The sequence below is a fragment of the Dermacentor silvarum genome, chromosome 4 (assembly GCF_013339745.2).
Source record: "Dermacentor silvarum isolate Dsil-2018 chromosome 4, BIME_Dsil_1.4, whole genome shotgun sequence".
Taxonomy (NCBI): domain Eukaryota; kingdom Metazoa; phylum Arthropoda; class Arachnida; order Ixodida; family Ixodidae; genus Dermacentor; species Dermacentor silvarum.
Genome location: NC_051157.2, coordinates 62,084,107 through 62,156,195, shown reverse-complemented (window position 1 = coordinate 62,156,195; position 72,089 = coordinate 62,084,107). Strand labels below are relative to the sequence as shown.

The 72,089-nt window shown below is 45.6% G+C and overlaps 1 protein-coding gene across 1 annotated transcript; it reads left to right on the top strand.

The window, feature by feature from the left end:
* The first annotated feature begins 23,679 nt into the window (after window positions 1-23,679).
* On the top strand, window positions 23,680-60,172 carry LOC119448637 (putative phospholipase B-like 2). The gene is made up of 11 exons (XM_049665648.1): window positions 23,680-23,891; window positions 24,813-25,059; window positions 26,344-26,441; window positions 28,057-28,286; window positions 32,940-33,031; window positions 40,207-40,367; window positions 45,074-45,166; window positions 52,118-52,189; window positions 53,145-53,297; window positions 57,198-57,357; window positions 58,809-60,172. Exons 1-11 carry the CDS (start codon window positions 23,680-23,682, stop codon window positions 59,100-59,102), a joined length of 1,812 nt encoding a protein of 603 aa, XP_049521605.1. The 3' UTR covers window positions 59,103-60,172.
* The last annotated feature ends 11,917 nt before the right edge of the window (window positions 60,173-72,089 follow it).

Here is a 72,089-nt window from a genome sequence, read left to right as displayed (position 1 = left end):
GTAACGGCTGTTGCAAATATATCACGCACGTCTATCGCTTGGCGTTAGACGTGCGTACATGTATCGAAACTGTCCAGAATGTTGTTGCCGATTCTACATCGAATCAATTGAAATCAGATTGTGTGTGCTCGACGTGAATGTTGGTGCACATTCTGAAACGTACTGCGATGCACGAATCATGTATAAATAGCCAACGCAATCTACCCGTAGGTCAGATTTTGACAACCGCCGACTGTGCTAGCCACACTTGTTATTGTGGCACAAGTTATATGGGAGTCAAACGGTGAACTTTCGATCGCGACTGACTCCTTAGCGCAAGCTCCAAGAAGTCAATCGGGGCCGAGAATTTCGATCCGGATCGGGCACAATCGCGATGGAAAGCCGGCCGTCTCACACCGGAAATAAATAAAACTTAGTCACATCCATGACTCAGTGGCGCTGGAAAGTACTGGCCAATCTTTAAAAGATCCCACAGCGAAGCATCACCGTTCAGACGCAGTAGGTTCAAAAGCAATCACGATCCTGCTTCTCTACCAGCTGACCAGACTAGCGAAATGGCGATGCGGCCAGTCTCAGTGTCTCGTGGGCACCCTTGACGCACGACACGTCCCGACTTCGAACTGTGGTACGGCCGGCTTAAGCGTTAGCGGTGCAGCTGTGAAGTTTGTTTTCCTACAATGAGGATGTTTCCTGCGCATGCGACTACGTTTGGCGAATAGCGGCGCAAGCGGCGCGTTCAGTCAAACGCGTAACTCTGGCTCCGTAAAGGATCCTATACAGTAACTATATTGGGGAAGCGCGAAAGAAAGTCCCGCTGCTGTACACGCCTCATACATAACTCGTTTCGACGCTACATTGATTCAATGCTAACGCAATACCATTGACAGTCATCGTGAGATCGGTTCTGCCGAAAGTTTTGTATTACCACCCCCCTCGGAATCGACCCCGCCACTTTGGTGCTCAGCAGCAGAACGTCAAAGCAGAACTGTGACGTACATACATGGATTCTCGAACGCTGGCGTTCAACCCTCTGTGGTGTTCGCCTCGATAGCTGCTTTCTTGAGTTGCATGTTTGCTAAACCAGGCCACACAAAAAATATTGGTTATACGTTGGAAGTTGTTACGTGCCCTCTAGGGAGTGTTCTACCGCAAGAATTTTCAAATTGGTTCATTAATAGCCGAGACAGAAATATTTCAGTGCGCAAAACCATGCTTTCAAGAGGCGAGCGCCACTCCTTCCCCTTGCCCCGTCTAGCCTCCGCATGCGATTCCTTCCCTGCGTTCTCCCATGCCGATGCTGGAGAATCGCGTGACACATACTTCACGAGCCCCGTCTTTTTTTTTTTTTTTCTCGCATTGTTTTTTCTTTTTTTGCTGCGTCGCGCACTTTCGGTTACAGACTCGTGCGCGAGCTGTTGCGTTTGTCTTGAATCGCACAGCGCACGTTTTTGCGTGCTGTGCACGAGAACACCCGACTATACTCGCGGACAACTTTCTGTGGCAATGACGGGAAAGCTAAATAGACAAAGCGCTCACAAGTGTGAGCGCTTCTGAAAAGCGATCCATGTCTAAGTCCACATTAGTTTAGGCTGGGAAGAGAAAACATGAACATCTTGTTAGCAACAGTTAAATACGACAGAACACACCACTAAGCGTAAAAGTTTGCTTATTTTGCAGTTTTTCCTTCTGCGTCTCGGCAAACGCGAAACCATCGCACGTGGAAGCTGCGTCGATTCAGTGTCTCCTCCGAGCAACCAAAGGCACTGTCAAACGCTGCCGGACTACTTGGCGCGGTAACACATGTGCAGCAGCTACGCGCCCGTAGCTTTCCTTCATTGCCACTTAAAGTTGTCCGCGAGTATAGCGTCATAAATCAGTGCTGCCCACACTGAGGCAGACGCAAGCGGATCACAGAGCATGATCGCGCGCTGGACCGCAATAGAAAATTACAATTTCGTTGTCAGTGCGCGTCACTGCACGACGTGGGAACAAGCAGACGAAACGATGAAGTCAAAACAAAAAGACGCAGACATTCGGTTTGTGTGTTTAGTAATTTTTCTAAACTTTAATTCATCTTTTGAAGCAACAGATGAAACAAATAACTTATTTTGGCTGTGAATAATTCTAGAAGTCACGAGTCACTACGAGCAACGCACGCGATCTACGCAGGCGCACTTGTGCGATACACGTCGATGCTCCGGCTGGCAGGAGGGCGACTGTTTTCACAACAAATCCACGCAGGGGCGGGGCCTCGCCTCGATGACGTATCACCATTTTCTTTTTTTTTTCTTCCTCTCTGTTTGGCGGCGTTGCAACGCCGCCGTTGGAACGGAGACACACTGGCTGGTAGCGCAACTTATACTATATAGGCGCAACTGTGGCTGCTGTTAAGGGATCGATGCTATTCCTAAATAAAACGCATCACTGTTTTGATGATCGAATATAATCTCACTATCTGGGAGGGAGCAGTCCTACCTGACTGGAGCAGTATTTTTTATTTGGGGTGTTGCTACGCTGCGCTCCGTAACACCCAACGACCGCCGCTTCGCGTCGGCGCCCGGCAACGCGGCTTCCGCCGCGGCACCGGGTACAACTGACCGCACCGCCAAAACAGAGAGGAAATAAAAAGAAAATGGTGATACCAAGGAAAAAAATGTCTCTCGCCAAGGCGGGAATCGAAGCCGCATGCCCCCATCTCAAAGTGAGCGTCGTAACCACTAGGCCGCACAGCCACTTTTTTTTAAAGCTAGGCCACACAGCCACGCTTCCAGAGCATGCATTCAGGTGAAGCATATGATTGTGTTCAAGCGTCGTTACGTCATCGAGGCGAGGCCCGCCCCTGCGCGGGTTTGTTGTGAAAACAGTCGCACCCGGCTGGCAGCGCGGCGCCCGCGAGGTGAAGGGCGAACGGCGTTCAGTTTGAAATTTAACCTGTTTCCGCGGCGCGTAGCGGTGTAATACTTGGCAGACACGATAGTTAGCGCGCATTGTATGCCCCGCGCTTGTCAGATCCAAATGCCCAGACCTGGTGAGGGGCCCTTTAAGTGTCGGCTGCTTGAGAATGGGGTTCACATCCCCCGCCCCATACGTCCTCTTCGTTTGCTTGACTGTCGGCAGTACTGCCAGCCCTAGCCAATTAAGGGTGTCACATTCCGTAACGGGAGTGGCCTCTTTCATATAGTCCTTTTTGCCAATGATTGTTATTAGACTTTTTGTAGCCCCGTACGGAGTGCTTGAAACGCTGTAGAAGGAATGGACAACAAAAGCCACAACTTATACGCTTTGTCCATATTCGAACACAGCCCTCATACCTTCTTGTGCATATATGTCTTTTTAGCGCAGAAAAGTTTACAGTGGTCCTGTTGTATAAAAGCAGCTGGAGACGACGAAAGCAATCATGGTGCTTCTAACAGTGCTACAGAGATAACAAGAATTAATATAGTGGGATTGCCCAGTGATTCAAATATCAAGAGGGTTATCAGTAGAGCTAGGCTCGACAAATATGGTACGGTATGAAGTTTATTGACGGGGACAAATGTGGGCATTTTTGGAATTCACGCGGTAGAAACACATGACGCCATGCAAGCATCTACAACAAAAATTTTCACTGGTTTGGTGTGTGTTCCCTCTCGTATTTAAAAAATCAGGTGGCTCCTAGTGTTACAGGATAGCAAAAACTGGATATCTACCTTCCGGTTAACCTCCCTGCCTTTCCCATCTCATTTATATATATATATATATATATATATATATATATCTTGATACCCTAGTTACGCTATGACCTCTCCAGATGTTTGCCTCTGGATGTTTGCCGATCATGTGGGCCTCATACAATATCCTATATATTTTACAGGGGCATCTTGCTAGTTCTTGCACATGCTGTCATTATTGGCAGCTGGTACGCGAGCGCCGTGAGTCATTCTTACGGGCAATGCACGATATTACATGGAAAGCATTCCCCGCCGGGACTGGCTTCGCATCCGGTGACAATCACATTGACCCGAATGGCAGGAAATGCTAGTCTTTGTATTTATGTTTTCTTATGCTTTAGAACGTAGAGGCGAACGCTCAGAACACTTAAGGATTAATCAATTTATGAGAAAATAATTTCATTCCAGCTGATATGTCTTGGAAAACAGATTCAAGGCGCGCGAGACAAAAAAAAAATTGTTGAGCCTGATTTATCGGGCTCAAACGATAAAGCAGGTTCCCCTACTATAAATAAGGAGGCTGCCCAAACATTAAAGTAGGCTCCCCTACCTTATCAAAAACGTTCTACATGTTGCATATGTGCACTTCGGTGGAGGGAAAAAATGCAGATCCAGCGCACATGTTGACATATATGAGAAGCGAATCTTCAGTGAAGCGTGTATACCACATCCGACAAAATGGAATGTGTGTGAGACGTCGACGTAGCGATGTCCCGAGGGCGAAGGGAAGAAAAGTAATGGAAGATGTACCGGCGGACAAGTGCGACGCACGCGTAAATTCGCGACTCCAAGTATATGCTAGCTACCTAGCGGCCGCACCGAGAAACAGCCGATCCAGGTTCAGGCTTGCAGCGAAACGGAATGTTCTATCACGGCCTGCGCTAGGGAGCCTACATGCAACGCCGTTAACGGCGTTGCATGTAGGCTCCCTAGCCTGCACTGAATGCCTCGTAGTTCTGAAATCGTCGTGATGCCGCCGGCACAAGCCCTCACCCCCCCCCCCCCCCCCCCCCAAAAAAAAGAAAAAAAAAAGAAAAAAGTCACCAGCCCTTCCCCTGTTGAGAAAACGGGGGTAATTCAGCGAAGCTTGTCGTGTGTGTATCTGACCTTCGTCAGGGTTTCTTTCTTTGTTCGGAAGCCGTCGCCTCGGGATTCTCTTATCGTCGCTGATGGCGGGCATCGGAAGCCCTCACTACAGTATATTCTAGGCACTATACCCTCACGCTGAATCGGCACGTCGACGACGAGCCCTTTCCCGAGCGAGTTCACGCCGGCGTCCATCAAACGCAGCTTGCTCCTTTGCAGAACGCGCCACGCGTGGTCTCTGTTCGCCGAAACTGATCTGAGACCAGGGAAGCCCGGAGGAGCGCGCGCCGACCCGCCTTCCTTCCTCGTCCCTCCTCGCGACACACCAAACGAACCTGATTGGTCGCGCGCGTGTCACGTGATCCGTGATCAAGTATGTAGCATATCAAATGCGGGTGTGCGCCGCACGTGATTTCTTTCTTTCTTTTTCTATATTTCTCTCTGTCTTCCTTACTTCCTTCCTTCCTTTCTTTCATGTCCTTGGTATGTGCCATTGAACTTGGACCATTTCTGCACTATCGCCAGGATCGGCCCACTTTTCAGTGTGACACCACCACCACTTGTGAGTAGTAGTAGTAGTAGTAGTAGTAGTAGTAGTAGTGATTTTATTGAAGAAAAAAAATGACGCATATTTCTGCCGCCCAATAGGGAGCACGGCGCAACGTCAATTGTGAGCCTATAAAGGTTCGCTCTTAAAAGACGTTGATAGCCGACCAATATTTGATCACTTTGTTCAGGGTCGTTGACCCGGCGCAAACAGCACAGACTTGATTGTAAGCCAGTGCTTGTTTGCCCCCTCTCCCTACATATCGAGTCCTCGCTGCTGGCTGTGGTCGGGCACGATTACTCGATTGTGGGCATAGCGCAAATCACTACCGAATAAAGTGCAAAATGAGGCGGCTTGGTGCGACAGATGATCTACGCAGCCACAGTCATGAGTTCTAACACAAACACGCCTTTGTCAATACGTCGTCGTAGTAATTCCTTCATCGTAATTTGTTTGCATTCATCCCCATCGTTGTAATTCCTTCGCTGACATGCCTTTGTCATCGTCCTGTCATCGTGACTCTGTCGTCGTCGCTGCGTTGTAGTAATGCACTCGCTTTCAATCTATCGTCGTCATGCCTTCAGCCCTATGATGTCGTCACCCTTCCGTTGCCATCGCTCTGTCGTCGACAATCCGAGATCGCCATGCCTTCGCCATCATCTTGTCGTTGTCATTACGTCATCGTCACGCCATCATTACATTGTTGTCGCCATCGTCGTAATCCTGTCACCTTCATTTCATCGTCCTGATTAATTCGTTGTTGTGCCATCGTCGTGGAAACCATCGTTGTCATTTCTTCGTACTCATGCTTGGGCTGCGCATGTTGGAGTGCCACGAGTTTAGGTTCAGTGAGCCGTTTTCAGGTGAAAATGCTTCCCACTTGGAATGCACTTTGGAATTGGTCACTAATAAAGAGAAGTATTCCTGGCAAACACCAATGAAGGCCTCGTCTAAATGACTCCCAGGGCGCATGGGGTCGTAGCGCATGGGGTCCGCATATTTCTTAGAAGCCAGTGGACTAGACACACGACTTTAGAGATACGGAAACATAGTAGACATGTAAAGATGCACTTCCATTTCATCATCTTCGTCATCGCTCCTTTCCTTTTCCCAGTGCAGAGCTGCAGGACAAGCAAAGTACAGCTGAGGCGGACCTCTCTGGCTTCCTGCAGATAAATTCTCTCAAAGCGTCAAAGCTGGCCTACCTATTTTTTTGCAATTCGATGTTCATCTTAGCCGTACAAAAATTAGTTATCAGGTAGGCTGTATGGGGGACGCAGCCGCAGTGGGGCACGTAAAACGTCTTACGCGTGCTGGTGAGGGTGTAAGAACACTAAGGTACAGAAATGACATAATCAAATATACAAGTGACATTCATTCAAGCATTACAAATCTTACATGCCTAACTTATGGTACTGCTAGTGGGGGTCCTACGGTGTAATCTTGCAATTGTGCTGACTTCCTAGCGGGCCCGCCGCGGTCAGAGTTGGTGGACGCAAATTGGCATTTCCCTGTCTTGCTGCCCGAGTCTGTTGACGCCATTCCTGGATCTTACGTGTCAAACGAGGGGGTGCCACAGCCGAACAACCGTCAACTTTCTGCAACAAATTTCACGCTTGTATGCCTTATAACTGCGCATGAGCACAGGTTTACGTTTTGTGGGAGCGGCAAACCTACTTTCAAGCTATATCTCTTTCTACGCCGAGTGAGAAGCTAAATTTAGCTCTGATTATGTCATGAGTGGCGCGACGATAGTGCTATCTGGGCACGCGACCCATGAAAGATCGAGCAATGATGACTTTCGTCTACACAACGATGCTAAAGTAATGTGCGCGGGTAGCAGTGTTACAAATATATAAGCGGCATTAGTATTACATGTTTTCGTTACATGCAGTTTTTGCAAGCGACCCCCTATACTGACGGACATGAAAGACGTCTCACGTAAAAAATGCCTTCTCGGTTGCTAACCGAAAGCTTGTAACAGTTTGTCCTTCCCACAGTGGTGGTTTAGTCATTTAGTGACTACGGCGCTGCACGCTGCTAGGCCCGAGGTTGCGAGAGCAAATCATAGCCGAGGACGCATATTGAAGGGGGCTAAATACAAAAAGAAAACGCCCGTGTACCACAAATTGGGTGGTCAAAACCCCAGGTGGTCAAAACCCCTTGTGGGCAAAACCCCTGGTAGGCAAACCTCAGGTGGTCAAACCCCAGGTCGTCAAAATTAATCTTAAGTCCTCCACAATGGTGTGACTCATACATGATCGTGGTTTTGTCACCCTAAAACCTAGAATTTAGTTTTCTTTATACCGCTTGTCAAAAATTTTAGATTCTAGTTACGGTGGTTAGTACCGGCGTTGCATGGTAACTGCATTTGCTAACCGAAGGAGGTGGCGCAAACGACTAGCGCAGCTAGCCCGATTACGAACCATATATAGCAAGTGTATTCATCATCAACGATGTCAGTTTTACAGAGAAGTGCATACATAATTAGTACATACACAGGGAGTCCCAAAGTTAAAAACTGTCAGGGGGACTCCCATACATGAAAAAAAAACGAGATATAGATCAAGCATTGGTTACGGTGATTTTACAAACAATTAGAAAAAATAAGGAATAGTGCGAAAAACAAAGAATATAAGGCTGTTTATTAAGACAAAAAATGGCAAAGAAAACTTCTGTAATAAACAAGCAATTCAAGTTCACAATGTAATAAAAATGGGGGTAATATACCATGTAGTATTATAGCTACGTCAATTATTATTATTACAATAACAAAAGTCTGTTGTTAGGATGAAGAGAGTTGTAAAAAATATTTCTTAACTTGGTTCTTGAATATATGTACTGTGGGTGATGATTTAATGGTATGTGGAATAGAATTCCACAGTTTGATTCCCGCAAATGTGGTAGTTACCTTACCATAGTTCGTGCGCACTTTAGGTAAAAGGCGGTTATCGAGTTCAGAGAACCTAGTAACGTTAGTATTTACAAAAGTTTCAATGATAAAGCCATCTATATGTGCAATATTACGAAATAACTTATATATCACGATTGTTAACTTAAACTGAAACAGCTGATGAACAGGATGAATGTTTAAACTTCAATAAAGTGGCGTTGCATTGGATTGGAAATGGCTGAAAGTCATGAGTCGAAGCGCCTGATTTTGCAGGCGTTGAAGTTGGCTGAGGTGTGCGAAGTATGTGTTACCCCACGCTGATTTGCAGTAAGATAAATGACTGTGAATGTGCGCATGATAAAGGGAATGGATAATGTGTGGCTGAAAATATGAGCGGGTTTTGATTATGGCGCGTATTCCAAAAGAAATCTTACGGACAAGCGACTGCGCATGAAGATTGAATTTCAGGTGCCTGTCTAAAACTACGCCTAGAAACTTTGTGCTATCAGATATTGGTATTAGGTTGTTGTCGAGACATACAGATATAAATTTCGAAATTAGTGTCGGGAAGGAATGAAAAACCATAAAAACCGTTTTTAGCGGATTGATGCACAACATGTTCGTTCGACACCAGGAAGTTATGTTATGCAGATCAACGTTAACATTTTGCTGTAGCTCGTCGACATTATTAGCGCAAGTAAAAATAGTCGTGTCGTCTGCATATAATATACAGTCAGTAGTTGTCAAAACGTTAGGTAGGTCGTTAATAAATAGTAGAAACAGTAGCGGGCCTAGAATTGAGCCCTGAGGAACGCCTAGATTTATGTTCTTAGCAGATGGGAGTTTGATTATGAGAGATGAGATTAGATGAGAGATGAGAGCAATGACACCATTGTAGTGGCATCTGCAACCAAATTAAGTTAGTGGGGTGTGTTTTGTTTATAAGCGGCGCTTCTTTTCCAAGAAATAAGTAGGTCATCTCTGTTCTAATAGTGTACTAATAACAAGTATGTCACAAATTACCCAGGACGTTTGTGGGGCAGCCTGCTAATGCGTCGCGTTGCGGTCATTGAGGAATCTTTGTGACGTGGGTTCGATTCCGCTCAGCATCGGATAAATTTAAGACATCTCTTTCGTCATTCTAGGGCGGCACATTCCCATGCACTGGCCCACACTAACGTTACCCAAGTTGGCGTCAAAGACGTTGATTGAAGAGCGGTACACACCTAATGGCCCCTACCCAGCGACCCAAGTTGGCATCGACGAGGTAGTACATTGGAGACCAACACAGACCGAGTGGCACATACCCCGTACTCCAAGCGGGCGTCAAAAAGTCTGTTCGAACAGCGGTGCCTACCCCGACCCGCGACTACAGTGACCCATGAAAGAGGTTCGTTGAAGAGTGACGCGTATATTCACATTGGCACATGCTCAATGACCCAAGTTGGTCCGATGGTTGGTTTCGAACTGTGTCACTTTTGCACAGCAGCCCGATGTGCTACGCATTCTACCACTGACTATACCCAGTGATCGATGTAGGCGGGAAAACGGTTAGATACAAACAGAACAATATAGTACATAGAAAGGAGCATTCATACGTCGACAGCCCGTGGAACGTGCGCGAAGTACCCTACGAAGAAGGGTACTTCATGTAGTAGTTACGAACATATATTAGTATAGGGCAAAGTCCGCAAATAGGTGCGCCACAACGCAGCGCACAACTATTATTTCAAATTAATGATAGAAACTACTTTCTATAACCATCTCATTAAGACTGCCACTACACATCGTAATAGACTACGGGTGAGACGAAGAACCCGCACCTATCGCCGGGTTCTTTCTATACGCGAGCCCAGCGTGGACCTCGCGTGAGAGGACTGCTGAAGGGCGCTGTAGAACTTTTGTAATACACGCGCCAACTAACTAACCATTCCGCCTAAACTGTAAATTAACATATAAACGGAACGAAGAAGGTGTAGTGGTCTCTTTGGGGAATGGTCTGCAAGAGAGCGCCAACTTCAATGAAATTTATTCAATATGGGACGTCTCTGTCTGCACAACTCTAATTTGATGGCCACCATGGTTGGCGTTTGTACTCGCCGATATTCAACAATGCATTCTGTATCACCTACTCTACGTGATAGTCAGCGGCTGTTTGTGAAGTACATTGCTTTGATAATGTTGCAGTTTACAAGGAGTTGCAAAGCACGCGTTTCGAAAGGTGCGCTATCAAGGAGCTTCTCGTTGTCGCGCAATCGCTTATGATGATGATGATGATGATGATGATGATGATGATGATGATGATGTTTATTGGCATCTCCTTTGAAACGTGGTGGCGACAAATAGTCACATAGCCTGCTTGAGTTAATCAGGTTTTACTATATCTCTCGCAGTTTAGCATTTTGTCTAACTATCATTCATCTGTTCTTTCTTGATTACAATCTTTAACTCTATCTCTGAAAGCGAGATGCTGCTACGGTGCGGATAGCTGGCTCAGGCAACACTGTGCACCTGCACACCTGCACACCTGAAGGGAGGAAGAACTGAGAGGCCCTGACTTCACTCTTCGTGAAGCGCTGTGACGCCGGAAGTTGGCTCTAGTCCTGCGTTTTGTCGGGGCAGCTTCTCCTTTCTTGTTTATACATGTACCGCCTCGGGCGCGCCGTAGGGATCCGATCAACGGATCGAACGATGTACCATCCCGATGGCGTTGCCAAAGTCATGCCATCCGAGTATTGCACACTAGCATGGCAAGCAGTTCAAATCGAAGTCCTCAAGTGAGACCAAAGTCATGCCATCCCAGTATTGCACACTAGCATGGCAAGCAGTTCAAATCGAAGTCCTCAAGTGAGACCATGAAGCCGGTCTCCGCTACTTTGAGTGCTTTGTGAAACTAAATGTGCGCATTCTCACTGTGCCGCAAATATACACAGGCGATGACCGGCAGCACACTTTACGTATGTACATCACGACACATTAACCTACGGAGAGCCCATCAGCAGTTTAGGAGAACAAACACGTATGTCAGTCATGGGTTCGTTTTGCTTTAATGGACAGTTTCGAGCGGCCGCGCCGCGACCACGGCAACTTGACGATCCCACAGTGCGCCAACGAGGAGGCCAGCAGGAGATCTTCAAATATATAAACAAGCAATTCTCCCCCATTATTTCCTTGTGGCGATTGTCTGCTGCTTCATGTTGTTGTGTCTCAATAAAGCCAGGTTCCTTGGTTCCCCTTACTTTCGTTCCTGTATATATATATATATATTGACCCTTTTTGCGGCGATCCCGTGAGCGCTGCGATGTTTTATCACGTGGTGACGCGGCTTAGGAGTGAGGATCAATGGCGAATATCTAAGCAACCTTCGGTTTGCAGATAACATTGTCCTATTCAGCAACAATGGAGACGAATTACAACAAATGGTTGAGGACCTTAATCGAGAAAGTTTAAGAATTGGGTTGAAAATGAATATGCAGAAGACAAAGATAATGTTCAATAGCCTGGCAAGGAAACAAGAATTCAGGATCGCCAGTCAGCCTCTAGAATCTGTAAAGGAGTACCTTTATCTAGGTCAATTACTCACAGGGGACCCTGATCATGAGAAAGAAATTTGCAGAATAAAATTGGGTTGGAGTGCATACGGCAGGCATTGCGAAATCCTGACTGGGAGCTTACCAATGTCGTTGAAAAGAAAAGTGTACAATCATTGCATTCTACCGGTGCAAACATATGGGGCAGAAACTTGGAGGTTAACAAAGAAGCTCGAGAACAAGTTAAGGACCGCACAAAGAGCGACGGAACGAAAAATCTTAGGAGCAACGTTAAGAGACAGGAAGAGAGCGCTGTGGATCAGAGAACCAACGGGGATAGCCGATATTCTAGTTGACATTAAGCGGACGAAATGGAGCTGGGCAGGCCATGTAATGCGTAGGATGGATAACCGGTGGACCATTAGGGTTACAGAATGGATACCAAGAGAAGGGAAGCGCAGTCGAGGACGGCAGAAAACCAGGTGGGATGATGAAGTTAGGAAATTTGCAGGTGCAAGTTGGAATACGCTAGCGCAAGACAGGGGTAATTGGAGATCGCAGGGAGAGGCCTTCGTCCTGCAGTGGACCTAAATATAGGCTGATGATGATGATGACGTGTCCATTGCTTGCCTCAGCGGTCTCCGCTGCTTCCGTGTTTACAATGGATGCACATGACCCCCGGTACGGCCCAGGAAATCTCTACTTCGGGAGATATCGCTGACTGGGGGGGTCGACACAAAGCTTTGGCCACTGCTTCAGAGGACATGTGAAAGCGCTTTCGAAGCTCATTAAGCTTTGTCCGAACGGCGCGAGCAACGTATACGCTGCTTGTTCGAAAAACGGGGCTAAAAATCTAGTCCAAGCTTTCCGCTTAGGAATTGAATAAGGGTCAGTTCTTCGTTCTTTGGATCTTCGTTCTTTATTTGGCAGATACTTAGAAGCAGCGGCTTGTCACGTTTCTAATTAAGTGAAGTTCGTAGGTGCGGTCACTATCTGATTTTCTGCCTTTCGCTCGCGGGTGTGCTCAGTTGCAATAGATTTGTTGATGCTGCACACAAGGCTTGGAACGTAGCTGTTCTGTTCTTTGTAATAGCTTGTAGCCAATATGTAGTGTCACTAGTAACTTGCTTACTCCTGTTGACCGTCACAAAACATTCAACTTCTGCTGCTGGTGTAGTCAGTGTTACCCATTCTTTAGCGCATTGATTCAAGAGTGCGTCCTTTCACAGATTCTTAGTACATTGGCGATAGAGTGTGCGTTAGTATGCGTTCCAGTTGGTGTAGATGTGCGTAGATAACCTGCACGAAACTTACTTTGCCAGGAAGCGGCGCTACTCCCTTTGTCATTGTTTAACGAGCGGTACTCACTCATGCCGATGTTCCGGGGTTCAAGTCTTTTCTTTGGAGGTTAGCGATACAACGCTGACATGAATGTTTGTGAAAAGTGATCTTTTTTTTTATCCGCGAGGAAAGTCGTACATTGAGAAGGGCCGACAACAGAGGCTTTACGTATTGTACAGCAACGGTCCGGGAAGTTGGTAACACATATTCATTCCATTCCTTAATATGCCAGACACCATTTTTGCAGTCAACTACAGCAGGCGTCTTCAATGCGTCACTTTCCATTTTATATATATATATATATATATATATATATATATATATATATATATATATGTGCACTGCAGGACGAAGGCCTCACCCTGATCTCTCCAATCACCCTGTGTTGCGCATAGAACACCACGACACGAACACCACGAGGGAGCAATGGGAGGCACTGCTGTCCAGCTCGGCCCTCGACGACCAGCTCAAGCTGATCCAGGACAGCAGAGAAGATGGCAAGAGCCAGCGGAGCCCTGGACTAGGGGCCCCGACCATTTGCAAGACAAAACTCTGATTGCCTTTCTAATAAAGTCTATCTATCTATCTATCTATCTATCTATCTATCTATCTATCTATCTATCTATCTATCTATCTATCTATCTATCTATCTATCTATCTATCTATCTATCTATCTATCTATCTATCTATCTATCTATCTATCTATCTATCTATCTATCTAGCTGATTCCAACAAGCGCCTGCAAATTTCCTAGCTTTATCACTCCACCTAATTTTCTGTCGTCCTCGACTGCGCTTTCCTGGTATCCAATCTGTAACTCTATTGGTATTTCGGTTATGCATCTCACGCATTACATAGCCGGCCCAATTCCATTTTTTTTTTGCTCTGAATGTCAATTTGAGCATCGGCTATCCCCGTTTGCTCTTACTGTCTCTTAACGTTAGGCCTAACATCTGTCGTTCCATCGCTCTCTGTGCGCCCCTTAACTTGTTCTCGAGCTTCTTTGTTAACCTCCAAGTTTCTGTCCCATGTGTGAGCACCGGTAGAATGCAATGTTTGTGCACTCTACTTTTCAACGACCTGATGACTCCTGCAATATATATATATATATATATATATATATATATATATATATATATATATTCATAGAGAATTCCCGAACACAAAAAGCCCACTCATTTACGTCAAAGCTTTGGGTATGAGCGAACGAATGCTTCGCAATAATATTCAACATGCATCTGCCATCTTATCTATGCCATGACATAACCAAATTGATCGCTGTTCAGTGGTGTCTTCATACTGCTGTGCTCTTCTATGAGAGAAGCAAGGGACCCGTGGCAACGCCAGCAAAATCTTCCCTTCCCTAGTAATTTTCATATCTGCCAAAGCCGGTGTCCGTCGATTGAAACTAAGTTTGTTTCCAGAATTTTATCTCAAGAAAAAGTCGCAGTGCCCCGCGTCATTCCAACTACGGACCCACATATCGCCAGTCGAAAACGCTACCTCTATGCCACACCACTTTCTTCTTAAATAGATGGAAAACAAAACTGATGACATCATACCAGCGATAACTTCGCCACATTGCCGATCATAGAGCAAGGATAACTACACCTGGGCAATACTGTGCCTGTCCTGCGTTCTTTGAAACAATCCAGGGTTCATTAAAACAATTAGCTAATGCCATCTGCAGCTTATCCGCAAATCCTTGAATAAGCATCACATAGGGCCCCCACGGGCTCTATCCTGAAAGCGATCCTCGATGGGGACAAAGTGCGCCGAGTGCTAAAAACTTCGTGTACGCTGGGTTCTCGCCGCTTAGTTCGCATTGAAGTGAGAGGCAGCATGGAGGTCAATTCGCTCGCTGCTGTGGGCCCTATCTTGAAAGAGGTCGTCCTACGTGATGGACGGACGGACGGTTTTCCTCGTTGGGCAGGCATAAGAATTCTTACGCATTTACAATTACCCAACTATTTAATTTTGTTTTCCCTATAGGCAGGATAACAGGAACATCCTAACAGCGAAATACTTTAATTTATTATGTTCTTTTTCGCGTTTTTATTTTCAGTGCAATCCATCAAAAACCAATGCTGCCGTAAGCGAGGAAATGCGCGACGACCAGGCTGCATGTTTTTCATGGCTGCAGGTAATTTCCAGCATATGTATAGACCCACTGAACTGCATTCATACGAACACGCTAGCCTTGGGCATAACAAACTGTGCACCCTAACACCGCAGCTGGCATTCCACCTACGGGCATGCATAATACTGCAGGCACGCAGCTACGTCGATAATGCGTGATAGATTCAGGCGCAGCAGCTGTGCCGGAAATATAGGGCCACTGAACTGCATTCACGCGAACACGCTAGCCTTCGGCATAACGAACTGTGCACCCTAACACCGCAGCTGGCGTTCCACATGAGCGCAAGCAGAATACTGCTGGCACGCAGCTTCGTCGATAATGCGGGATAGATTCAGGTGCAGCAGCTGTCTCACTCACTCACTCACTCACTCACTCACTCACTCACTCACTCACTCACTCACTCACTCACTCACTCACTCACTCACTCACTCACTCACTCACTCACTCACTCACTCACTCACTCACTCACTCACTCACTCACTCACTCACTCACTCACTCACTCACTCACTCACTCACTCACTCACTCACTCACTCACTCACTCACTCACTCACTCACTCACTCACTCACTCACTCACTCACTCACTCACTCACTCACTCACTCGAAGAGGCTTAACGTGGCAAAGAAACGCGTGAACTATAAGGGACGCCTATTAGGGCTCCAGAATGATTTTGAGCACCTTGGATTACTTACTATACGTGCGTCTAATATATTCTGCTGACCCGCCTCGTCGAAAGGCGGCTGAGTATACAAGCTCGTGTTTAGTAGCCAGACGCCCCAGCTCCTGAGCAGCCCCGCCCCAAAGAAAGCTCTTAAAGAAGGAAGTGAGGTCGACGGTAGCCTTTCTTTTTTTCACATTCCTCTTACTTGATCCATCCTTTATTTTTAATTTCACAGATTTTTACTTCACGGGTTTCAAAGGCGGCAATCGACGCACCACTGATGATGTTCCTAACGAAGCCATATATAAAACAACCATTGTGACATTCAGATAGCATAAGGCAAATGTACACATTGATTATATAGACCACATGATAATTCATGTGTCCCTCTTCAGGGATCTTTTTTGCAGTCACGCAATATGTATATTAAAGGTAACTATACTTTTTACGGGGAGCGTCTAAGGGGGAGAAGAACGATTCATTATAATTTCAGCCTAATTGACAGTGAGATATTTAGCACAGTTTGGCAGGCTCAGCCACCACGGGCCCTTCTTTTTTCCACCAACATGCAGCAGTGGGCGCGAGTGTGTTTATCACCAACACGTTTTCCTCCAGCGTCGACAAATCGCACAACGCCGGCTGACGGCGCACACCCCTGCGAGGAAGCGCCGGAAATTACTTCAATTTGAGCAGAGTTCATAAGAGCGACAATTAAGTTTTACAACCTGCAGTGGGGTATAGGCATTAAGCCTTAGGGGGCTGAACAAAACAGTCTCCAACATAATATTTCACCGAAAAATTGGATTGAACATAAATTCTATGCAGCTCTGCTTAAAAGAACTGTGGCAATAGCTAAAGACAAAAAAATATACTGCGTTCATCTTTGTAAAAACCATGACGAAGATCGGCTCTTTTTACAGAGCAAAAAATCTTTCCAACAGTTCGTATGGTCACATTCCGCTGTTCTATCCGCCAAAGAAGCGGCGGATTCACTAAATGATATATCAAAAGGGATTCAAGTACGCTTTTCTTCGCCGTGTCCTAGACCTAGGAGGTTTAATAGCTCGAGTTTGTAGAAGTCACCATGACGGAATTATATGATGTCAACTTGATAGTACATCAATCGGCTCTTGGACCAGACCGTATCACAACAGCTACGATTAAACTGTTATTTAACTCTTTACGTAATGAGCTTTTGAATGTAGTTAGCTGTTCACTTCAATACACATGGATCCCGGACTCTTGGAAAATTGAAATAATTTTGCTTTCACTTAAAAATCAAAACCTTGGATGTATCTTGGACAGCATTCGGCCCATTGCGCTTACATCGAGTATAGTCAAAATAATAGAAAAAAATGTAATCCCATGTTCGACTCAATAAATTAATTTCTTCCAAGGACATTCTTTGCTCAAGACTAATAAGATTTAGGACTCAATGTTCCCTATGCTCTGCTCACGTTGATTTAGAAAGCCGCATTCGACTCGCAAGACTATCGGGAGGTGTATCGGCTTTGGTAACTTTAGATATTGGAATAGCCTATGACAGTGTCAGCATGGAATTTTGATTTCTAGATTAGCGAGTGGCCTGACTATATAGTGGCCTGGATAGACTATATAGTGGCCTGGATAGAAGAGTTCCTTTCTGGTAGACAATTATTTTGTTTCAAGGATGGGTGACATCGGGTACATATGAAAAGACGAGAGGAATACGTACCACAGGGAACCGTGCTTTGTCCACTTTTGTTCAATATTTTGTTATCTTCTTCAATATTTTGTTATCTTCTGTGTCAGTTCATCAGGATGAGCAACTCTATCTCTATGCTGATGGCACTGCATTTTTCTCTTCATGACGGGATATTAATACTTTATACAAAATTTTGCAATCTTATTTGTCTGCACTCAAGTTCTGGCTGGACGGACTGTCTTTTTCCCTTGACGTCAGGAAATGCTCGTTACTTGTTTTTCCATTGCCAAATCCCCGTTTTTATTTCTCATTATTATCGAAATGAGCCGATACTGCAGGCTGCGACTTAGAACTAATTAGGGATAGCATATGATGGTACGCTAAACTGGCAGCAGCAAATCGAAACGAATGCTAGTAAAGGACAACGTGCAATGGGATCGTTGAGCCGTATCAGTAATATAAAGAAGGGTATGCGTAGGACTACGTCGCTTATGATTTAAAAAATGTCACAGTTTCGCCCTAAGGGCGAAGCAATGAATGCGATAGCAACACAGCAATGTCATACGAAGTAAGGTGAGCGGCTTTGGTAGCAATATGAATTGTAGTAAACATGAGCTGATTAAGTAAGCAGGTGTGCTGCAGCGTAAGTAGACCGACATGAAGAGAGACTCGATGACCACGAGAAGGCGCGTGTGAAACGGTGGTGTTGATGAGAAGCGCTTCCCGTGGGCAGCGCGTGCGAAGGGACACACCTGTAGTGCTGCACTGCCGATCCGGGCAGCATTGCATGTGTAGCGTGCGTTGGAAAATGTGGCCCGACTATTACTAACTGAATGAACAAGCGTGGTGTGAGCGCGCACAAACAAACATGAATAGATCACACTGAATGACTGCAGACAACGACTGTCAAAACGCTGGCAGCGAGCCCATACGCCGCAGCGGGCGAAGGTACGTGCGGTCTATCGCTTCAACGGAAACTGAGCGGCGAATGCACGGCGCATAAAGGTCAGAGCCGTGTGGAGATAAGAGGCGAGCGACGAGCGCGGTTGTTGGCAGAGTAGTAGTGCTCTGAGCTCTGAGCTGCTCTGAGCTGCTGAGCTGCTTCTGAGCTGCTGAGCTGCTTCTGAGCTGCTTGCTCAGATGCTTCCTTAAAAATTCAACAAAATTCTACAAAATATTATAAGGCAACTTTCTCGGTCTGAAGAACCCGTTGTGGTTTCCGTGTCATAAACCACACGATGTCGGGGTTTTCAAGTTTGGCAATATTACAATTTGAATAACATTTCACAGTGTTAATCAAATTCACACCAACATTCCATTAGGTCAATTTTCCCGCACAGACCGGGAGGTACCAAAGCACAGTGTTTCTGTTTTACTTGTTTTTTTATTTCGTGTTTTTTTTTCGAGTTTATTTTTCTTTTCTTAGCTCCGAACAGCGCTTATGTGTACATTTCCAAACCTACGTTACTCGGCTGCACAGGATGTCTTCAAGCTGTTGGCCTGAAAGCCAACGCATGTCAGGTGCGACGCAGCGACAAAGCGATGCTAGCGCAAGCCCATTAGTTTGCCATCCGCACCTGCGCGGTTTCCGGAAGCCAGTTTAAAATATAGCCGGCGCAAATGATCCTGCGCGGGCGTGTACCTACACTGTTTAACGAGGCAAGACCCATAAACTCAGAGGCTCATAAACGTGCAATGACCAACTTGCACAAGCTTTCCAAGCAGCACAAACCGGGAACGTGATCACGTTCCCGCAACGGAAAACAAGAGTGATCAAGGCAACGTTTTGTGGTCGACTACAGGCGGCCAGAACACCCGCTGCCTAGAGTCACTGTCCAACTCCAACACATGTCAGCAAACTGGGTAAAGTTCTTGGCTCTCTTCATGGAGTTAAATATCCAGGGTGTCCTAACTATCATGCACCAAGATCTAAAAATATGCAAATACCACGTAGCTGGAGAGACCCAAAATAATATTTTTGCCGTCGCTTGTAGGTACGCAGATTATTTTTTTTTGCGTTTCACCTAATTACATAATTTGTCTTAATAAATTAATCCACTTCTTAAATATTATAATTGAATGAAAAGTGTGAACGAGAACATTGTAGAGCAACATGAAAAACCATCAATACAGCTTTCTTTTGCTCAATACGTGCTACATAAAAGTGTTTTTTACGATACTGAAAGAAGTGCACAAATACACGCAATGAGCTTCGAGCAGCCAGTCTCGCCGGAATTTTGCGTGTATTCGTGGGCTGCTTTCAGGCTCGGAAAAACACTTCTATGTAGCGCGTATTGAGAAACTGAAAGCTGCATCGGCAGTTTTTCATATTGCTCTACAATTTTCGTATTGACACACTTCATCTAATTACAATATTTGAGAAGTTGGTTAATTAGTAAGACTAATTTTGTAATTAGGTGGAATGCAAAATATATTCTGAGTATCTACAAGCGACGGCAAACAGTATTACATTGGTTGTGTCCAGCTACGTGGCATGATCGTATTTTTAAATCTTGGTGCATGATAGCTGGGACAGCTTGTATATAGCAAGTGCCGATGCTTGCTTACACAACTGCACGACAACCACGCCACTTTATTTCTTTTTTATTCCATGACGCATACGCTGCGATGGCCAAAAAAAAAGAAGAAAAGTATGGTTGGGCAGATGCTGAAGGGAAAGAGTGAAATAGGGTAAGGAGGAGACAAAGACGGAGAGATGGGGGCGGGTAGTGAATGAGTAAGAGAGGAAAGATACGTGGAACGAACGCTTTGCTCCATAAAAACGTGGTGAGCGGGATTAAAAAGAGACAGGAAACCAGCTAGAGGAAACAAATGACTTCGTCTTTGCAGTGGTAGATCACTAGCTTTCAGTTCATTAGTTTCTATTCCCCTAAAACCACGAAGCAGGAAAGGTAATTGGGCAGAGCGTCATCGAAGAGAAATTTCGTGGCGCCGAACGTAGGGAGTCATCGTACAGCGTTTAAGCCTGAACGCACCCTTGCAATACCCGGCAATATAGGCTGTCTTCGATCATCGAGCAGAGTCGTCGTGACCGCCTTCTCCAACGGTCGCACCGGGGGCCTCAGCCAGTTTTGCGAAAAGGCAAGTTGTGTTCATTGAACACGCGTTTCTGGCATTTTGGTCGATAGGACAGCCACGAGTTCAGCACGTAGTTGATGGGTGGGTGAAGAGCTAAAAACAGCGTACATTTTCCCTACTATGTTTCTTTCAGCTAAGCTTTGCGAGCTAACCCGAGTTGTGCCCTTCGATTCTATCTCACCGATTAAATGCTGAGCGATAAAATAGTACAATTAAGCGCACTGATGTTCTGCGTAACGAAGCGATGCGTCAATAAATATTGCACTATAACTTCACCTCATAGGTATCTCTAAAGCAAACAGGAAGAGCGCGCGATACTATACGGCCTTTTATTTCTTGTTTTGCTTTTGTATTTGTACCACTCATTCTTGGCCCACTGAGGAATGTGCCACATGAGATGTGTCCATTCTTGGCCAACACTTCAGACTGGGCTTGCGCCACTGTGAGAGATTGGGTACATAATGCTTAAATGTATTCATCGATGTGCCGTACACTTCTCAGCGACGCCATTCCCGCCTCGAAAACATCATACACCACTTTACTCATCGTGGCACCACTGTGCCGACGCTAAAAGAGCTTTTTCATATTGCATTTCTTGAACCACTTCGCTTGAGCTTTGCTTCAAATAGATTCCAAAGTCCTGCGTTGGATAAGCATTTTATTCTACTCCGTGCTTCATTGCGTCAGCCTCCGGCCAGTTGCAAAACGATACAATGAAAATACGCGCACAATTGAATGTTGCCTATACCGCACTGTAAACTTGAGAAATGCGGAATGGTGACTCTAAATGAGGAATATCATCTGGGTTCGTAATGGAGAACTTAGCTCATTTGATGCGTTACTATAATGGGTTAGCGGCATTTATTCGCATGACAAATACGATAAGCGGCTTCGATGGGGTGAAAAAAAAAAAAAAGCTTTCTCTTGAGAGACTTGAATCTACCAGCAAAGTTGGTTATACCTGGCGACCAAGTTGGTGACTGTGTTTACAGGGTGGGTCCGCAAAACTGAGAAAATGGAGAAGGCTAAAAAAAAAACTAGCAGGGACGCTGAAACCTGCGCCCTAATCTTTCGTTAGTGGTAACTTCGACGAGGCCAGTCCCACCTTCTGAAAAACCCTTAGTAAACACTATCATAGCGTTCATCGCTGTTACATTGCACGTCGATTTCTCAATACATGCGTCAGCTCCTCTCAAGCATGTCTCTTCAATCAGAGCTAGGTCCAAGTGTGAGTATTACAAGTAAGATATCACTAAGCAGGGCCTCAGAAGGTCAGCCATGGGAAATATTCAAGCGAAGCTGTCTTCGCGAACACTTCAGGACTTCGCTGACCGTGGCTGCTGGCTGTGTGCAGCTTCTTCTGCGGTCTTTCCGAATGGCTCACCTTAAAAAAGACCGAACCTCGGCCCCCCAGCACAGCAGAACGGTGCTGTAACCATTAGGCCACAATCGCACGTATACTTCTATCGTGGCAACGCCAACTATCTCTTTCAGATGATCGTCGCATGTTGATTAGGACGGATGATTTCCATACTATGGCACATACCCATTATGGCGGATTGGCCAAAAAGCGGGCAGTACATATGCTGTGTATTGGCGGTGTTAATGCGATGTTGAGGTAAACTGTAGTTACTATCATTATGTTGGATTAATAGTTTTGTGCTGCGGTGGGGCGCACAGATGTACTGATTGTCCAGTAGGCAAATATAGGTTCATAACTTCGTTAATTTCTGAGCCATTCAATGCCAGCTATGCCTTCCTTGGTGCTCGAACTTTTGCGATTTATTTCCAAAAATTTTAGATGCTTGCGGATAACACGGAAAGCCATTCCACGAAAGACTGAGAGGCCTTAGAACTAAAATTGCATACCTCGATCAGAAGCAATTCCTCAAATTTTCTTTAAGCTGTTAAAAGTGAGAAAATTGGTCCATATTTGGGATTGAAAAAAGGCCTTCTACTGAAACACAATCGTTAAACACGCTAAGTACCCAGTAACTGTACTTTACGTGAAAAAAATATTTGCGGGCAGATATACTACGCAAAAGTGCGCACATATGCCGATAAATATGCAAAAACGTTATTTTTGGTCTATGTTTGAACTTTGAGGCTGTACTAGTAAAAATACGCTAAATATAAATTCTTAGGGTGCACTTTATTTTTTTCAAACAAAGGAAGATTTATGAAATTAATTTTTCTTTTAAGCGAGAAATACAATTGGTAATTGCCTCCGGCCGCTCTTGCAATTTGCGTCTGGTTCGTTCTAAGGGCTAAGCCTCTTTGCGGTAAATATAAAATATGTGTGTTCAGGTGCCGATAGAAAAATGTACATAGGGAGCCCGAACTGGCTTCCGAGTTTATTTCTTCACCGCTGAGTGAAAACAGTAGTTTTCTTCTCTGCAATACACTAGCAGAAGTGCAACCACACGTCGCTGTCAGTTGTCGACCTGCTTGACGTCTTCACACGGCACGGATAAGCGCATCGACCCCTATGTGTTTGCTATACTGCTACCTGCACTAAAACGTTAAGGCTTTGAAAGGTGCAGTGATTACCAGACGTATAGATCCCTGTAATATTTCTAATTTTATGAGTCAACACAATCTTTTTTTGAACGTTCCTGCTGAGTAACGTCAAGCTTTGATAGCGTCACGTCCCGTCATATTTAAGTGTGCTTAACCTAGGACGGTCATGTAACAACAAAAAAAGAGAGACTAAGGAAAGGAATGACGCTTTTTTATTGTTCTGGCATTGCGTCTGGAAAGAAATGAGACGAAATTAAGGGCTGTTCCGGCGTTCATTCGGTTTCAGAATAATACACAACTTCTATAGGTGACAGTGACTATGGTGCGGAGCTCGAAGACTCGAGCGCATCTGTGTTCTCGGACGTTGTCATATGACATGAGTTTTTCGATATAGTGAGTTTTTCACTTCGCTTTAATAAAACGAAGGCAGTGAAAACAAGTTCACCTTTTGCCCTTGCAGTCCCGCGATGCATCGACACCACCTCGTCATCTTGCTGGCAGCCATGCTGGCAGCCATAGCCAAGGCGGAGCCGACGCGTTGGGCTTGGGCGACGGTGGAACCCAGGTTGAGCAGACTGGTGATTCATGACGGCGAGCCGCCGCAGGAGAAATCCTTCACAGAAGCGCCGCACGTCCCCGTGGCATGGGCAAGCTTCAAGGACGACATACACGAGAGTGGGTGAGTGGCATGAAATGATTTGTCGCACCGTTTGTCGCTTCTTCGTATTAGGGACGTTTTGGCTATTTGGTACACAATATAGATGTGCGAACAAGAGTCTGCAAAAGAAGTACTGTAGTATTAGACATTCTGCACAAGGATGGCAAGCCGCCTAGAGATGCGTCCTTTTTTTTTAATGGCCCACTATGTGTTTCTGACGGAAGCCACACTAGCATATAAAATAATGGAAAATATTTATGGAAAAAAGGAAACAGGTCACTTCATAGCTTGGTGGCACGATAAGAAGAATGCACACTACAGAATTGTAGATTAAGAGTGACGCTGCACCAGCAAAGTCGGCTGTGACGCGAAGTACATCACGGCAATTCGTGGGTGAAGACAGTGTCCTTGTCGCGGACGAAATACGGCAGGTTTCGCGAACTGGTGGCTTTTTGCAACTCTTGTTGATAGAACAAGTGCATGAAGATATGAAAACTACATCAATACGCACTTGGAGGCATGGTCAGGCAGGAGTCGAGTAGGGGGAGCAGCGCCACAAAGTGAGACGGAGATACAAAATACATAGTTTCTTGTGTGAGATGAGTCACCCCACTGCACGATAACGTGCACACGTTGTATGAGCCACGGATATCAACTTCTAGGTTGCCACAGATGTTCTTGATTCGTTTTCTTTTTAGAATCATTTCACATTCCCATCCAATGCTTGCGCCAGTTCTACGCAAGCATTGGATAGTGCTGCTCGCTCCCCAAACTTTTGAAACACCATTGGCATCAAATATCACTGGGGACTTCTTTCTGACTTCCATTTACATATTTGTTCCACTTTATTCTGTCTATGTTATAATCTCAGTGTCTTCTTTCCCGTGCGCGGATGTTGGGTTCTCCATCACTCGCTCACCTGCTGCTGTCTCCTTCGTGTAGCTGGTCTTACCTCCAGATCGAGTCCAACCCGTACGTGCATGACGAACTGCAAGCATACGCAGCCGGGGCCCTGGAGGCCTACCTGACACGACAGTTAATGGAGAACCAGTGGGAGAACCTGTTCTCACGCTACTGCGAAAACCAGACCCAGTACTGCAGCAGGCTCGAAGAGTTCATCGCCAAGAATCTCGCGTATTCTCACAAGCAGGAGCACCGTTTCAAGTACAGCGATCCATACTGGAACATGGTACGAATGGTCAACTTTTGCAACGGGCCAGTTTTTAACTGAATAAGAACAGCCGGCATCGAGCTGTCTCTTCGTCACTTTCAGTTCAAATGGGCTATAAAAACACTTTCCATGAATAGAGAGACTTTTTCTTGTTTGTTCATTTAGGAGGTCTTGGATGACGCACCGGATGATTTTGGTTTTCATGCTTTCGTTTCTGAGATGTCAAGCACTCATTTTGCTGATTTCTCACTGCCGCTCAAAACGACGAGCTACTTCAGTTTCTTTCCAGCTGCCTTTTCTGTCACCTTCACGCCGAGTTCCGTAAAGTACGTTAGAATAACCAGGTAATTATGAATGGACTTTATTAAAGAAATATTTACCATTCAAGGAGGTATGCAATCTTTCACAGAGTTTAACAAAAGGACTTGCGTTCAGCTTCAGGATTGCATTACTTCTCGTTAAGGAGGAATGTACATACAACAGTTTATCACGTCTAATAAATCTGTGATACTTTGGGAAAAATACGCGACAACCTTAATTTAATGTGGCTAAATAAACGTAATACGTTTAGGTTGGTTTAAAGTTAATTAGGTTACCATGACTTTTCATGTAGGCACAGATACGGCTGGGAAAAAGAAAATACACCCTTTTAATAATTTAGGTGAGAGAATATCACACATTCGAGGAGAAGTGTGATTTCCTAGATTAAAATGTTAAACTGAAATAAGGCGTTTGATAGGTGTCCAATACCTTCAACTTATTGCCTTTTCCAAATGCGCTTGTTAAATCATTGTGCGTTTTGTTTTACTTTTCTCCAGGTCTCATGAGCCTCACAACAACATCCCTTTGTCCTGCGAAGATTTTTTCTGCCAATATAGTATCATAAAAAAAAAACTTGAATATTGCGGGATTGCCACAGCATCTAATGTATTGCACTTTGTCGCAGCTGTAATGCGTAGCAATAAATTTTGTTGTTGCAGAGCACTCATGGTGTGATTCGCACAAATCGAATTTTAATGCGTGGCTCGGCTGTGGTTATTTTCAGTACTGTTCGAGGCGGGGACGAGCCCATATTACGGAGCAAAGCTGCACCGCATGCAATTAGAGCTGCAAATCGAGAAACACCGGCCTATTACTCAATACAGTGTTTTTCACACGTTTACCCCAAAATGGAGCACGCACTCTGCGTTGTGACAACAATCACAGATGGTGATCTAGCCCACTGGCTCACAGGAAGTACAATTTAAACTACTACGAGCGCCACTTAACGCCGCTTCTTTTTTTTTTCTTTTTCCACCACAGGTGCATCTAATAATGAGACAGCTGTCCGGACTAAGCGATGTCTTCGAGAATGAGACGCTAGACTATTCGCACGAACTGGACAATGCCACGCGAGCATTGTAAGTTATTGATGATGAGTGCTTTCCTACTGATAATAATTGCTTCTTTTCCTTTAAGCCCTTTAAGCACGTTACACACAAAAAAAAAACGAAGGACAGAGCTCCAAGAGTGCAGTCTTCTATACGAATTATGTAGCGCACGACCTGTCCCACATGTATGCTCCTCATGCTCCGACTTTCCACTGCAATCATTGGAGCTACCCTCGGAGTATGCGCTCCGTTTTCCCAACCATGCCCTCAATTTGAGCACATGCCCATAAATTTAGGGTATCAGCTGTCATTGCCTCTAGCAGCGGCCACCTGAAAGCAACCGCCGTACTGAGCTTTCTATTTGATCTGTTATATAGATAAAGGCACCGTCTAATTAATGGTTCGTCTGGTGTTAATGCAAAATGATGGGTTAGTAGAGGATTGGATAATGAATAGAGGAGGCAATCTTAAAGTGGTCGTTTGCAAACGTGTATGGGTTGTCAAGGTTGCTGAAGCGCTTAGTAACACTGACCACTCAAGGCGTTTGGAAGTCAAAGCCCACTGGCTCACAGGAAGTACAATTTAAACTACTACGAGCGCCACTTAACGCCGCTTCTTTTTTTTTTCTTTTTCCACCACAGGTGCATCTAATAATGAGACAGCTGTCCGGACTAAGCGATGTCTTCGATAGGTGTCCAATACCTTCAACTTATTGCCTTTTCCAAATGCGCTTGTTAAATCATTGTGCGTTTTGTTCATTGCCTGCTATAATTCAAAGTTTACTGGTATCGCCTCGTGAGCGAACGATAGCACCACTGAAGCTTACTGACTCGGCGAAGAGCGGGAGTGAGTTTCTAATAGCGCCACTAGCGGTTCCACTTCGGCGGCTGGCAGTTTCTCTTGCTCCACACAAACGGAGCTCGGTGCGCGAGAGGTTGGTTTCACGAGCTTGGTTTCAGAGAGCTATAGCGACTAAAGAGACTCATTAAATACAAACTCGTATAAGGTTGCGAGGTTTCTACCGTAGAGGGTCCACATATTTATTAGGAATAAAACTAATGGAGCCTGAGCGAGCCATTACCGCGACAAATTACTCTTGACGTGTTTGAATCTGATGCAACTAACTATTAGTGCATGTTCGTTTTTCGCACAAAACAGAGCGCAGCTAGTTGGCAGCATTTCCTAGAGCCGAAATTCCGTTACGTATTCATGTCAATAAAAGAGTGACTAACTCTAAGCGGTGCTGTTCGCTGTGGATAAACTTTGTGATAGGTATCCGACCGCACCTGTGAAGTTCATTGCGCCGTTTCAAAACGCACATATCGGTTTAAGCAAAAAGAACAGCATGCACCGATATTCTTCTGTTGCCAGAAGGAAGTGCAGGCATAGCTGAACACCGATATGCTCACGCTGACACTCACATTTGAAGCATAACATGAGTTCTATTCTTTGAAACACTTCTCCCCTTGAAGCGAGGTCCGAGAAGCGAAAAGAAAAAAGAAAACCGCCGAAAATTGACCCCACTACATTACAAATGATATGAAAGGAAAGCGTGAAAATATTGACAGGGCTGACGTGACCACTTTTAGTCACCATCTGCCGTTTGTGATTCTCTCTCTCGCTGTGCAACCTGCGCAACGTCCAGCTACTTCAGCCTGGTGGGCGATCTGTTCGACCTGGAGTTGGCCTTGGAACGGAAGAAGGACTTCAACTCAATCGCCCAGATCCTGTCCTGCTCAGCTCTGGTCAAAGTGCTGGGCGACTTCGAGGACATCTACATTTCCCATGACACCTGGTTCCTGTACCGTGGAATGCTACGTATACAGAAGAAGTACATCTTCCCCTGGCACCACACGGCTCATCACACCGGCGTCGGTAAGCTCGCTTTGGGCGCGAGGGCCACCACTGGGAGCACCGACGCTGCAATGGTTCTTGCGTAGATAGTTGTATCACGTGGCATTGCTTCGCCGCGACAATTCTATCACGTGATTTGAGGGTTTACAGTCGACATCCGTTAGTCTGACCTTGACGGTACCGGCAAAATTGATCGCATTAGCCGGCGGTAGGAATGAACAAGATGCATAAAAAATACCAATACACACACCACTGATTCAATTGGCAGTATATGTCCTATTCTAAACGCCCCTGAATCAAACGCGCGGCCACTTTATATGTGTCCAAGGTGAAAAACTTACGCCGGAATGATATTAAAGCTGCTAAACAAAGCAGAACAAGCGCTCGATTTTTAGCAAGAAAAATTCTTGCACAAGGGTGGCCGGTTTCTTACAGGCAGCTTTGCCACATAGTTTTTAAAGTAACTTTTTTTAATTATGAAGGAGCTTTACGTGCCAAAACCACGATCTGATTATAAGGCACGCCGTAGTGGGGGACTCCGGAATAATATGGACCACTTATGGTTGTTTAACGCGCTCCTAAATCTAGGTACACGGGTGTTTCCGCATTTCGTCCTCATCTAAATGTGGCCGCCATGGCCGGGAGTTTTATTGCGATAGCAATTATATGGACACTCCAAGCGGATTTTTGCCGCCGCCGTCGTCGTCGCCGTCGCTGTCGCCGTGAGGTTCCGTACAAAGTCAAAGGGCGATAAAATCGTCGCCGCGCGCCTTATGCTGTATGTGCGATTCAAAGCGTGCGAGGGACGCGCTTTCACGGAAAGCGTACGCACGGCGAAGAGCAAACGCGACGTCTTCCGTTGTGCGAAAGGCCATGGGGGGACGGGAGGGAAAGAGAGGAGGCGACGTTTACCTGCGGCACCAAACGCGTATCTTGCGACCGGGCGCAAGGGAAACTGGCGACTCAACCTCCCACGCGAAAGCAGGAAAGTGGGAAGGCAGCGCGGCAGGGAGGAGGTGCGGCTTGTACTCTGCTAGCAAGGGCGTACTTGTACATTGCGCGGCTGCGGGCTGTAGCGTGCACCGTATCTCGAAAGCCATCTCCACACGGCTCTTACCTTCGTATGCGCTGTGCTTTCGCCGCTCCGTTTCCGTTGAAGCGATAGACCGCTCGAACCTTCGCTCACTGCTGCCGCCGCGCCTGCTCACGCCAGCGTTTTGACAGTGGTTGTCTACTGTCATCGAGTGTGATGTATTCATGTTTGCTTGTACGCGCTGACACCATGCTTGTTAATTCAGTTAGTAAGCGAATGTGCCGAGTTTATGCAGCCGATAAAGCTACTATCCGTACTCCGTATAGATCTCTACCAATTTGCTATCACAATTGATGCTTCGCCTTTCAGGCGAAACTTCAACTTTTTTAAAGTAAGCTCCGCCGCAGCCAAATTGTAATAAGCTGCAAAGCATATATTTATTGCTAAGGCAGTTTTGGTTTGGTGTCCGATTGTAACGCGCAGGGAATTTGCTGCCCAATATTAAAAAAAAAAAAATCAGTAGCCCCTTTCCTGTCGAGGAAAGGGGGGTAAGCGAAGCTTGTCGTGTGTTTTTTCGTTGTTCCTCCGAGCGAATTGCACTGACGAGTGCCACGCTGCGCCCCAACCACAACCAGTCACACGCACTCCAGCTGGCTCCGAAGTTCCGGTTGAGAAACTCGCGTTGAAACCTGGCCGTCGCACCGGGGAAGTTGGCGCTAGCCTGCCGATGCGTGCAACACCTTTGTTGGGTTCCCGGAGGGCTAGACGACGCTGACATGGGGCCTCAGCATCGTGTTCCCGCAACTCAGAGTCAGCGGCTCTTCGCTGACATTTGGCCTCAACATCGCGCTCCCTCAACTCGGGGTCCGCGGCTCTTCGATGACTTTTCGCCTGGGCTTCGGAGGCCCTCACGCTAGAATCGGCACGTCGACGACGAGGCCTTTCCCGAGCGCGTTCATTCTGGATGGATTTCCATGAAATTTCTTCAAAATTACATCTGTCCGTTACATGAGACATTGAATGGCTCATACCTCGCCCTGTACTCATACCTGGCTCATACCTCGCCCTCGGCTAATGGCCCCTGTAAACGCGGCCTCTCCATTACGACGACAGAAGAGAAGTGAAATTTTACGCTGGAATGATTACCGAAAACACAGCCAGCTGTGGAAGCAGACGATGACGACGAACGCGGGAGCAGTGGCATGAGCGCGTGCCGAGCACGAGCAGGTGCTTGACACCTGTGCATATAAAACCTCGCTTTTAAGGGAGCGTATGATGAACCGAAACGGTTATCAACTTGTTTATATGCATCACTGTGCATGTTTTGTACAACTGTATGTTGAGCCAACATGGTAATGAAAAAAAAAAGAGAGACAGCGGCTGAATCGGTTAGCGTGGTGGTCTCGCAACCCGAAGGTGGGTGGTTCGAATCCGCAGGCTGACGAGCAATTTGTATTTTCCCGCGACTTTTTTCGGTCAACCCTACAACGGCACCGACACTTGTGAGGCAATACAAGCTTCGCTTGAAAAAGAAAGGATAGATTACCTATTATGTTCTCTTGCCTGAAACATCGATATGTATTCTTGTCTAAACCATTCTCTAAATGCGCTCTAGTCCCAAAAGTGGGCGTCACTGAATGAACCACAACACTGTCAGAATGAGGCAAAATTGGGGATGGGAAATACGGTGTGAAGTTTTTCAAGCGAAGCTTGTATTGCTTCACAAGTGTCGGCGCCGTTGTAGGTGGGACCGTAAAACATTCTCTCTCAAGCCGCGCGAAAATGAAAATAACTCGTCAGGCTGCGGATTCGAACCACCGACCTCCGGGGTGCGAGACCACCACGCTAACAGATTCAGCCACTGCCCGTTCGTCACACGCACGCGGGGTTTTATATGCACAGGTGACCGGCACGCACCAGTGCTCGGCGCACGCTCGTGCCACTGTTCCCACGTTCATCGTCGTCGTCTGCTTCCACAGCTGGCTGCGTTGCCGCTAATCATTCCAGCGTAGAATTTCACTTCCCATCTGTCGTCGTAATGGAGAGGCCGCGTTTACGGGAGTATGTGCCATTGCTTAAGGAAGTACGAGCCACTCAATCTCTTATGTAACAGACAGACTTAATTTTGAAGAAATTGCATGGAAGTCCATCCAGAATGAACGCGCTCGGGAAAGGCCTCGACGTCGACATGCTGATTCTAGCGTGAGGGCCTCCGAAACCCAGGCGAAACATCATCGAAGAGCCGCCGACCCTGAGTTGCGGTAACGCGATGCTGAGGCCACGTGTCCGTCAAAGATGTTGCACGCATCGGCATGCTAGCGCCAACTTCCCCGTTGCGACGGCCAGAGGTGCCAATGCGAGTTTCTTAACCGGAACTTCGGAGCCAGCTGCAGTGCGTGTGACCGGTTGTGGTTCGAGCACAGCGTACTCGTCAGTGCAATTCGTTCGGAGGAGCACCGAAGAAACACACCAAAAGCTTCGCTTACTAGCTCCCATTTCCTCGACAGGAAAAAAGCTACTATTTGTTTTCTTGTGTTCGCTTGTCATTCCGTACAAGTATACCATATCTTCCGAACGAGATAGTCTACAACTTTTCTGCTTCTGCTAATCGGCCAGTTACTCGGCTTCAAGAAACGCTGGTGCTGCACAAAGAATGAAACTGAAAATAATTCTGTCTAATAAGTACAATCTGTATTTTACGCATTAAAAATAATATAGCTCGTATCTTAAAATGTCCTTGCCGTCACTGACTTATTGCACGCACTATATTCCTATAGAGTTAGCGCGCTTCAAAAAATGCAGCATACCACCGCGGCAATGAACGGACCATTGTGTTTCGTGACTTCAATGGGCACCCGATGCAAACGTCACTCAGGAGCAGGTAGGCTTTGTTTTATCTTGGAATTAGTGACCTAGGTGCTGTGGCAAACGGCCGCCTATAGGGACAACTAACTCTAGGGACAACCTGCTGCTTTTTTCGACGAAGGTTTTCTTCTGGTTTACGCCGGTGTAAGTTTAGGAGGGCGTAAATGCGTTCTAGCAAAGGGTCCCACATAACTCGCAGACAACCTAGTCACCTGTTTCTGAGCATACAGTTTTGGGCCAGTTCTCCTGAAGTAACTCCGCGCAGAAGGCTATATTGTCGGCGCTGCTGAAGTTCCTTGGGTCTGTGCGGCTACATAGTAGACTTTGAAAACTCTGCCTGCTAATACCGTAAGTAATACCCATCGTCTTGAAGTCCTCATCGTACCGGAAACGGAAACGCTTGAACAATTTGCGCTTGTCAACCTTTAGCAGTGAAAGTATCCCACATATCAAGCTAAAGCGTTAGTTCGCTTTCTGCCTTCACCACAAGCGATACGTGTTCATGGGCGGTAGCTCGCAGAAGAAAATAACTATTAGCTCATCAGAGTTTGGCTAAGGTAACAACAATTCAATGCGTTCAGTAGGAGCATTTTATGTAGTCGTTATTCTGCTACAGTTCGGGATTCACCATGTGCGTTTGTGCCTTCGTGCGTGCCAACTTCTCATGCATTGAATACAGAAGCCTCCAGAAAAATGTACTGAAAATGGTGCGAGGTTGCACTACTTTTTGTAGGTGCAATGGGAGCTTGCGTCTCAAATTCACGCCCTTGTTTCAGAGAACATCATCCCGGGTCACACGATCACCATGTCATCCTACGCTGGAAAACTGGTCTCGTGGGATAACTTCTACCTTACGTCGGCAGGACTGGTGAGCTAATTTCGAACTGGCGGGAACCCACACAACCGAAATTGAAAAAAAAAATTCACAGCATATCCACGGGGTGAATGATGATGAGTGGGCGAAGCTCCGGAGGGAATCATCGGATCTCCCGCTTAAGAGGACGCTAGCACAAACGCGTTAGAAACGTGCAGTACTCTCTAGTAAGGGGGAGCGGCCACAGCGTCTTACGCAGCCATTTACACATGCCGGAACGTGCACCGCGTTTGCCGACGCCATCACATGACTGCCGAGAGAGTATACCCCCCGTATTCATAAACGCTCCTCGACTTGAACTTGACTTGCCACCGCTTTGGGCAGCGCGTTCGAAACGCGTTGAAGGTAAGGCGGAGAGGCCACAGCGTCTTACACCAGCTTCTTACGCGGGCCGTAACGCGCTAGCACAAACGCGTTAGAAACGCGCTAGAAACGCGGCCTTTCGTTAATGTTGGGTATTTATTGCCATCGTGGTGCGTGTGTCCATGTCCGCTTCGTGGCGTAGTGGGCTAACGCCGCGCGCTCGGAAGCGAGGGGTCCCTGGTTCGATTCCGCGCTACGGACACAACTTCGGAATTTTTTTCTCATTTTTCTCAGACTGGTTACACACTACTACTACTACGACGACGACAGGGACGAACGGGTGCCGCTATAAGGAGCTTCGCCCCTAAAAAATCACGCCTTGATGTAATTGCATATGTGTGCTCTAATCTTTCCGCTGTGCGTAACACAGAGGTGACCAGTGATGTGCACGAGACCTGCGAGTCTCATGAGCGGTGCGCAGCCATGCCAGCTGCTGTATACACGGGCAAATGCTTCCTTCATGAGGCACGAGAACGAGGGCAGTACGTTTATTTCAACTTGCCCCCCATAAGTGTAATTCCAGGCTACGACAGCGACACAGGCAAGAAGATGCCTTTGATCGTCACAGACGACGTTAACGTCGATATTTATTTAGAACAATGTGTAACTTAAAAAAAAATGATATTGTGCTGTCTTTCAGCGGCTGTCATTGTTGACAAAGGGGCGAAGGATCCCTCAAGCCATCATTTGAATGGCTTTTCCCTCCGCCTCCTGTTATGCTGTACTGTTCCGAAGCAATTAAACTAATTAATCAATCAACCCCCAAACACTTGGATTCTCGATTTCATGAAGGGCACCTATGGCCTCAAGTTGATATCGCTTATCAACATGCCACAAAATCAGTTTGCTACCACGTCTCTCAATGGGGATGCAATCGACGCCATCTTTTTTAGCGCGTTGGTTGCGTTAAACATACAAAAGTAAATCTCGTACTACTGATCGCACCAGTCGATCTTCAGCATCGTGCCGGTACCCCTGCGTACTTCTTTAGACAAGGAGGCACCCATGCAAGTGTGTGGAATGGCTGTGCCATCCTTTTATCGCCCTCTCTGCCGCGTTCGCAGCGGAGAGGCTGATACACGGAAAAACGATATAAGAGATAACGATATCCAGATACGTCAACCCTGCAAGAATTCATCTAAGACCTTGCCTTGAAAAAATTGAAACTACATTGTCAGACGGGGCACTTCTTTTGTAGGTCCCTGTGCAGAGCAGCCAACCGGACACGTAATCTAATTAACCTCTCTGCTTTTCACCTCTTGCGTTGCTCCTGCCTTTTCTGTTGGTAATTACCGATGCTAGTAGCTAAAAGATAACGTCTTGCTCTCTATTGAGAATCTGATGGCGATCTTTATTTCAATTTGATTCTAACTGCATATAAATCCTCGGACGTAGGGCGGACCGGGAAATCTGAATGCTTGCCTTGCTGTAGTATCTATGCATAAAAAATTATATTTTCGTCTTAGCGTAAAAATATTCACAAAAATTATGGCACACAAGCGTGAAACACGTATTACAGACAGCAATGGTTCTCAATTCCCTTCGAATAAATAATAAACGTAATGTGCATCATTTTCTGTTTCTTTCATCCGGAAGTTCTCTCTGGGAAAATGTTACAAAATGTCCCTTTTTGACTACAACACACATTTTGTCCTCATCAGAGCAATATTATTTTTATTTATTCTAATAATTTGTTACCCCAAAAGGCCCGTGAAGGGGTATTAGATGATGTGTGGGTCAATTTTACAAATTCAAGGTTTACCCCTTGCATTTAGAGAATACACTGTGTAAGAAAGCGTGTTCTGAGAAAGTACGTGCCGTCTTTAAAATACCATAAACCTGTACCATAAACCAGATACTAAATACTTTCTATAACCTGCGAATTGATGTGGATTAGTGCCCAAAATATGCAGTTCGTGGTGTAATAAACTGACGTGCATGACTCGTTTTCTTCAGGTGAGCAAAGAGAAAGAAATTGCGGGGCATTCGAATGAGACACATCCTTCACGAGAATTAAGAATACTAGAAGTGGTGGAACGCAGGCGTTGCTCACGTAGGGAAGCAGTTACAGAAGTTCAGGGAAGATCCCAGGGCTACGCAGGCGTAACAGCTCGTCACACCGCTAGTATGGATGTTTCTCTATCCAAGGCCATAGCAGAGGCAGTAGAGAAAGCTATGGAAAAGGCAATGGAACGACTTGCAACAACTCTTTTTGAGTCCTTGACACAAATGATGACTAGCCAGATGGCGCAGGTCATTGGTGCAGCCTCTACCCAATCTCCTGCATACCAGGTTGCAAATGTACTAAACATAACTCAAAAACAAACATTGTCATCAAACTCGTCAGCTGACTCCCCTTGCGCAGGACCTTCTACTCAAGTAGAACGGACGGAACCGGAACCCCTAACGGAAGAGTATGAAGACTACCAGGATGTAGACATGGAACACAAAAGTCTAAAACGCACACGATCTCCTCCCCACGAAATTTCTTCAAAGTCAAAAACTCAAAAATATGAAAAAGTGAACCTTTCCAAGAAGGACTTTTTGAAAGAGACTATTTTGGATCAGGCGGTTTCCGCTACCGTTCTATCTTCACCATAGGGTCTCTAAAAATCTTGCAGTGGAATTGTCGTTCAATTGTTTCTGCTACTACAGATCTATCGTATATTTCTTCTCAATTTTCTCCAGACATCATTATCTTACAAGAAACCTGGCTTTCAAATGGTCAAAAATATTCTCTAAAATATTATCGAATGTTTCGTTTGGATCGGCCTGCCAGAGGTGGTGGCGTTGCTTTCTTGGTTTCAAATAAATTTAGTCACAAAGCAACGATATCGTTTCAAAGAATGTCTACCGAATGTGAAATTTTAGCATTAGACATTTCACTCCCAGACTGCTCCCCTTTTACCTTAGTTAATTTATATTTCCCAGCAGGAGTGCAGGATACATTTTCTCTAGACACCGTATTAGCTTCATGCAGAAAAGACATAGTATTCGCTGGTGACTTTAATTCACACCATGTATCTTGGGGTTTTAAAACTGATTCAGAAGGAAAACGCCTGTGGGAATGGACTCTTGATAATAATCTATCTTGTCTAAATTCAAAAGTTATTACCTTTCTTCGCGGACAGTCTCAATCGGCTATAGATCTCACTTTCTCTAGCTCATCTTTAGCTATATCATCGTGGAATACTATAGACTGTGCTACGAACAGCGACCACCTCCCAATTCTTTTTCAAATTGATTTCCCTGTGATTTCTCTTAGAAGGAAAAATAACTCATTTATAAACTATAACAAACTTCAAAAAGACTTGAAGTCTACGATGCTTTCACGTACGGATATGCAAGAGGATATTAGGGCTCTGAGCCTCTGTGCAGTTTTAAAGCGTTCCGCGAAGAATGCAACAGTTAATTTAACCTGCAACACAGGTAAACCATTAAGTCCGTGGTGGAATTCAGATTGCGCGAGGGCCCACCGAAAACGAAAAGCTGCCTGGAAGCAACTTCTTTGTAATCAATGTCCAAAGAATTGGAGTGATTACCAATTTGTTGCTGCAACATTCAAGCGTACGATAGATAAAGCCAAAGAGGAGTATGATATGAATAAATACAATCATCTGTCTAAATCAAAAAACAAAAAAGCCCTTTTTAGGTTTTTACGCTCTCGAAAAATGATTCCAGTTCCAGCAAATATTGACTCTTCCGTGCTTTCGCCACGTGAATTATCCGAATTATTAGAAAATATTGGAAAAGGACTGAAAGATAGGTTCACTTCAATCATTCCACCGTACATAGTGAAACCGTTACCACTAGAGGAATTTAGGGAAGTCACAACACAAGAACTGGCGGATGTTGTTCGCTATCTGCCTTCTTCAGCGCCAGGACCAGATGGAGTTACCACAGCCGTGATAAAAATTCTGTATGAATTGTCCCCAGAAGAAATTTTGAATATGGTAAATTACTCTTTAAAAAATGCGTGGGTACCTTCAGAATGGAAACTTGCTAAGGTAATTCCGATACTTAAAAAACAGGGAGGTCGATATGATTTAGATAATATTAGACCAATTTCCCTAACATCAAACTTAGTTAAACTAATTGAACGAATTTTAAATTGTCGAATTACGACCTACATTTCTGAAAACTTAATACTTAGCCCCTGTCAAATTGGTTTTAGATCAGGGTGCTCGATTTGGTGTGCGCACGTAGATTTAGAGAGTCGCATAAAACTTGCTCGTCGCCGAAGAGAATATTCAGCATTAGTGACCCTAGATCTAGCAAAAGCTTATGATTCCGTGGAACATAGCATACTGATAAAGCAATTAGAGAATTACAGGTTTCCGAAATACATCACGGCGTGGTTGTCAGAATTTTTAAGGGAAAGAGAGTTCTACTGTTTTCAAAACGGATGTTCATCGTCTAGGTATAAGCAACAGAGGGGAGTACCACAAGGATCAGTATTATCTCCTGTTTTATTTAATATATTTTTAAGCTCCATCCCGCTGCTCCAGGACATTCATGTGTACGTTTATGCTGATGACATCGCTTTTTTTGCATCGAATGCTGATCTACATTCACTTTATCAAATGTTACAAAATTACTTATCTATGCTTGAAACTTGGATTGAAACCATACATATGTCTCTGAACGTTAGTAAAAGTGCACTCCTTCTCTTTCCTTTAGATGTTCCCGTTCACATTTCACTGATGTATCGTCAAGAGTTCATTCCTCAGGTGGATTCTCTTAAATATCTGGGAATTACATATGATGGAACACTAAACTGGAAAAGCCACATTGATAACGTCGCGTTTAAGGCAACTCGGGCTGTAGGATGGTTGCGTAAAATCAGTAACCGACGATACGGGCTGCGAAGAAACACATTAATTATGATATATAAAATGTATGTCCGACCAATCATGGAATTTGGATGTGTCTTATTTTCTGGGCGTCCAGCTTATAAAATTAAACCTTTGGTACTATTAGAAAAGGAAGCTCTGCGTTTGTGCCTTGGACTCCCTAAGTTTGTTGCAAACAACGTTCTGTATATGGAAGCGCGACTACCATGTTTAATTAGTAGATTCCAAATCCTTACTGTCCAAACGTACCTAAAGTTTTACGATTCTCCCCAAAGAAGATCAATGTATGTTTTCATTAATGAACCAAGTACGTTTTTTAATACTCATTGGTCGCGACTGCACACCCCTCAGATCGTATTAGTACAGGCACAGCTAACACCACTGAATGTACAAATTCAATGTATTCACCCAATAAGTCAATCCAAGAAAATCCTCCAAATTGAATTTGACGATATCTTCCCCTCGAATGCTAAACTAATGCCATTCCAATATTTAAATGACCAATTACAAGATTACCTCTCTCACCAGGAAACAAACAATATAATAGCCACGGACGCTTCAATGTTAAACGAAAAGGCTGGCGTAGGCATCTTTTCTCCTTCTCTTAGTTGGTCCTTTTTTATTCGCCTTCCGGATTACACGACTATTTTCATAGCAGAATTATTGGCGATTGTTTTAGCACTGCGCAAACTACCCCCGAATCAATTATCAGCTGTCGTAGTAACAGACTCTCGGTCGGTATGTGTGTCGCTTTCCTCGGCAACGAATTCAACTATCTTAAATGTGTTTCAAAATTTAATCCCTACAACGTTACAAAAAATTAATTTACTCTGGGTTCCTGGACACTGCGGTTTATACATAAACGAAATGGCAGATTTATTAGCCAGAACATCTTTAAATGGACCTGTGCTTCATATTTTACCGGATACAGCTTACGTCACTGCATCGAGATTCAGAACGTTTAGCCTACGAAATGACTTAATCAAATTATCGCTGATCCCATCTACAGACTTTCAGCATCTCGGTTTTGGCTGGAATAATCAGTGGTGTCCTTCTCGGCAGTTAGAAGTTACATTCTCCAAATTACGCTGTCGCATCCCGGAATTGAATTTCTATTTACACAGAGCTGGTCTGACGATGTCCCCTCTGTGCCAAAATTGTAAGGAAATTGAAACAATAGACCACTACTTTTTATCATGCCGACGTTATTCAAACCAGAGAACGAAATTACTCGAAGCTCCACTCTGCAAAATTGGATTAAGATTAAGTACACCAGTATTATTATCATTTGGGGCCTCCTCCCTCGGCTATTGTCACAGAGACGTTTGTTGCGCAGTCTTTCAATTTTTAACAGAAACAAGACGATTACCCTGTTAATTATAGTAACCTTATTCTACCTATCAGATCAGTATTCATTTCACTGAAATTTGTTTCTCCAAATTCGTTAGTAACATTGTATTTTTTCTGACCTTGATAATAACTATATTTTTCACCTTTCGGTTAGTCTGACTGCTCGTTGGCACAATACTCTAGGTATACAAAATTTTCTTTGTTTTTGTTTGTGCCTTCTTCACTTTGCGTATCTCATTGTCAAAAAGAATTTTTTTTTAGCTACCTACTGCCGCCCGATTCTTGGCCTATCCCCCTCAGTGGGTGCGAGCCATGGTGAAGGATCATCATCATCATCATCATCATCACATCCTTCACGACATAGGTGTGAACTGGTAACATATGTACATCTTGTAGGCTAAAGGGTTGTATCGCGGTAGTAGCTCCTCTATTCCGGCAGTAAAACAGCAGGAAAACTTGAACATACGTTTTGTGGGCACAAAACCAAGTGCCGAATTTCAGTTGAGACGCTTAGCATACAGAAGCGGCCATAAGGCGTCGTGCGTTGCGCTGCACGCAAGGCAGAGGGTGGTCGCTCCAAGAGAGGAATTTTGGCGCTTGCAGGCCATCACAGAAACGTCAATCGTGAACGACAACAAAGATCTGTGGAAGTTTGTGGTGCCCGAGAGTGGTCCTTTTACCTGGGTGAGCGCCGCTGTGGCTTCCCGCCTGGCTACCTCGGGCATCGAGTGGGTCCGTCTCCTTGGCAGAGAGAACGGCGGAACGTGAGTAGAAGCACATGCTGCGTTCACGTTATACAAATAGACAGAGTCCGGTTCGGTACCCGAGGGATGTTCGTTGTCTTCTTCTCCGGCAAATATTTTTGCAGTTGGGAGACTACTGTGGTAGCACACTTGCAGCACACGGTAGACTACACTGCTGGCTGAGCACCCTCGTATTGCCTGAATGAGCCACTCCGTATATATATATATATATATATATATATATATATATATATATATATATATACGGTCTTTAACTTGTTCTCGAGCTTTGTTGACCTCCAAGTTTCTGCCCCATATGTGAGCACCGGTAGAGGCTGCAATGATTGTACACTTTCCTTTTCAACAACAGAGGGAAGCTCGCAGTCAGGATTTGGCGATGCCTGCCGCATGCGCTCCTATCCAATTTTATTCTTCTGTAAATTTCCTTCTCATTATCAGGGTTCCCTTTGAGTAGTTGACCTAGATAAATGACCTTTACAGACTCGAGAGGCTGACTGGCCATCGTGAATTCTTGTTGTTGTTCTTGTTGACCTGAGTGGTTGTGGCGCATACCCACAGTGGGAGATTGGCCATGAATCTAGTTCCCTTGCCAGGCTATTGAACATTATCTTTGTCTTCTGCACATTAATCTTCAACCCCACTCTTACACTTTCTCCGTTAAGGTCTTCAATCAATTGTTGTAATTCGTCCCCATTGTTGCTGAATAGGACAATGCCATCATACGGTTCATCAAACGCGCCCTTTAAAGCGGGGTTTTATATGCATGAAGCGGTAGAAGCGGCGCCTGCAGCTCGTGCTCATACTCGGCACACGCTGGTGCCACTGCTGCCGCGTTCATCGTCGTCGTCTGCTTCCACAGCTGGCTACGTTGCCGCTAGTCATTCCAGCGTAGAATTTCACTTCTCTTCTGCCGTCGTAATGGGGAGGCCGCGTTTCCGGGGTTATGAGCCATTGCTATAGGGGATATGAGCCATTCATTGTCTCACGTAACGGACATAAATTTAATTTCGAAGAATCGCAAGCGGCAATGGCGCGTGAATGCTGCTAACCACGCCACTAAGCAAACTCGAGACAATGGCGGACTGCGGGTAAACTGTCAGTGACGTCGTTCTCTCCGTCGCACCCGAACGTGTGTGTAACCTCATAATTGAGAACAACTTTAATGAACCCTCGGGATTAACCCAGTCATAAACAGCAGGGCCGCACGTTTCATCTTCACTGGGTAACCACCTTCACGGAGTGGAAGGGCCGACGAATTTTTACAGCGAAGTTGTTAAGGGCTAGGTTCCTCTGGATCGTGTCCACGTGTAGAAAAAAACTATCATCATCAGCATTGGCTCGAGCGTCGTCTTTTCTGCAGCTGGCTCGTTGGCGCCCCTCGGTTTGCGCTCGTGCCGTTGGATGCCGTGCCGAGCACGAGCAAGTGCCGAGCGCGACACGTCAAACAACAACAAAACGACGCGTAGAACAATAATGCGGCTCCATGTGCGCGGTGGTTTGGCTAAATGTGCGTGGCGGTTTCCCGCCAGTTGTGCCTTAGCACAGGTGTCAAAACGGATGATGATGTCCCATTGTTATACCCCTCGACAGCGCCGATGCCTCTTTCAGAATTGTCGCGGTACTCGGCGGCGGCACGTCCCACCATTCGTTGTGCCCCTTTGTTTCGAGATGTAAAGATCGCGCAAGCACTGTTATCCGCAGTTGCCCTTTGGACTCCCTGTGGGACGGACGCTCTTTTAACCGCATCTTCCAGATTCCTGACGTTTATAGCCGCGACACACTGCACGGCATCGTCAGGATGCAGGATCCTGACGATCCTGACGATGCCGTGCAGTGTGTCGCGGCTATAAACGCTGTGGCTCATACGCTGCTCTATGACGATGGGGCGGACATGGCGCAGCAGTCGTACTACTTGGCCATCGCGCCGGGCGAAAACAAGACGCCGGTTTCCTTGCTCTTTGTCGAACATGCCGAAGAGGCTCAATATAGTCAATCATGATAATATATAAATTCACTATAGCAATATTCACTATAGCAGACCTACCATAGTCACAGATTCGCCGGCTTCCATCTTCACAGTAGTGGAAAGGCCCTGAATTTTTTTTTAAAGGGACAAGAAGAGAACATAGACGAACATGTGAGCCAACTTTGAACTGTTTGTTGTACGCAGGCGCACGTCAGGTATGTAAGACGAGAAAGAGTGAGAGAAAGTGAATAATAACCAGGGTATTAGTGCACAAAGCTTTTTGTTCGTAAGCGTTGTTTTTCATTGGCTGATCGCCTTGGCGAATACTACAAGGCCGATCCAAATAGGTCGCGAAGCTTCGGGCAAAACGCGGTTCAGAACAAAGTGTCGCTGACATCAGCAAGGGTGTTTGTAGGAGTAGCGACTGAAGCGCGACTATATATGAGGAGGGAACAAACATTGGGAAAGAAAAAAAATGTTTTTGTAATAGCGAGATGGTTTTCTGTTTTTTAAACGAGACTGTTTGATTAAGTAAACCAAAATAAAATTCCTAATAAATTTTATGTACGCGTGGCGAGAAAATAAACGACAACTCTATTTTACTTCAGCATTATGAATAAATACCTTTTTTTTCAGCTCCCACCATAAAAGGGGGCGTTTACACCACTATCACTTTGCAATGCAATGCAGGCCATGAAGTTTGCACAAAGGCGGGCTCGTAAAGTTCGCGCATTACTGTACGCCCCCTCGCACGTTGTGCTGTTTTGCTAGTCGACGTTTGTCTGAATTTGGTGGCGCGGAATGTTTTATCGTCTCTTAACCTGTTCAGTCAGTGAGTTACAATAGGCAGATAATTGTTTACTTTAGCTGTTTTCTTGAGGCTGCACTGTCCGACGGGGTTGGCGTCCGACGATGGGACCAGCACTCTACACCCAAATATTTCGTCGGCCTCCAAAGAAAGTATGTTCTGTGCAGGGGTGCGATCTCGACACCTGCACGGGAGACCGGTTGCTGCATCTCTGCTTTTCGCGCTGAAAGCTCGAAACGCCCATCAAATCGAATGGCGGGGCATTTGAATGTACAGCTCTAATGGCAGGCCATCAAAACAAATTTCGCGCCTTTGAGAATGAAGTGACGTCACTTCTGTTTTGAATGGATATGGCGTCACAATATTTTTTCTTCCGCCGGAAGTGTCCCCTACTCACATAGATGGCGCTAAGCGCCATGAACCGCCGATGAACTGCCATGTTTTGAACGCATGGGCTTCTATGGAAGCTTCGCTTACCAGGTACATTTACCTTGAGTAATATGTCCCGCATCATGATTGCCTGATACGAACAGTTTTATCGTAAGAGCTTTTTTGTGAATATGAGCCTGGAAATGAAACAGGTAATGAAAGTCATTTATTCACTTCTGATATCGCAATGACGAAGACCTATTCATCTAATATTCTTCAATAACATCGAAGAATGTTCCTCCGAATGCTACAGAAGGTGTGCTCACGTGCTTTCTGTGGTCATTTTCACAGCGGAGCTGTTGTAGGTCGAGGCTGCGCTGTTTTTAGATCAGCCAATCTTTGCCTTCGCGATTTCAGAAGTGCTCATATGACTTTCATTATACCTTCTCCCATTTCTTGTTTTTACAAATTTTCTGTCACCTTTTCTCGTCTTACGTACCTGACGTGCACCTGCATACAAGAACTGAAAGTTTGTACACATTTACGCATTTCTCCCTTTTCAGATCCTTCGTGTAAAAAAATTACAGCACAGTTAAACGAAAGATCTACCATCTAGCCATCTGATGTACCATCTAGATGTACATGTACACTGAGCCTTATGGGAATCGGTATTGCGCGAATGTTTCCTTTGTGTTTGTGTAAATGCTAAATTAAATATTATGCAAAACTAAACGCTGGTTATGAAAACGTTTGTACAAAATGGTGCACATGGAATGTACTTTTACGCACTTCTCTGCAGCTGACGTCTCGAATTTCCTGTCACCGACTCTCTTCCTTTCCCTGTAGCTCCTCGCTCAGTGCACGCTCAAGTTTCAGTTTGTTCACTTCGATTATTTTTGCACACTCGGCTGCTTCTGCTGTCGACTTCTTCATTTGTCTATTTTCCTGCTTGTCTATTCAGGTACACATATACCATTTCCGTGTCATTGGCCAAGACCAAAACTACTTCAACTTCATTTACGAGAAATACTATTGCTACTAGCGATCCCATTACTAATGCTAATTTTTGAATTCCTATTTTAAGTCTGTTTTTGTCCCAGATAATGAAGACACACCGGTATTCACTAACAATGTTCAGCCTTCTTACATTGCCGATATTGTTGTGTGTAGTGTGTAGAAATGTGTAGGGCCCGATGGCAGTGCTAACTTTTTTACCGTACGGTGCTCGCTATGGACGTCCGAGTGTCTGGCTGTCGTACTTAAAAATCTTTAAATTCGATCTCGGCGCCGTCTTCTTGGAAGCTTCCCAAAGTTCGCCCACTGCATAAAGCCGGTGACAGACAAGCCTTGTCTAATTTTAGACCTATTTTATAATACTGTGTTTATGTAATATGCTCGAGCACATCATTCATAAACCTATAATGAAATTCCTTGAAATAAACAAACCTTAAGCGCGTTTGAAGCATGGCTAATGTATTGCTGTAAATGAACGCGAAAAAAAAAAGAATGTGCGTGTTGATCTCCATGTCAACACAATGTTATCTATCCTGGTCATCCATGCAGGTGCAACAGTCAGGTGTTGGTCTTGGATTACAAGCTCTTCGTTCCTGGGACTCCCATTGTGGACGGGACGCTTTGGATTTACGAACAACTTCCGTGCGTTCTCCGGATTATTATTATTATTAGTAGTATAGTAGTAGTAGTAGTAGTAGTAGTAGTATAGTATAGTAGTATAGTATAGTACAGTAGTAGTAGTAGTATTGTACCAAGAAAGGACTGCTGCGTTCTGTGCTCGCAACCTTTTATTCGGGAAGCAGCAATAATTCAAATGTGATTTTTGTATCATTTGTGTGCACGTGAAGTCGCACATCACATTGCCCGATGAGGAACTGCGGGCGCTGAGTTCTGGTAATCGTCTGTTTGTGTGCAATCCTTGCGTGGCTGCCACCATGCCGGTAGCTTCCGCTGCCTCCCCACCGGTACCGGTTACGTATCGGGTGACCTTGATGGCCGGCCCGCCTGACTGCACCGCCATCGATGAAATGAAAGATCGTGGTGTGTACTTCGACGAAACGCTAAGCTTCTCTTCCCACGGTAAATATGTGAAACAACGTGCCCTTCGCCTCTTGGTATTGTTTGCCGTATAACCCGTGGCTTCCACTTCCCTGTTGCCTTTCTAAAGTTGTATTATACAGTATGCCTTCCGCTACTACATTGTGCCTATGTAGCTAGGGGCGGAACGCGCTTATCTAATTTTGACCTCACTGAACGCGTCCAGAATAAATCGATATCTATTTTCAAGCGCCACTATTGCCGTTCTGGCGATCATAGTCGAGCCCCCTCAATTATAGCGCAACTCACACATCTAAACTCAAGACGTAATAAATCAGACATCTTTTTCCTCTATAACGTGGTTCATGGCATTAGACATCGTCAAAAGCTTCTTCATCATATGCATTTTTTTCGTGCCACAAAAGTATACCAGGCAACATTCCGCGTTTTCTGCGCGAAATGGTTCGCGGAATTTCCGTGGTTAGGGGGTTAACGTCAATTTGGCCACGTCTCTGGCTTTATAACTCCAATGTCACAAAAATGATGCAAGGTGTCTTTACATACACAGTTAGGATACGTGCTTGGTTTTAATTATAGAGAGTTTAAAGAAAATGAAAGTTGGCCTTTTTTACATTGATTTTCAGAGCATTGCATTTTGGAGACATACCCTTAACCCTCACTTAAGCATTTTAGTTAGCGTTTGACGTCACTCTTGGCAAATATATTTACCACATTTTTTAACCTAATATGTTGCAGCACTCGGATAAATTTGGAAAATTTGGACTTTTACACGGGCTATAAAAACCTTTAGATATTGAGCATTATTGAACAAAGTGCCGTATTAGCGACTTTCTTTCTGCAAGTAAAAGCATCAACATTGCAAGGAAATAACATTTTGGCAGTTCTCGCTGTTCATCAAAATTTTCTCACCCACAGCTACAATAGTTTTTTTTTTCTGGGACATCTTCGGAATCCCGTTTTCGCGCAAATCCCAATAACCGATTCCGGCTCAGTGGAGACTTCTGAATTAGACGAAAGTAAAACATTTTTTTGGCAAAACTAAGGTTGACTTCGTGGTCCCGGGGACTCGGACAGCAAAATGTATTTTTTTTAGCGAAATTAAAATGTGTTAGAGGACATGCACCGACGTTCTTAACTGAACACACCCTTTTTGTTTATATAATTTCTTGTCCACCACCGATTGGTCACTGGTTACAGAGAAAACCAATGTTGATGACCGAGTAGCTTGTAGCTTGTAGTAGAGTAGCTTGTTTCGAGCAGTATGCGCAAATACATTCCCCAGTGCAGGCCCTGCTGGTTTTCATCTGAACTTATAAATGCCCTAAAGTGTAAAGATCGCGCGCACCGAAAATCCAGAAGTCCTGTGCCTAATGAGTGGAGAGATGAATTCCGCTTTTTTTCCCGACTCACTGAAAACGCCTCTATAAGCGGGCTCACGACTAATATATTGCATTCTTGGTTAGGAGCGCCTTCAACCGGCCAGCGGAATTTGGGAAGTATATCCGCAAGCGCTCTAGTAAACGTGGAGACTGTTTTCGCCTTCCCGACTCCAGCGGAGTAGATGTACAAGCAGTCGCGGAATGTTTTGCTGCCGCTTTCTCATCCTTTTATAAAGCTTCGGGCTTCAACGCTGGAGTCAGTAACACACGACGGGGCCTACATCTAGTGCTGTGTTGTTTGATGAGAAGCTGATTAGCGAATTCCTTAAGCGCTTGAAGCTTTCTCTATCCTGAGTCCCCGATGGCATCCACACCGCAATTCTAATAGCTTACGACAGTATATTTGCCCCAGTATTGACATCTTTATTTCAGAACTCTTTGAAGACTTCCACTTTCCATCACACGTGGAAAACTGGACGCATTCTTTATGCACTTAATTCTGGCTGTAAAACCGATGTCTCGAATAACCGCGCGATTTCTCTGTGCCACGTCTAAGTCTTTTGAGCTTTCTCTTCAAAACATATTGTCTTTTACTGGGAAGAACTCATTCGTTCCGAATCCGCATGGACTTCTCACCAGCCGCTTCACTATCACAAATCTCGCAATTTCCATGACACAGATCTCAGCGCCGGTACTTCAAAGGGGGCAAGTTGACACCATTTACTTTGACCTCAGCAAAGCTTTTGATGTAGTCAGCCATTGACTGCTTCTGATCAAGATTACGTACTTTGGTGTTGACTTATCAATTGTCCATCTCTTGCACAGTTATGTTCTTGATGGGTCATGTTATGTTAACTTCAATGGCCAAACTTCTTTTTACATGGCAACTAGCTGCGTCCCTCAATGTTCAGTATTAGGAACACTCCGTTTTAAAATTTTTATTATTGACGTTCTTTACACTATTCGAAATTCTTCATTCCTTCTATATGCCGATGACATTTTTAAGGCACTTCATACTGTTGATGACTGTCGCACCCTGCTGTCGGGCCTGTTTTTTTTTTTTTTAAAGGATGCAAGGATGATAACCTAGCCTTGAATGCTCCAAAGACCAAGGTCATGACTTTCACAGGCAAAACAGCAAGCATTTCTTTTTTCTTATTCTCTGCATTCTGTACCATTGTGTAAGGTCTATGAGATCAATCATCTCGGTGTACTTTTTTATGCAACATTACACTTTTCTGCTCACACTAAACGCGCAGCAATGCGAGGTATGCACTCTCTTGGCTCTGTTTGCAAATTATCGAGGGAATTAAAGCCTCCTACACCGTTCCGCAAGTTGTACACAACTATCTGTCTACAATAATACTTTCTTGCGGATTCGTTGGTTCATACTTAAAATATAAACGTCCTGCGCAAGATGCACAATAAAAGAAAAAAGAGGACTAATAGAGGACCTGCATGCTCTGTGTCCTGTCCTCTCTTTTCTTTCTTGTGCATCTTGCGCAGTACGTTTATATTTCAAGTATCTGTCTTCTTCAACTCGAATATGCTTCGGTCGTCTGGAATGCTTTTTCCAGATCCAACACTGACATTATAGATCGGGTCCAGAAAAACGTTTCTAAGCATTTATCATCACCGCTTTGCAAAGATGGACATTGGACTTTGTTCTAACCCTGTTGGATTATTGTCATTGCCCTTACTTCGCTGTCGACGTAATTGCACTGACCTTCTGTTTTTTTTTATCAAACTCCCTCACGGTATCCTCACTTGTCCCGAACCCCTGATTCGTATCATGTTTCGTATTCTGCGCAAGGTCACCAGAGAACACAGACCTTTCCATGTTCCTGCCTGTCAACACCAACACTCAACCGTCTAGAGAATAGAGAGTCATTATAAGGCTTATTTTGTTGGTCTTAATATTTCTCATAAATCGCTGCCATCGTTCTTTTCCTTGCTTTGCCTTGATGTGTCATAGTTTCACGCATAATTCAGCTGCCCTTCTCATGATTTTTTTTATTTACCTTCTTTTCGCAATTGCGCTTTTAATACATTAAAAATTATATTCCCTTGCAGTGTTCTTAATTCTTTTTTTTTTCTTGTTCTTGGTTTTTAATGTATGCGTGCGCCAGCACTCAGACTTTAGGGTTGTTCCTTGGCAGATTAAATAAACGTGATTGATTGACTAAATAATTTGTTGTTGTTGTTGTTGTTGTTGTTGTTGTTGTTGTTGTTGTTGATGATGATGATGTTGTTGTTGTCTTGCTGGAGTGCAGAGTGGCACGTGTGCTACGTGACTTCGGCAAAAGCTTCCAGGGGAATGAGGGCTCAGCATATTTTTCTATAATTTTTCCTTACTTCCATCGTAGCGTTTAACGTGACAAGTGGAATAATTGATTAGGATAAGTTTACTTTAGTTTCAGTATATTATTCATTCAAGATACATAGTTGGTTGTTAGTAGTATACAGGCGAGGGTCCCAAAGTCAAATGGCTACAGCGGGACCCTGCACCAGTGAGGTTTCCTCACTGGTGCATCAGCGACTGCACCAGTGACGTGCAGTATTATTTGTTTTGCCACCAAAGAGCCTGATTGTTTGAATGCAAGTGCTTCTCAATATAAGGGTGCTGCAGTTTGTGAAACAGTTTTGTTAGCGAACTATAGAAAGGCGACATGCCAATGATAATCGATATAGAGGATAAACATAGACAATTATAGTGATGCCATCGCCATTACGCCAGGGTTGAGGATCATTGAGGATCGAGGATCATTGGACACTGCAATCGCTTACAGCCTGCTCTAACCGAGTGTAAATACTCTGTGCGGCAATCATGCTGTAAGCACTAACATAGACGAATCGTGGTAAAATTTTACTTACTTTGTGTGGGCCTTAGATTAGCGCAGTGGTGAAACAGGGCGTTCTTGAAGCGAATTTTTAAAACGTAAACGCTGTGTTGATTATGAGCTTGGTTAATACACGTATAATCGTGGCTAACATCTCCTATGGTCTGCTAATATCTCACAATGTCTGCTATTGGTACATAACAGCAGAGTACAAAAGGTGTGCTTCAAGTGATTACATTAGTGCATGTGTGGGAGCATAGTTTCTTCGCATGCACGTTGGCTAAGCTAAGTCTTACGACACCTACAAACGGTATTCATGATCATTACGTCCTGAAGCTGAGCCACTTCCGCAACTTAAGTATTTTACGCAATATGAGCATGTAATGTGTGATGCAAATGCTGCAACCATATTTCTTACAATAGCGATGATTCCATGCAGCGATCTCCGATTTTGAATTGCTCGTATGATAGCTGTCTCGAAACAGTGTGTTATACCCGTGCCACACAGTCAAAGTAAAGTGGACTTCGAGCGAGTGCACTTCACGGCTAGTGTCACTCGCAGGCTGCAACACGGGAACGCTTAGTGACACTCACTGCAGAGCGCACTCGCCGGCGAGTGCGTTCGGCGAACTCACTTCGCGGCGGCGAAGTGTGTAGCCTCGTTAGAAATGAGTAAAAAATAAGTAACGTATTATTGAAAGAAGAGTCAGGAGTAATTTTTAATGACATTGTTTTAAATTGCTAACGTTACAAGATAATAAAACGTGCCACACCACAAAAAAACAGCAAGAACATCAAAAAGTACTCTCGCTCTCGGTCTGTTCACGACCACGCCGAGTAATGGCTGCGCAGTTGTTTAGCGGGTCGAGTCGTTTTGACTGTTGCGGGTCAAGTTGCCGTCGTTGCCGGCGCCTGTAAAGGTAGAATGATAAACTGTTTTTGTGCACACATTTTTATATTAACAAATATATGCTTTCCCGTCTGACTCCCGATGGCCATCAATTTGAAAGAACACTTTCCTTTCTCGTGTAGCAGTTCGCCGCGAAAGTGACACTCAGCGCGCTGAAGTGCACTCGCTCAAAGTGCACTTTACTTTGCCCGTGTGGACTCCCCGTATGAGTGTTAGTATTTTCAGAATGCCAGTAAAGTATATGGGAGCAGCAGCGCTTGTGGTACCATCTCGTAACACTGCGTTCTACCAAAGCCCACAAAATTATCCTTGCCCGATGTTCTAATTAACCCCTAGCGTAGTGGTGCCCGCAGCCCTGTAATTGCCCGTGTTATGGGAACTATTTTTTTCCTTTTCCTTACCTTGAACGACAACACTAACACCACGCAAAAATGCTTCCAACATGATGTGATTGAAGGAAGCTTCACTTGATCGATCAAATCACTTGATCAAAGTGCCTTCGGCAGCTTTACCATGGCGGGCTGATAAACGTCATAGATGGGCTTTAGTCGCAACCACCGATGCTATGTCTTCCCTGTTCCGGTCGCTAATCTGTGAAGGGTAATGCGTGGTATACGTGCAGGCTAAAACTTGTTACCTGTCCTACGCATGTGGACGTGCCACTTTATATAAATCCTGTTTGTAAGACTACAGCCGCCTTAGCAACAACAGCCAGCAGCAGCATCAATTAATTGTTTCTCTGGCAACATTTATGAGTAGTCTCGCTCACTTCCCGCTGTAATAGAAATCGCTGCTGCAAAAACAGGCACTTTTGCAATTGGTTCTCATGCCTTGAATTCATTCATATTAAAGCATTATGTCTACCACGTGAATGAAATGTTTCACACCACAATTTCAAAAAAAATCACTACATCGTGCCTTTTCTCCTGCAATATTTTGCAGGTTTTCACTTTTCTCCCAAACTTGTAATTGCTAGGGTAACGGTGAAGGGGTGTGAACGTCGCTGCTATAATTATCATGTATAGTATTACCATGCAGTTACATTAACCGAAGTGCCGCTGGCAAAACCTTCTTTATAACAATGCGCTACACGAACCAGACAAATTATGCTTTCTTTGTTAACACTCAATAAATTATTGTATTCGATCACAACGGTGTCCTCCAAACAGTCATTGAATGATACTTGCGGCAATAATAAATGACATGCTGTCTTCACTACTTCTCGTATTTTTGTTTCTATGTTACACAAAACATTTTGTTCAGAATAAAAGTCATTTATTACTTACACCATTTAAAATCCACAGTGAAACAACGCAGTGAAACGGTTGCCCCATCGTCCTCAATAAAAGAGTGTACGCACATGGGCTGAGGCTCACATTTTTAACGCACCATATATTTCCTGCAGGAAGATGACGAGGCAGGAAGACATTAGCAGGGCCCTTCGTGATAACAAGTACTGGGCAAGCTATAATATCGCGTAAGTTATTTTCACTTCCGCCTATATATTTGTTCAGGAAGAAAGTGATGTCTGAAGTTGCAAGGGCGCTGTGTGGAAATAAGTATGCTGGTTTTTTTTTTTCTTTTTTTTTTTTTTTTTGAGCACCCCTGAACAGTACCCTACCCATTTTGAGTGCCACTTTACATAGGATGCTTCGAGAACTAGCAGAACAGGGAGCCAAATAAAATGCCAACTGCGGAAAATTAGGTCATCATTTAAAGCGGAGTTAACACTAAACGTAATTGCAAGACAAACGACATAAACTTATGAAAAGGTTGGTTGTTTTGTTTATTTTTAACACTACTTGTTACAAGTGTAGCAATTATGCATTAGTGTGCGCAGTACCATCTATAGGCATAATGGGGCTAGCAAACCCTTTAGCCTTGCAATAAAGATCTTATTCCCTCTCCTACCATGAATAGGACTCGCCTATAAGAAAAAGAAAAACACCATCAGCTGCCATCGTAAGGCGCTGACTAGTATTTCAAAAACGCCAGAAGTCTCTTATCTTTTCACAAGGCTTTACGATAATGTTATGGTAGCGCAACACAATTAATAACGCACATTGTAGGACCCGATCATTGCCGTATAAATGTATGCCCTAAGTAGAGTTATTGAAAGAAAACTTATGAAATTTAATTCGATGCTCATGATGAGGTGTACTTTTTTCTTCAAGTATCGTCCACCCATTGATTGACCCAGTTGCAAAAGCGCAGTTGTGCTAGAGGACACAGGGTGTTTTAAATGATTCTACATAAAAAAAACAATGAGTCGGCTCACTCTTGGCAAAAAGTACTTGAAAGCGGAAAGAACAAAATGCATTAAGCCGGCCAACTGGCAGTTTTCACGTATACGGGTACAAGCCATGCAACTAGAAGCGACAGAGCAAGTTCAGCTCGAGCTACCGGTGATAAGGAATCTTCATATTTTCCAGCTATTTCAATGATATCTTCAACGTAAGCGGACAGCTGCCGAAAGTGCAGCAGTACGGCGACTTCTACACATACGAGAACTGTCCACGTGCCAAGATCTTCAGGCGCGACCACGTGAAGGTCAAGGACATGAACTCTATGATAAAGCTTATGAGGTAGGTGCTATCATAATAAGGTAGGTGTTGTAATTATGATGTAGGTGTTATCGCTAGGTAGGATAATCCTCCACGTCATACCTCACAGCTTGGCACATGCCAGCAGTGCAACTACTGGTTGCAGCTAAGACAAAGTAGCGGCGCGGTTCGAAAGGTGATAATAGCGGTTCGAAAGGTGATAATACGTATAATAATCAGCAGCTAAAATATGCAGTACCGGCTTCGTCACTTCTACGCAGTCACAAAGTCAGGCATTCAGTAGAGTTACTTGCACAAAATCGCCTTTATGACACACTCGCGCGCTCACGTCAGTCTTTTTTAAATGCGAAGCATTTCTTGGCGAACATTTGCTACTTTGACCGTATCTATCTATCTAGCCGCCTACGACTTTGTGCTCTCATGGTCGTTTCCTTAACTTGGTATGTACCAAAATTGACATACTATGACAAGAGTATATGACGAACATAAATGCTATGTTATGGCATGAATATCATGACATGCGTGTCATGTAGGTCATGACAATGAGTCAGCAAATAAATATTAACATTCAAAAGCCGCTGAAATGGGTTCGGACATGGGTACTAAGAAAAGGAAACACTACAGGAGGCTGGTAGAAGTAATAGTCATGAGCATGACTCAGCAAAATGACAATGACTCAGTGAAAAAAGGTATAGCGCTCAAAAACCACCGAAACGGGTTCGGGCGTGGATACAAAGAAAATGAAACACTGAAGGATGCTGGTAGAAGTAATAGTCATGAGCATGACTCAGAAAAAATGACAATGACTCACCGAAAAAAGTATAGCACTCAAAAAACACTGAAATGGGTTCGGACATGCGTACTAAGGGAAGCAAACACTAAAGGATACTGGTAGAAGTCATAGTCATGAGCATGACTCAGCAAAATGAGAATGACTCAGCGAAAAAAGGTTAACACCCAAAAACCACTGGAATCGGGTCGGACGGGGGACACAAAGTGAAGAAAACAGACAATGATGCTGCTGGAAATGATAGTCATGAGCATGACTCAGCATAAATGACAATGACTCAGCGAAAAAAAGTGTAGCGCTCAAAAACCACCGAAACGGGTTCGGGCGTGGATACAAAGAAAATGAAACACTCGAAACCACTGAAATGGGTTCGGACGTGGGTACTAAGTGAAGGAAACACTAAATGTTGATGGTCGAAGTCATAGTCCTGAGCATGACTAAGGCTTTTCGCCTTAAGGTCTCTTAGGGGTAGCTAAAGGGACTCCTGAGCACTCATGACATGACATGAATGTCATGAGAAGCGTGTCATGTAGGTCATGAAAGAGCCGCCTACGTCTTCGTGCTCTCATGGTCACTTCGTGAACTTGGTAGGCTATCCGCCCTCTGCTTCGAAAAACATTCCCACAGGGCGTGGAATCTGCCGGCTTTTTCTTTCGTTCTTTTTTTTCAGGGACAACTTTCAAACGCACTACAAATATGTGGGAAATGGGCTGAAAACTAGTGATCTTTTTGAATTCAAAGAACAATTTCGCATTCGAGCTTACGTCATTAGTCCAGGAATTATTAATTTAGCTAATTAGTTTCACCTAATTAATAAGTCAAATAGGACAGACAAAGTGCCACCCGCTGCGGTAGTTTAGTGGTAATGGCGTTGCGCTGCTCAGGTCGCGGCATCAATCCAGGCCGCGGCGGTGACATTCCGAAGGGAGCGGAATGCAAGAACGCCTATGCACCGTGCGACAAGTGAGTGCAAGTGAGTGCAAGTGCAAGTGAGTATGCAAGTGAGTGCACGTTAAAGAACCCCAGGTGGTCAACATTAAGCCAGAGCTCCCAACTATGGCGTGCCTCAAACTCAGATTGTGGTTTCGGCAACGTCAATCTCTAGAATTATTTTCCAGGAAAATTATTTTTTTTTCTTTCTTTCCATGAGTGACGTCACTGCTTTCGTCTCCCCGGTGCACGAGCTTCAAGCGAGCGTCCTTATCAAGCAGCGATCTTGCTGGTTTCGTGTTTGCCCTACGGTGAGGCGTAAACAGCCGCGTCACTCACGGGCGTCTGCTAAGGACGTGGCAGCTGCGCTCTTTGGCTGCTCAGTTTCGCTTTTCTATGTAAAATTGGCTGGAATTCACTACGCTGTAAAAAATAGCAGCATCAAGTTTCTGCAATTCTGGAAGAAGGTATGAGTCGTCGAGTGGCGCTCTTCAAGTTTTTCATTGGGACCAGTCGTTTGCCTCTATTGGTTAAAAGGTTAATAATCTAATTTTCATAATTACGTGTCTAATTACTTCACCGAGTCATTTTAAAATGTATGCATCGGTAACAAAACTAGTCCAGAGGGAATAATTTAGACGTTCATCTTTCCTAACTGTAAAAAAAAAAAAAAAAAAAAAAAAAACTCCTACACGCCTCGTGAAACGCCCGCTAAAGTGGGCTGATAACACATTAGACGTGACAGAAACACAGCGACAAGTCATGAATAATTATTTTTTATTGAGATAGCAATTATATGGACACTCAAAGCGGATTCCTTCCGTCGCTGTCGCCGTGAGGTTCCGTGTGACGTCCAACGGCGATGAAATCGTCGCCGCGCGCCGTATGCTGTATGTGCAAGTGAACGCGCGCGAGGGACGCGCACTTTCACGGGGAGCGAACGCACGGCGGAGTGCAAACGCGCGTTCTGCGCCATGCTCCCTGATGGGCTGCAGAATTAAACGTCTCTTTCCTCCTTTACAATCACCATGTATATAGAGCAAACGCGACTTCTTCCGTCGCGCGAAAGCCCGTGGGGGGACGGGAGGGAGGGAGGGGAGGCGACGTTTAGCTGTGGCACCAAATGCGTATTTATATAAAAAAATCACAGCATATCCACGGGGTGAATGATGATGAGTGGGCGAAGCTCCGGAGGGAATCATCGGATCTCCCGCTTAAGGGGACGCTAGCACAAACGCGTTAGAAACGTGCAGTACTCTCTAGTAAGGGGGAGCGGCCACAGCGTCTTACGCAGCCATTTACACATGCCGGAACGTGCACCGCGTTTGCCGACGCCATCACATGACTGCTGAGAGAGTATACCCCCCGTATTCATAAACGCTCCTCGACTTGAACTGGACTTGCCACCGCCTTGGGCAGCGCGTTCGAAGCGCGTTGAAGGTAAGGCGGAGAGGCCACAGCGTCTTACACCAGCTTCTTACACGGGCCGTAACGCGCTAGCACAAACGCGTTAGAAACGCGCTAGAAACGCGGCCTTTCGTTAATGTTGGGTATTTATTGCCATCGTGGTGCGTGTGTCTATGTGCGCTTCGTGGCGTAGTGGGCTAACGCCGCGCGCTCGGAAGCGAAGGGTCCCTGGTTCGATTCCGCGCTACGGACACAACTTCGGAATTTTTTTTCTCATTTTTCTCAGACTGGTTACACACTACTACTACGACGACGGGGACGGAACGGGTGCCGCTATAAGGAGCTTCGCTCCTAAAACGTTGCGAGGCGAGGAGGTGGTGAAGACTTCCGACGCTGCTCGACGACTGTCCCGTTCTGATCTCCTCGAAAACCCTCGAGCCACCCCCAGAGGCACCAGCATCAGTCACCAACGCCACGCGCGTTCGGTGCGAACGCGGGCAAAACGCTGACGGCGTCGACAACAGTACTGCGCGTTGCTGGTGCTGCTGCATGTGCAAGTTTATACAGCTGATAAAACAACTATTCTTACTCTGTATAGCTCTCTACTAATTTGCTATCGCAATTGATGCTTCGCCTTTCGGGTGAAACTGCGACATTTTTTATTTTGATTAGAGGTTTTACGATTGGTGAACACTCAGGTCTGGATACCCAGAGTTGCGCGACTCTGTAAGATGCTCCTAAGTTACCTTTAGCTTTCAGCTTGTACAGTACCCCCGCGCGCTGCTTTCCTGCAGGTACAACGACTACAAGAATGACCCGCTCTCGCGCTGCAACTGCACGCCGCCATACAACCCAACATACGCCATTGCTCCGCGCTTCGACCTCCTAGACCCGCATGGGACTTACGACATACCGGATATGTACCCGAGGGCTGTGGGCGGCATTGATGTGAAGGTGAGCTGTCAAAAAACCAGAACAAGTTTTGCTGACAACGCTGTAAAAACCGACTCGCTGTCGCAGTGAGGTGACGTCAAACGGTTGTTTAATGTATAAAGGCCTAACAACAAAACTATACTATGCAGCGGCAGCGCCATTCGTTGTATAAATATCTGCCCTCGTAATAATGACAAACCCCGAAGCTTTAGGACATTCAACTAGCCAATTGAAATAGAGTATCCCTTGCTCTTCCATATGCACCAAAGTCTGGTATACGTATTACAAGATGTCAATCATTTACTGCACACCGGTGCATGATGGGCATTAGTGCAACAGGAAGGAAACTAAGTTACAATAAGTAAGCACGTATGCACACTTCCAGAGAAAAAACAGCGTTGTTGTACAGCAAAAGTGTTGTAAATACTTGTGAAACGTACGCGCGGCTGAGTTTATGCTTGCACGCAATAGCATTACGAACACAGCCATCGCCTTAGGTAATTTAGTCTACGTCATGCTGTGACTGTGGGTTCGATTCTCGCTGGCGACAAAGTATTTTTTTTTCGCGCGCATTTATAGTTTCAACTGGTTCTGCAAGCATAAAGTTACACGGGGACGATAGAAATAATGCAACACCGCTGTCTGACAACTGAATTTGATTGAAGGAATGGAGGAACTCATATAGTGCTGACAAAAAAAGAGCTATAAAGCTCGAGACCGTGTAGGATGAGAATGACGCACGTGTCATCTTATAGTGACCATGACTCTAGGCACCGTGTACCGGCAATAGGGCACTACGAAACTCTCATTTTGCATTCCAGCGTCGCCGAAACCGACCGCTATGAATGCGAAGAACATGATACATTAAAAACAACAAGGACCCACGCTTCGCCATTCGTCTCAGTGTTACGCAGTTAAGCACCGAGCTCTTCCGAGCTGTAGCTAGTAATGTCCAGGCTTTCTAATCTCGATAGCATGCACGCCGAGTAATTCGGAGCATGTGCAATCCAACATTCCCAAAGCTCGGGCACTCTTGTCTTGTGATAAGCGATCGGATATGTCCCTGCGAATGCTTATCGCGTCTCTCACATTTAACTTCCTCCACTCCCTAGGCTGTCTGATGTGGCGCTGCTGTCCATTGTGAAAAACTTCAGCGGAAAGTGCCTATACGCAAGAAAGGCAGCTTCGGCATGCAAATGCCGTCAATCGCCTTATCCAAGAAGGCAACAGATTAGTACAAGCCTGAGACCGGAATATAATTAGATTAGCTCCGGCAATTCGTTGTTACCGTTTTCTAGCTTTTTTTGCGTATCTATATAAGTTCCTGCGTTCCTTCAATAAAATTCAGTTGTTAGCAAGCGGGGTTCTTGTTTGCTTGCAGTCATCCCTGTGTAGCGCTTTGCTGGCGAATGAGTCGATATGCACCAACTGTCCCCGGAAAATGCGCTGGTTATATTCTCTTTTGACTACAGCTGACGAACTACACGCTGTTCGCGTCCCTGGAGTTCGTCGGGGTGAGCGGCCCCACGTGGGACGACCAGCCGCCGTTCCAGTGGAGCACCAGCGGTTTCCTGGACGGTCATGTCGGTCACCCCGACAAGTGGCAGTTCGGGCCGGTGATCCGAAAGTGGGCACAGCCGCGAGTCCAGTGGCTCAGCGAGCGGGAGAGGCTTCAAAACTCCGCAGCGTCTCGCGTGTCGTGGACCGTCTATTTGCCGCTACTGGGTGTCGCGTCATTGATAGGGAATCGCCGTGTCTATTTATAGTTAGCTGGACTTAATGAATGTGTACACCGCTGGCTCTCTTACCAGAACGAAATGGAGCTTCTTGTCGTAACTCAGCGGGCCGGGGTCTGTCCAACACGATATGGAGAGCTCCAAAATGTTTATACCAAAGAAGCTGGAATTATACCACCGCGGTTGTGTTTGACATAAAATATTGGCAGATAGTCGATTTCACGCAGCACGGCAACTGACGATTTACATGTGTCCGTTACTCAATGATTCTCCAAAGAGCTTATAGACAACAACCCAAAAATCTCCCTTTTCAATGATTGCCTCCATGACGACGTCGCCATGAATGGCTCCATGCAGCTGGACAAGCTCCTCTGCGGTGTCTTCTGTTTCGTAATCCTCGGCGTGTACCAGCTAAAAAATGAACGTATTTAGGTGGAATTTGTATGCCCTACTATTGATTACATTTCTCCTCTCAGGTAACCATGGAATTAAGAAAGGCACTCTGAACAGGCTTGGACATTTTCAATGCACTGCCGTGCTTTTTTTTTTTCTAATGGAAGTTGTGAGTTGTGAGCCTGTCGATGTCAATATTTTGCAGCGTTGAAAACGCACTGGTCCGAAGAAACTCGGAGCAATCTGACACACGAAGATCCAGTGGTCGGGAGTGCGAATTCTGGCATAGAAATAAATGAAAATGAAGTTTCCCGTTGATATATATAGGACATCAGATCCGTTTCCCGCATGCTAGAGGGCCGGCAGAGTGAGGTGCGTGTCGAGATAAAGAAAAGCGCCAAGCAACGGTTGAGGAAGTGCGCTGCAGAAGCGCCTGTTACAAATTTTAATAGAATATTTTATAGCTTGCGGCTTCCATGGACAGCCACTCATCTCAACAACGCAGCATTCCAGACTCTTCATCACATCTTTAAATTAGTGCAAATAATTGAAAAACTTTGACAGGACGCAGGCCTGATGGCTAATTGTAATAACTGAAAATTCAAAGCTCGAATCATCTACGTTTATTGAACTCAATAAACCCCGTCCATCATTCATTTCTTCTTTTCCGAATGCATAATAAAAACTTTTACATCAACACTGGTGTATTTGGTTTGCCCCATTTCGGCACACTAATCGACACATCATATAGGAACCCAAAGAACATCTTCGTATACATTACGCGCAATAAGCTAAAATTTGTGTATGTGGAGGAAGGGCGAGTGGCACCCTGCTTGCAGTACGTAGCACCCTAAGATTAAAGTGCTTCTGAAAGCCGAAAAGAACAGGTGCCATTCGTTCGTATACGGGATACAGTAGCGTGGACGCAAAAGAGCATGCAAGAAAGAGGATTGAACATTCGCAGCACTTTCAATCGGCCTATTTTCTGGCTCACATCTGATACATATTCGTTCATGCGCATGCGTGTAGCCTCAAACTGTATATCACGGCAAGGTATCAACTGTTCCTGAAACAATAGACGTGTATAAAGCAATCAGTGCCCTTCTTTTTCTGTTGTGTCACGTTTGTGCTCGTCCATTCCTGTGGGTCTCTTCTTTTTGAGCTATAAGCCTCGACACACAAGTTTTAACTTCAACATGTTTCTAGTTAACTCCGTATGCGTCAGGCTAACTTCACTAAGATTGGCACAGACTAACATATACGTGAACAGACAAGGAGCAAAGAGGGAGTGGTGCAGCCAGAAGGGTGAAAGCCTGGATGGTAGTCTGCGGCAATCTTTCCACCACCTCGGTTGGAGCCGTCAGCGTCACCAGCTGAGCCGGTGCCTACATGTGCCCAAGCAATAATGAGCGTGCAGGCCACATCGACGAATGCTCAGAAATGATATCGGGCTCTGGCAGCCAAGGTGGTGGGGTGTCGTATACATAAGTAGAGTCCGAGTCTCGCTGCGGGAACAGCCGCCCACGGCCGAAGGCTAGAGCGGGGTAGTCTATAGACTACCCCGCTCTAGCCTTCGGCCGTGGGCGGCGTATACGCAAGAGTACCGGCCTGACCCGCTACAGGCAAAGGAGCGTCAGCCGAACGCTATATAGGATTCCGTCCTCTCATAGCTGCTCTCCATTGCGCCCGAGATCGGTATGTGTTGCCTTTTTCTCATGCCTTGGCGGCACCATAAACTCCCCCTTCTGAAACCAGCCATTTCGTGTGGTCTAGCCGGAAATGGCGAGCACTGTTTTCACCCAAAGAGTGGAGTCATCCTGACTACGCAGACAAAGAGCAGTGGTGCATGCAAGGTAACGTTTAACATTAAATCACCGCTCTCGTATTGAACTAAACGCTGAAGAAATTACACATTCGCCGCCAACATCACCGCTAATTATCGTCAATCAAAGCAACCAGCATAGAAAGCTTCGCTTACATCGATTCCGACAGTGCGTAGCATCCGCATAACAATTTTTAATTTTTTTTTAACTTCGGCGAAGAAATGTTACAGCCTGTTTCGTTATGACCTCGGCCGATTCTGAAGACGGTACAATGTCGCCCATCGTCTCCGCAGAGTTATATGACACGTGAGAGGAATTGGGAAATGTTGGCTGATCCAGAAGGCGGAGGTGAGGGTGGGTGAGGTTGAGGGGGAGCGGGGGGGGGGGGGGGGGCAGTCTAACACAGCGTCTCAATGCCTCGGAGGTTAGCCCTTCTTGCCTCGCGGCCACGACGCAAGAAGGGGAGGAACTGGCACACTCCCGCTCGTGGCTCACGGGAACGACAATCTAGGGCCGAATGGTAACTTGCGAGTGCGCACTTGCCTTTGCTCGTGCTATGTGACGTCATGCACGCGCTCGTCGTATCAAAGAGCTATATATTAGTCGGCGTTGGTAGATTGACACATGCGTGCGGTCGTGACCTAACTATTATTAAGAATAATAATAATAATAACAGTGGTCGTGTCCTAATGATTAGAGCACCATCCTGCTGTGATGGGAGCCATATGTTCGACCCCGCTATGTGGCACTTGAAATTGCTTATCGAAGGTGCTCGAAACGCAGAGCTACAGGAACCTACCTACTCTGAAGTGCCTGGCATGAGCCAAAGAATTCTTATTTTTTAGGGGCGAAGCTCCTTAGGGTGTGGGTCATTCCCTCCTCTGTAGTAGTAGTAGGAGTAGTAGTAGTAGTAGTAGTAGTAGTAGTAGTATGTAGCCACCTCTAGTTTATGAATTGCTCAATAGATGGCGTTGTGTGTCTGTATATGTATGTATACGCATATATACATATATATGTATATGTATAGTATAACCGGAAGCCGACTTCCGCTTCCGTTTCCACTTCCGGTTCCACTTCCGGTTCCGGAAGCCAGCTTCCGGCTTCCGGAGAACGCTTCCGGCGTTTTCCTCTCTCGTCCGTAGCTAGGTGCGCTGCGGTGCACAAGGGCGTTCGTTCCCGACGCGCGTTCTCTTTCTAAAAAAAAAATGTCACAGTTTCGCCCTAAGGGCGAAGCAATGAATGCGATAGCAACACAGCAATGTCATACGAAGTAAGGTGAGCGGCTTTGGTAGCAACAACACGCAGAACTGTTGTCGACGCCATCGGCGTTTTGCCCGCGTTAGCTCAAAATGCGTGCGGCGTTGGTGACTGTTGCCGGACCCTCTGATATAAATAGGCACTTGGTGCCGCAGCTAAACGTCGCCTCCCTTCCCTCCCCCTCCCCCACGGCCTCTCGCGCGTCTGAAGAAGGCGCGTTTGCTCTACATATATGGTGATTGTAAAGAAGAAAAGCAGTTTCACCCAAAAGGCGAAGCATCAATTGCGATAGCAACTTAGTAGAGAGCTATACGGAGTAAGGATAGTAGTTTTATCCGCTGTACAAACTTGGACATGCAGCAGCACCGGCGGCAACACACAGCACTGTTGTCGACGCCGTCGGCGTTTTGCCCGCATTCGCACAAAATGCGTGCGGCGTTGGTGACTGTTGCCGGAGCCTCTGATATAAATAGGCACTTGGTGCCGCAGCTAAACGTCGCCTCCCTGCCCCCCCCCCCCCCCCCCACGGCCTTTCGTGCGTCAGAAGAAGGCGCGTTTGCTCTACATATAGGGTGATTGTAAAGGAGGAAAGAGACGCCTACTTCTGCAGCCCTTAAGGGAGCACGGCACAGAACGCGCGTTTGTTCTCCGCCGTGCGTTCACTCCCCGTGAAAGCGCGCGTCCCTCGCGCCCTTTCACTCGCACATACAGCGTTCGGCGGCGCGCGGCGACGATTTCATCTCCATTGACGTCATACGGAACCTCACGGCGACGGCGACGGCGACGCCGACGGCAGAAATCTGCTTTGGAGTGTCCATTATAATTGCTATCGCAATAAAATTAATTATGGTTTTTTACGTGCCAAAACCAGTTCTGATTATGAGGCACGCCGTAGTGGGGGACTACGGAAATTTGGACCCCCTGGGGTTCTTTAACGTGCACTTAAATCTAAGTACACGGGTGTTTTCGCATTTCGCCCCCATCGAAATGCGGCCACGGCGGCCGCATTTCGATGGGGGCGAAATGCGAAAACACCCGTGTACTTAGATTTAAGTGCACTTTCTCTCGTTCCTGACGCGCGCTCTCTTTCTTTCTTGTCCGTAGCTAGGGGCGCTACGGTGCGCAAGGGCGTTCGTTCCCGACGCGCGCTCTCTTTATCTCTCGTCTGTAGCTGTGGTTTACCCAAATCATAGAGTTTCTAAATAAAAAACCTAGAGGGAAAAGTGGCGCTAGTGTCTACGGGGGTTCTCCTGAACGTCGCCTCAACCTACATGGGAATGATGGGAAGTACAGGCTTCGGATTGACTTCTGCCTTGAAACTGGTGGCGTTTGCATGCGGCGCAGTAAACAAAGCTGTATTAAAACATTTTCGTGCAAAAATTAATTTTATTTATGTTGTGTTTTATATAATGCATAATACATTGAATAAAGTTTGTATGACTTTGAGAATGAAGCATGGTTTACCACCAGGGTATGCATCGTTCTGCCTGATTTAGCGCCATTGAATAATTATTTATTTACTTTCACAACAGCAATAACAACCGTGCATGTGCTTATATAAAAAATACTCATCAAATATTTGTGGGAATAAAAATGTTACAAGTGTCGTCTGCTACGACGCCTGCTCGCTGCGAACGCGGGGAAAGTGAACTTTTCTCGCAGACGCACTTGCGTCTGCGCAGACGCACTTGCGAACTCTCTCGCTCTTTCGAAAGGCTGCATCGGCTGTCACGATTGATGAACGTCTTCGAGTACTTTTAAACACATCTGCTGCAGTGCTATCTTGGACGCTTGTGGCCTCTTACGAGCATGCTTCACTATATTTTATGTTGACGTACCGCTTCTTCTGAAGTGCGCGCCAGCAACTGTTATGTCGTGGCTTTGCGCTTACCCGTTTTGCGACAGCAGACTACAGCCAGGAAGCAGCAACCTTTCTTACCACAAGTAAGTTTGTGTTCTCAAATGTCCTGAAACAACCATTTCAATGAACACATAAACGAGTAATGTGCAATGAAGCCCTCAATCAAATTTGATTGTCAAGCCAGTAGAAGAGCAACTATGTAGCAAACAAAATGCTTTATGCAAGCAGTCAGCAGTCGCTTTCTCGTCAGGGCTTCGTCAACACGCCGCGACACAAGCATCGTTCCAGCCGCTAGCTCAGCACGCTATCGCCATAGAATAAAGAACCCTATCGCTACTTCGAGCGACCAAACAAATACAGAGAGCTCGAGAGTTTTGCGCCGCACTGCCCCACTGCGAATTGTAGCAACTGCGCTTGGAGCAAAACTAGCGAAACCAAAACTGACAAAAAAATACCTGTAGACTAGTTCGCCAGTCAACAGAATACCAATCAGTAGCCTGTACTTCCCATCATTCCCATGATAGTTGAACGATCGCAGCGCCACATTGCCCTCTAGTTACAGTAATATGAAACTCTATGACCCGAATGATCCCCCGGAGCTTCGCCCCACTCATCATCATTCACTCCGTGGATATGCTGTGATATTTCTTTAGTTTTTATTTTAGCCCCCATTTCCTTTCTTTTTCTCTTTGCGTATAAGTTAAATGGAGTAGCTGGAGGCGTACTGCTTCCAAGCTCTATAGTTTAACCCTTTTTAATCCTGCCTATATACCAACCCGAGAATGACTCGCACTAAAAACAGGCACTGTCCGGATTTCGGCAGGTATCATTTCCGATGGTAGCCCGCAAAACATGGCGTTAAGTATCCGAAAGTAACGTTAACGTATCCTGCAAGTATTTAATGCATAATATTCACGAAAATAGTTCAGCGCTATATGTAAAAATGATAGGTTGTTAAAGGTGTCATACTTCGCAAGGAATGAAACAATAAAAAATTGACCCTTACCTTAATGCGCTGCTTGTTCGTCCACCAACAGACCGGCGCACATGGGCGCCTTTGCTTGTATATTTAGACGCGCGTGTCAGAATAGAAATTCAGGTCTTTATCGCATTCTTGTCGCCTTCTTTTAGTGTCACGGTTCCTTAGCGTTACTCTGGTGCAGCGCCACACACCAAACTGCATTTGCCCTGTGCTTGAACTTGACAGTCCGGCAGAGGCGCTCCGCTCACATTCGCTCCTTCCGCATTTCTTCACCCGTTGCGGACACAATCTCGTTCAGCACCGTGGGTTCAAGCTTTCCACACTGACAACACTGCCGGACCACATTGCCTAGCGAACGTAGTAAGCGCACTTCGTAGAAAACGTGCCGCTCTCACCGCGCTGCACGCTATCGCTAATCCACGGCCACTGTTAGCTAATCTCGAACTAAGACGCGCGGGACGAGCTTCCACGCTCTCCAAATGTACAACAGCGCATGCCTTGCATGACTGGACACAACCGCCAGTTCTAGCCCTGCCGTGTATTGGTCGAGGCTTCAGTTATCTGTTTCACGCAAGCAAATGGTGAAGGCGCGCGGTTGTGTCGTTCGCAGTGCCGTCTCGTGGCAGTAGAAGGCCAAGTGGTTTGCGCTGGCAGCCCTTGTAGGAAGTTGAAATAGTCGCAGCATCATTTGACCGGTGCCGCAGTTCTTGCAAAATGGCCTCCCCACGAGTTCTTGGGCCCTATTTGACTGAAGATCGTCGCCGCCACGCAACAAATACGGTAGGTAAAAATGGCTCACGTATACTCCCATGCGTTGTATATGGTACTTTTGTAGCCGTGTAGCACACAACTTAATCTCATGTAGTATGTAGCTTGCGAGCGAGAGCTTGGATCCGCATAACCGTCAGTAGGCAGCAACGCTTCGGCCAAGCAAGACCCGGCCGATCGGGGCCGCGATGAGATGATAGCATGATTGCCCGAAGGCTCCGGGCAATCACTAATCCCCGTATTCAAAAATGAGCCTTAACTTGAAGTCCACGCTTGACTTGATCTAGATGACGCCTGGCGCGAACGTACCCAACACGCTCATCGCGTTTCCTTCGGCGTGTTCGCTTCAGACGTTATTTTGACCAAGCCAAGCATGCGCTCCAAGTTAAGTCGCATTTCTGAGCACGGGGGTATTAGGCACAAAGAACGTGTAATATGAGCTATTTCTGGCGTAACGCCGCGCGGCTTGGCGCGAACGCACTGACGCCGAGCCCACGATACGCTGAATGCGTTCCAAGCGGTTAATTGCCTCTAACGTTTTTGGAAAGCAAGAATAAACTGTGCTATTCGGGTGGCTGTCTTCATAATGCACAGAAAAATCATCATACTAAGATTCATGCCGTTGATTTTCAGCTCTTGTGTCAGAGCCCCTTTGCACTGAAGACGAGAAAGTCGATCGCAAACCGCGTCACCAGATCGCATGACTTCAGATCCTTACTGTTATTCACCTGGTCATATCAGACGTTTAAACGAACCGGTGACGCGGTAAACGAGTTTCTAGCTTTCCATTTAGAATACGTAGATATACTGTTAGCAGTGAACCAACAGGATAATGAGCCAGCAATGGAAGTTACCGTTAGTGTCAAGCAGAGAAGAAATTGTGTATCAAGTAGCCTAGCGGCTATAGAAATACCTACAGATGGGTTCTGGGTACATTTACTGCAACCATCACAGGCTGTGACATCTTACACCACCATCTTGCTTGCTCGTTCTTCAAATAATGGCGATATATTTTCAAGAACCAGCTTCTGTGTGGTGCACACGGTAATTTTCGTTCAATATACAGTATTGCTTGAGTTGCCCTTGATAGTAAATGCACCGTCTCCACCATGCTCAGAGTCTTCGTTGCACCTAAAACACCGCACGAAATTACCAAGCATGAGTTTTGCACGATAGCTCAATGGTTTGCGAGTCCTGTCATAGTCCAGCTCACAATGTGCAGGCGCATTAATGCGATCCTCAGTGGCAGTGCTGGACGAAGCTTTGATTTTCAAAGACACATGTTGAAGATTAACCTAGGATGAGATCCCCGGTGATCTAACGCTAAATCAAAACCCAATTTCCAGCTTTTAACTGCCGTGTAATAATCTTGCAATGAAATTATTCTCGAAAAACACGTTGAAGGCGACGTCGGTGCGAAAACAAACGCAACTGCGAGACCTATTGTGCAGTTATAGACGTATAGGCGCTGCTTGGTAACGCGAAGCACCCAAACACACCAGGTTCCCGAAAAACAGTCCGACCTGCGCAAAATGAAGACATCGTTACGTTCTTATCTCTCATCGCTCGCGTGTAGAAAGCGCTGTTCATCCCCCGCGTACGCTTCAAGATGAGCCGCAACCGCCTCACTGATAAGCATCTCGGAGCCCCGTTCGAGCAGTCAGCGGAAGCGTGCGCGTAACTTGTACGCGTCCCGCATTAGCGATAACCGTATGACGACTAAGCACAACCTCAGTGCTCTCTCTGGCGCTCTTCGTTTACATCAGACGTGGGCCCACGGGAGCGTGTTTTGTTATCTGAGCACGTAACAAATGGCAGTTGCCGTCGGAAATAACAACGGTAACGAGCCGAATAAGTCATCCTGAGTTTTAAAGCCAGCTTGACTCACTCATTCGTTACTTGTCAGGCAGGTGAAAGTGCTCGCAAAAATGAAAAAAAAAAAAGGTGAACGTAAAACCAATGAGCGAAGCAGCCCGACAGGAAACAGCTTTATTCATAATGCGACACGGCACATGTATTCGCCGTGCAACCGACAGGCAAGCGAGGCCACTGTGATATGCGGGTCGGCTACACCAAGCACTCGGAATGAAAGCAATATCTAAATATAATGCGCTATAGGCCGTAACATTTGGGGCATTGCTTGTACCACTCTGATTACCGTCAGCCATTTGTGCTTTCTATTTGTTGGTTGGCCTGTGTACCTTGACAAATGATCAAGATCGTATAACTGCAAGCTACCATCATATGTCTTCATTTGTTCGTTGGCCTTCTTTTCTGAAAGTAGAATCTTACGTAGAAAACTGCACATGTAGCTTTCAAAGATAACTCGACAAGTTCGTCACTTGTGTGGGTCCCAGGTCAGGAAAGAAAAGCAAAATGAGAACGGCAATGGATACCCTGATTGAGGGCGGAAATAACATGAAGGTGCTACCGATCGTTTCCTCCGTGATTTTTGGTACGCAAATAATGAACTATATGGAATTTCGGAATTTCATTCGCCCGGGACAAAGCAACATTATCCATCAGAACATCACATGCAGATTAGCCAAAGCAGCATCTAAAGGCAGGGTCACCTGGAAAAGCTTTTGTTGTACAATTTTCGTTTGTAAAGGGGAAATATATCAAAATTTGATACCTCAGGCATGGGACGCTTGTATAGAGTCTATATCGTCATGAATTTCTTACCTTTAGCCGTTACTATACTGTGACGAACATTCAACCAATATCCGCAGCAATCAGGACTCCGCACTCTCAGTTCGGAGTCTGGAACGCGAAATATGAACAAAACGCGACAGAGTATACTCCGTTGGCACTCTCTTAAAGCGAATATTTCTTGTAGGGAACCTTCCTTAACTATCCTGACTATGGCTGCTGGCGTCTGGCCGAATAGACGCGTACCTCACGTCGCGTAGAACGTGTGCGCGCGTCAGTTTCTACTAGGCCATAAACGCAAGCATGAATGAATGAATGAATGAATTAATTTATTTATTTAATCAGAAAAGGGTGAAACTGGAAAGATAATAGTGAACCCTACCCCAGTCTTTCACGTTGTACTTTTCTCAGTATACATATGTGCTCCCCATACTTCACTCGACAAACATCACCTTCATACTCGTTCACATCACTACGTCGACGTCTCGCTTAGTGCATTCGCATGAACTGTTGTTTGAATTTCACCTTATAATGTCAACGGTGTAGCGCATAAACAATCATTGCTGCACATTATTGTTGTTGTTGTTACCGGTAATGTGCATAAATATAAATATTGCATGACGTTGGACGTTGCATAGATAACAATAAAGACAATTGTACGCATCGCATTTTTTGCCGTTATAACATTTAAGTAACAGCTTCACGAAAGGTTGCCCTCACAGATATTCCAACATATGCTTTAGATCTGCATTTTTATTTTCGTAACCGGTTTTCTTTGATGTTTTAAGCTTGACGACAGTGGCACCTAGATTTCTGTTAAGCTGCCGGGTCAGCCTATCGCTGCATTTTCAGTAACTGTCTCGCTGATGAACCTGCCTGATTCAACCCATGACAATGCACAGACTCTGCTCATGCCATTATCGATAGAGGACGCGGCGCAACTTTGTGGAATTGCTCGCGAAATCACGCTGACTCATTGAAAGACTCCGGAGAATTTCAACCACCGTTTCGTCTCACCTGATCCGTCACTGCGGCTGCGATTTCCGTCAGCCCTCTCTCGGTGTGACACTACTCTTCTGTGCTGCCTACGACAGTGGTAGCCTTCGTAAATTCGCACTCCTTACTCATTCCGATGAGTGACTACCCCATATGAGGCCACTGCAACTGCGAGGATGCCATCGAGCACATCCTAAGACCTATGACATCCGACGTCAATCGCTTCGGAGTGCGCTGAGTCAACTGGACGGTCGACACTTTAGAAGCTAAGATCCTGGATGCATGACCCCCCCCCCCCCCCCCCCCCCCCCATCCTCATTAACACGGAAAGCTACGCCAACTTTACAAACTCTCTTAAAATCAACGGAACTGAAAAGACCCTTTTAGACACTTGTGTCTTCCGCTGTGCACGTGAACATATCCTCATTTTGCCTTTACCTTCTTTATCTCAATCCCCGCTCCTATTTCCCGAATTCAGGCTTGCCAACAGGACGTACATCATGTTAAACTCCCTGCCTTTCATTACTTTTTTTTTCTATCCAAGCAGAGACCATGGCGCCCTTCCAGTGGTTCACAGTTCCTTAGCCAGGAAGTTTGTTGACTTCAATAAAGAAGCAGTTACACTAGAGATAACTGTGTATAAGTACTTGAGTGCTTCTTTCCTTCTATCAGTTATTTTCAGAAGCCGCGTCACAGTTACTGGCCACAATCTCTGTCGCTTGCAAGGAAACATGAGCTGTAGTAGAAGCGCTGCTCGTAATATGGCAGAATGTGTAGGAACACAACATAAATAGCTTTTTGAATTCATGCATTTCTATAAAAGTAGCGCGGCCTCTTCTGTTATTCTGGAAATACTGTAGCAAACGGGAGCGCGTATACGTGAAATTGTAGTAAAGGAGCGCACATTTGCAACAACCGAGAAGTATTATTGTAATTATATTGTTTTTCACGTTTCCAGATGGACAAGAAATGCGTGTAATCAGCAGTGGCATCCATACAAAGGGAAGTTATGGGGGCATGTCGTTTTGCTCCGTTTTCTAAAAAAAGAAAAATGAAGGAATGAAGCAAGAAGTAAAGAAAAGAAGCAAGAAGAAAATTTAGTGAAAGCGCAAGTGTCGGGAGTGACTTGAAAAAGTGCATTACGTGCAGCCACCATAAACTGGGTTAATTAATAGCGTACGCAGGCAACACACCGACGAAGAAAAAAACAAAAAGGAAAACGAGCGGCAAGACGCGAACCGTAAGCGCAATTTTCGCGACAGATACCGGTTGAACGGTTTCGCTTCCAAAATGGCAGCGCGGTGACGCCGCACTTGCGCAGACCGATAAACAGCGCGGCGAAGCCACCCGCAAGCAAAGCCTGGCTTGATGTCTCAGGGGCGCTTCGGTTACAGCTCATTACCGAATAATTATCGGACGCAGTTTAGTGAAAAACCTAATTAATTAGCCAGACTTGTCCACACGCGCACACACGCAAACACACAAACACATATGCACCGCGTAAACACATGTTGTCCCGTGCGGGGAACTGTTGGAGCCATTCGCGCGTGCCGAAATTTTGGGCGCAAGCAGGCAAAAACAGCCAGCGTACGAGCGCTACGCAGTCGCTAGCGCGCTAGACAACTCCAGATCGAAAGTGAAGCGCGCGCTCGCAAGAAATTCCGTTCGAACGCCAGACACAGGCGTCGGCGGTTGGTACTGTGACGCTCTTGATGGAAAAGAGTCGAGATTGCTCTGCTGTGCTGTCGTCGAGGCACCTGAAGTAGAAGCTGCGTGCCGAATACCTGGTTGATTAACCCTTCGACTCTGTCGACAGCAACTACGCAACTATATACGCAAACCAGCGGGTGCGCTCAGAGCTTTGGCGGGTGTCCTGTGGCGTAGCCGACGTAATCGAGCGAGCCATGTCACCAGCAGCAGCCGGGAATGCTTGCTGATGCTAGGTACTGTTGGGATTCGGGGAGCAAAGGAAACCGCAGTTAGTTTTGCGGGGGAAAAGATCAAGACCCTTGAACAGGTTTCTTTCTATTTCAACTTAATAGCATCGACATATGCGTTGAAGAAAATTAGTGTTTAATACGCGCGCGCACGCACACGCACGCACGCACACGCACCCACGCACACACACACGTACTTTGAATGCACGATCGTTTAGTGGGGGTACTCTATAAGGGGGGGGGGGGGGGTACTCCCGTATACGTGCGCGAGGCCAAGCAGGCTTATTTGACTGTGTGCTTAAGCAAGAATTATCAAATATATATTTACTGTACCCTTGACCCTTATAG

Excerpts from the sequence above, each read along its gene's own strand:
- LOC119448637 (XM_049665648.1), top strand. The coding sequence starts at position 23,680 with ATGCATCGACACCACCTCGTCATCTTGCTGGCAGCCATGCTGGCAGCC. Across the intron at positions 28,287-32,939 it reads GGCTCATCACACCGGCGTCG|AGAACATCATCCCGGGTCAC; the intron begins GTAAGCTCGCTT and ends CCCTTGTTTCAG. Across the intron at positions 45,167-52,117 it reads TGGATTTACGAACAACTTCC|GAAGATGACGAGGCAGGAAG; the intron begins GTGCGTTCTCCG and ends TATTTCCTGCAG.